This window comes from Achroia grisella, unplaced genomic scaffold (genome assembly GCF_030625045.1).
Source record: "Achroia grisella isolate CSIRO2021 unplaced genomic scaffold, CSIRO_AGI_Agris_v1 utg36773, whole genome shotgun sequence".
NCBI classification, from domain to species: Eukaryota; Metazoa; Arthropoda; class Insecta; order Lepidoptera; family Pyralidae; genus Achroia; species Achroia grisella.
In genome coordinates this window covers 1-63,715 of record NW_026712823.1, presented here as the reverse complement: position 1 = coordinate 63,715, position 63,715 = coordinate 1, and the positions used below count along the sequence as shown (strand labels likewise).

The following is a 63,715-nucleotide window of genomic DNA, read 5'->3' as shown; positions in this document are numbered from 1 at the left end:
CATATAGATGCTGCTTCCTGGTCTCTGTCGTAGAAGGACCGGCGTAAGTCACCCACTTCTTTAAATAATAGTTGTATCATTTTTTCTGTCCGTCGATTTTTAACTTTCTTGTTACATTTTCGTCGTGATCTTTTTCTTTTAGAATCCATATGATGCATCAGACGATGACGTGTTCGTTGGGCTACAATTATTACATGAACTATTACTGCAATTACTTTTGCTTCGACTACGACGCCTTTTACGAGTCTTCTCACTTGGTCCAGCCACTATTTGGGCATTTGGAGAGCCCTCAATTGCACTCATACTGTAAGAGAAGCTGTAGATGAACACTTACTTGCTAAATGATTAGTCAAAAATAACTAACTGTTAAACTAGACTAGAAATGTTTTTTTTTTAGAAATAATAAATAAAATGGAGTAATTTCTAAACTGCGGGTACTTTAATATCTATAGAATAATCACAAAATTGCAATATCTTTCATTAAATATCTAATCGTTTGATTAAACAGGTAGGTACACAAAATTAGAACATAAAAGCTTAAATATATTTAATTTAAAATCAGAACCTGTAGGTTCAAAATTATATCGAACGGAAAACCCGTTAAATAAAATCACTGGAAATATGTTCATATTACCTTAGTTGCTATTTGAAGATTTTAATACTGGAGTAGAAAAGCTGCTGTACTCAGGTTACTTCGACGGGAAACAAAACGCCAATCAGCCATACAGGCGCCAGGGTTTAAAAACTAAACTTACTTTAAGGATATAGAGGGCGCCGCTGCACGGTGACGCTGCCGGAAGTACCAATATTCGAGTAAATAGAGAGGACATGACGTAAAAATGACGGGAAACGGAAGTGCCTATCTCCAATAATAAGCTACGAATAACGGTCAAGTGCTTTAATAAAATACGTACGCCGTTTTATTTATTTTTATTTGTAAATTATTTAAGTCGGCAAGAGACAGCTTTGGTGATGATGCTATTGATTACATACAAGTAAAGGGCAAGTGATGTTTGTATGGTCAAATGCAAAATCACGCGCGAACACCGCGTACGTACCACACGGTACAGTTGCAGTTTAGAATGTAATGAAAACAACCAAGAAGTTTTAAACGTAACTTGCGAAGATTGTGCCGCCAACAGAGGCTGTAGACGTACTATAGCATTTTTAATGTGGCTACATCGTCGAAGAGAGGACCCGACGACTGTTATCAAATTTGTTGGTTTTTTTTGTGATTATTATAAAAAGAACTATTACTTTGGTGGTTGTATTTCGGCACAACACATGATTATTTGGCAATGGTAATTTTTAAAGATATTTATAACTAGCTGTACCCGCGACTTCGTCCGCGTAAATAATCAAAAAATATTTAACTCAATTAACACAATATAAGTCAAATAAATAAGTTTCATCATTTTAGCTTAAAAAATGATAAAAAATAAAAATATATATCTAATCAATAGGCTAAAAAATAAATTTCAAGCTTCTAGCTTTAAACATGACGATACATCTACATATATGACCTTCGACCTACCTTTCAATCCTCTTGTAACCCTTTTTCACATTAAAAAGTAACCTATGTCTTCTCAGGATCTAGTCTATCTACGTCTGTTTCAAATTTCAATTTAAATCGGTTCAGTATTTTTTGGCCTGTAAGCAAGACAAACAGACAAAGTTACTTTCCACATTTATAATATCAGTAAGGTATTTAATAAACTAACTCTAAAAAGACAAAGAAAAAAGTTTAATCGTTCTAGCTTCCATAACCACACAAACAGCAAATTTCCACAATAACTTTCATTCCCTATTTTATTTTACTACCCCCCCTCCCTCCCCCTAAGAGTAAAAATTTTACAAACGCTGAATGTCATATTTATTGATATTTAAACAACAGCCTAAAAATGAGTCTCAAACTTCTAGTTTTAAAAAATGACGATTCTTCCATACAGCGTACCATTGCAACCCCCTTACAATGCTTTTTTCACATTCAAAAGTAACCTATATTCTTTGTCGGGTGTAAAATAACTGTGTGTAAATTTCATTTAAATTTTAGTTTCGTTTTGGTGCGTAAGACTGACAAGAAAGACAAACAGAGTTACTTTCACAGTTATAACCTTAGTGGGGCATTTAAAAATCTACCCCAAAAGAACCAATGAAAATAGTTTTAATCGTTCTTCAGTTTCAAAAATTACGAATTTACATAATAACTATCATCCTTATTTTATTTTACCCCCCTTTCATTTTTTTTTTACAAACAATGTATGTCATATTTATTTATATTTAATCAACAGCCTCAAAAATAAGTTTCAAGCTTCTAGCTTCAAAAATGACGAATTTACGTTAAAATTTGCATCCCCTATTTTACTTTACCCCCTTAAGGGTAATTTTTTACAAACAATGAATGTCATTTTTATTTATATTTAATCAACAGTCTCAAAAATAAGTTTCAAGCTTGTAGCTTCAAACTTCAATGACGATTCTTCCATACAATCTTTCATCCCCCCTTTTAACCCCTTACAACCCTTTTTTTCGCATTAAAAGTAGCCTATGTCCGTTCAGGCCTAGACTATCTGTATATCAAATTTCATTCAAATCGGTTCAGTAGTTTTGGCGTGAAACCGAGACAGACAGACAGAGTTACTTTCGCATTTATAATATTAGTTTTTGTCGCAGCACAAAAATATATTTTTATCGTTTCCGTACAAATAGTAATTTTACAGTATTAATCTACGGACTTCAACATTTTGTTTCTTACAATCAGCTAACAATTTAAATAGTTTCATAATACATGACACAATGAAAAGGTCATTTATTTTATAAAAATGACAGTTAGTTTTTATTTTAGTGAAAAATAAGAAAATTCTATTTTGATACAACAACCATATATTTATTAATACCTATACTTTATTAATTTTGTGTTAATGCTTTTTAAATAAACACCCACACATTATTTCTGTATAACCTACAAAAATGGGTAAATAATTTAATTTTCGGATAGTGCCACCACAACATTCTTTAAAAATGTAAATAATAAAATGTGAAGAAATTGTGATTGTTATAAGTTTTTTTTAAATAAGTTCGTCAGAACAGAGAAACGACATTTGACATTTATTATTATTTGACATTGGACTTTAATTTTTGTAATTTATATTGTAAAACTTTAAGTTGGGCTAAACAGGACTTGTATCCAGAACCGTAAAACAAATTAATAAAAAAAATCGCCAAATTTGTCTCGCAATCGACCAATTTCTGGTTTAAAAGAAAAACACACACACGATATACGATTTTATCATAAAAAAAGTGTCAAAAAACAATATTTTCGCTAAACGTCAACGTCATGTTTCCGGCAAGATCTTTCGTTTTACATTATGTTATCTATGGTTTTGTTCTCTGTGGTGGATACCTTATTGGCGCAAACGCACGCGATGTGTTGATTGGTTGTTAGCTAGTGAAATGAAAAGATGGCGAGAATGGCGCAACGGGCAGGCGATGTGTTGATTGGTTGTTAGCTAGTGAAATGAAAAGATGACGAATAAGTATTCAGCCGCATAAAGATAACCTTGTATTTCCATTTTGAACCCTCGACAACCCTTTACGCATTAAAAAGTAGCCTATGTCCTTCCTCGGCGTCTCAAACTATCTGCGTACCAAATTTCATTTAAATCGGTTCAGTAGTTTTGGCGTGAAAGCGAGACAGACAGACAGACAGAGTTACTTTCGCATTTATAATATTAGTAAGGATTTCTAATGAAACGTAAGACGACTCCGTGCTGAGCGAGCGAGCGGACAGAGCGAGTGTTGTACTATGACGTCACACCGTCACACGAGTCCGCATCGCACGTTTACTTCTATAAATCAGAAACTGATTCACGTATTGAAGTAATTCTTTCACTTATATTTTTTATTTTTGACAGAGAATATGGAAAGCTAATATTCAAAATTAGTTAACATTCTTCATTATGCCCGCGACTTCGTCCGCGTGAAATATGTATTTTATATTATAGACCAGAAAAGTTTTATCGTTCTATTTAAAAATGACAATACTTTGATACAACCTTTCATCTCCGTTTTCAATCTCTTACAACCCTTTTTCGCAAAAAAAATGTAGCCTATGTCCTTTCCCAGCGTTTCGACTATCTGTGTACTAAATTTTATTTAAATCGGTTCAGTAATTTTGGCGTAAAATCGTGACAGACAGAAAAACAGAGTCATTCTCGTATTTATAATATTATAATAGTAAGGATTCGTATATCTGAATGTCCACAGGTACATAGAATATTTATTTATAACATATCAGATAAAACGATTTGCCCTACTTCTTCCGAATACGTTGCTTCGCCAATTTTTATCAAGAAATTAGAAAATTCATGTGCATTTATGTTTTATGCTGTCCGTGACCTTATATTCACTGTTAAGTACATGTGTCACTAAAGAGTTGAGGTCTTTTAAGCATGCTATAATCTCATTGCTCTATGGTCATTGTGATACTACTCTCAAAGTTTGTTTAAAATCCTCACAAAACAGCATCGATACGCCGCTCATAGGTAGGTCATTTTGCAGATAACACTGAGGGTTCGATGAACCGCCTCTACTACTTTTCGATGTGCCATAGTGCACACGTCCCAGATTATTAAACAGCAATTGCGTAAAACGTTCGCTTTGTACACGCTGGGTGTACACTCAAGCCCAAATCGATGGGGATCTTGAACAACGTATGAGCAGTTTAGTCATTAGGTAATAAAGTGGCCGCTATTCCAGACGATGTTTCGGCAAAAGCTATCTTGTCTTGAGCTCGTAATTGTGTTCAAACTTTCGAACCAAAAACAGAATTTCTGCAATGGCTAGTTCCACTGGATCATAGTTTATTTTGCAGTGCATTCTCTATGAATGGGGAATTACATTTGTATTCTGCGTGGGCTAGAATAGAATAGAATAGAATAGAAAATAATTTATTCAAATAAACTTACATTGAAGCACTTTTGAATAGTCATAACATTTTTTTTAATCTACCGCTCATTCGGAATGCTGTCTCATCACAAAAAGAACAAGCAAGAAACTTGTGTGTTGCTCTTTTAAATAATTTATTCTTACTTACAATTTAAGTTTAAGTGTGTTAATACAAACCACCGATTAGCACTAATTCAATGAAATAATAAAATAGAAAAAAAAACATTCAATATACAACAACTGGTTAAATAATTAATAAGAGAAAATAAGTCATAGTGATTAGAGCAGACCAGTCCACACAAGCAGCACCCGTTCACGAGTATGACGGATGAGCCAGCCACCACTGCGCTCGACCATATTTTAGGGAGCCCAAAGACCCGGCCCACCACGCCGCCACAAGTCTGGACATTTTAGTAAGCATGACTACTCAAAACACCAGACCTCGTCATAGCTACTCACAATTGCCATCTAATGGTTATAGTATTCACATTTCACATAAGAATGCATGCGGCAAACAATACAAAAACCGCTACGCTTTCATATTTCTAAAATAATTGTATCAAGAAAGCAATGAGATAAACAAATTATAACGTTGTATGCTAATAAACTAATTATTTACTTCATATGTTGTCGTCTATGAATTCGTCTATCCTGTAATAGGCTTTCTTACACAAAAATTGTTTAATATAAGATTTGAATTGCCTCTCTGTCAGATTTAGTGCAGATTCTGGCAGTTTATTATAAAATCTTACGCAATTACCATAGAATGAATTACTGATTTTGTGCAAACGGCATTTAGGTAAAATTAGCTTATTTTTATTGCGTATTTAAGTTTCTATTTGTACAGTCTTTAAGGGGCCTTATTTTTTAAAACTCTCTAAATTCTTCCGTGTATACATGATATTCTCATAAATGTATTGTGAAGTAACGGTGAGGATATTTGAATCTTTAAAACACTGACGTAATGACTCTCTTGAACCCATACCATAATTAGAACGTATGGCTCTCTTTTGTAAAATAAATATAGTATTTATATCGGCTGTTTTACCCCACAGCAGTATACCATATGAGATAATGCTATGGAAATAACTAAACTAAATCGGCCTTATTACAAAAAGATAAACCTGGTTTAGCACTAGTAATAAACCATTCACCAATGTATTTCTTATTACAAAAAGAAGTTTATCCTAAATCGCCACGTCTGGTTAAAGTTGCGATGCCTAATTCTTCTAAATGCAAAAATACAGCAGAAAAATTCTATTGTAAGTTGTTATTTTAACCAATTTATATTAACTATATTTAAAGGACGTTATTTGTTATTTTTTTCCCATTGTAATTTCGAACGATCCACTAAAAATATCTCGTTATACCTAAAAAAACTGTATCATTAATAAGCACTGTTATCATTAATATTTTTCATCATTTCATCATTAATATGAAATAGTTACTGATAAATAGAAATAAATTTATTTTTAGTTTATACATTTTTCTTTGAACTAATATTATTTTTGATCTTTTCAGTTTTCTGGTAAATTAATTATGACCGACATGAGTGACTGTTTTGTATGGAATACATTAATAATAGGTTATCCTCTGTTACTGGATTCGTAATAATGTTAGGTTTATTCCAATATTAATATAGCAATGGTTTAAACCACACACTATTTAGACCATCGTCCGAGTTTTAACAGATTTTTGATTAGTTTGACGTCGCCACGTCTGTTAATTGCCTAATTCTTCTAAATTTGCAGCAGAACTGAGTCTATTGGCATCTGCCCCCATTGTAATTTCGAGTCACTGTTATCCTAAAAAAACTTATCATTAACTCTATTTCCATAAAGGTGTATTTAGGGTCTTACATTAGGAAGTGTAAATTTTATACACTTTGTTTTGCTGGAATTTAATTACAGGTTATTACAAGTAAACCAATTTAATATAGCAGATATAGCACAATTTACATCCTAATTGATTAGTTTGACTCCAATTTTAAACACTAACGAAGTATCATCTGCAAATCACACTATATCTTCAACTTTCTCTACCATAAATATCTACAGTAAATTAAAAAGGAAAGGGGCCTATCCCTTGTGGAACGCTCATCCCAATATTCTCATTAATTTTATACCGTTATCTACAGATCATTATCTTTTATACCATAATGTTCGAGCTTGCACAAAAGTGTTTTATGATCCACGCAATCAAATGCCTTTGATAGGTCACAAAAAACTCCGAGTGCATCCTGTGACTTCTCTAATGATTCGAAAATATGTGTTATTAGCGCTACACCTGCGTTAGGGGTAGACTTGCCGGCGGTGAAACCATATTGTTGACTGTGAAGCAGTTGGTTATCCCTGAAGTGTTGTAACATTTGATTTAACATTATCTTTTTAAACACCTTACTTAGAACTGGCAAAATAGATCTCCTGATTTAAATAGTGGGATTAATTTGCTAAATTTTATTAATTGTGGAAAAGTGCCATTATCAATACATTTATTAAAAATAGTAGCTAGATATGGAGCAACAATATTTATGAAAGAACTAACTACTTTTACAGACATGCCCCAAAGGTCTTCTGTATTTTTTAAATTTAGGTGTTTGAATATTTTTATGATATGAACGGGGCTAACATGTGAAAATTTAAATCTTAAAGCACAACAACCGATATTAGCCTCTAGTAATATTTTTGCTCGAGATGGAGATGAGTCCAGAGAAGATGTAATGTTAATCGGAATATTAGCAAAAAAATCATCAAAAACATTAACTACATCTTTGGTTGCTGTTATTAATTTATTACCATAATTTAATGCAAATTTATTATGGGCTAATTTAGATCTTCCAGTTTCTTTATTTATAATGCCCCAGATGGTTTTAATTTTGTCAGAAGACTGGTTAATTTATTTATTAATATAATTAGATTTAGCCATAATACAAACTTTTTTTAAAATTTTAGAATAATTTTTCACATAAATGGTGAATTTGTCATCAAATCGATATTTTTTTTGATCGTATAAATCAAACAAAATATTTCTACTTTTAAGTATACCTACTGTTGCCCATTCCGTGAATTTAGATTTAACATAAACTTCTTTTTTCTTGAAAAATTGTTCATATTCTCTTGATAGAATAGTAAAGATAATCAGGATTATTACTAGATTGTAACAGCAAATCCAATTTATTTTTAATCGCGCTTTTGTATTTGTTAATATTGTAAACATTTATTTGTCTTTTTGATTTTTTATTATTGTTGACTTTATTGATCTGACTATTAAACTTAACAACTTGACCACAATGATCTGATGGAAGTTTATTTATTATGAATTTTTCTGTATATTCACAGTTACAAAAGACATTGTCAAGACAAGTAGCAGACGTGGCAGTTACACGAGTGGGTTCATGAAAGACATGACTTAAATCAAATGACTGAAATAAACTAATAATTTTTGTACATTTGGGTGTGTTACAAAGAATATCAACGTTAAAATCTCCACATACAATAATTTTTTTAATACTATTAAACATTTTTTTTAATATATCCTCCATCACCCCTTCAAATACATTGTAATCACAATTAGGAGGCCTGTACACACACATAAGGATATCATTTTCTAGTTCTATACAAGATAATTCTATACAACACTCAATAGAAAGTCTAACAATGTCAGCACGTTCCTTTACTTTAATATTATTTCTTGCAATTATCATAGACCCGCCTCTGTTAACTGACTTTCTATTGAAGCAGCTGACAACGTTATAATTATTTAAATTGAACATCATATTGCTCTCTTTAAGCCAATGTTCTGTGAAACAGACAATATCAATATTATACTTTTCCAAAAATAATTGTATAATTAACTCGCTGCCGGGAAAACTTTGTATGTTCTGATGAATAATTATTAATTCTGATTGCTTTCCCTTTGTCTTTGTGAGCAGTTTAAATCTGCAGTCATAGTACTTATGTCACAAATATTAATAGAATTATTTGTTATGTCAGTATTTTTATGTTTAAGTTTACCATGTAAACTGTTCATGTAGTCAATATTATAAGCCACTAAAGTGGCTATTTTATTTTTAGATAATTTAGAAAGATAGATACATTGTATCTTTTGTCAAATAAAAATCACTAATAAAACTATTAGTATCAAAAAATGTAAAAATGTCACTATGACGACATGTAAACATATGTAATAAGTTATTCAGGTAATGTACCTTACTGTTAATTTTTTTATGAAGATATCTATTTGTGTAAGGAAAAGCGCACAATACAATCTTATACACATTTAATTGTAATAAATATTCAATTCCTTTAATTACATCCTACCTATTTAATTGAATACTATTACCAAAAAAAGCGAATTCTATAGTTGGCACTAGCAAACTATACTGAGAGAGGGAATCATCATCCATAGATGTAACCAAGACTAATTTAGGGCGAGGACGGGACGTTGCTGTGCCTGTACCTTACCCTGTAGAAGATTTGGACGAAGTCGATATAATTGTTTGCAGAGACGAAGGCAGTGTAAATGAAATTAAGTTTCAGAGTTCCTAAAGCCTTTGGTTGATTAAACTAAATAATACTGAATTTAAACCTATATTATATTATTCTTTAATACTCTTAAATATATATTTTTTAGATATATTAATTAGAACTAATGTTAACAAAGGAAGATATATCCCTAAAAGAGATCTCTTCCTGTCAACCCAATAGAGCGTGGCATAGGAAGTGTTGAGTGGGTCAAATTGTGCAAATAAATTTCATAAATAATTAAAACTAAACTTAAAATATAATATCCAAAATACAAATTATTATTATTATTTACAAATTATTACAATAATAATATTTAGTTTTTTACTCGACATGATAAACCCAGAACATAGGGTTAAAATTTTCACAGGTTTGTAAGTTTAGTATGTATGTATGTATCTATTTATTATGTCTACATATACTGGACCAACATTAATAAATGACGTGTCGTCCTCACTTTTTGCTTTAGGTCAAAATGACTTTATTTAAGTAGGTTATGTACTAAGCTAAATAAGTTACTATAGATTTTCAACTATCCCATGGGAACTCTTTAATTTTACCTGATTAAAAGTATCTAAGATGTTGACTGAGGATGTAAGCTACCTCCATGCAAAATTTCATTTAAATCGGTCTAATAGTTTCGGAGAGTAGCCCGTACAAACAGACGGACAGAGAAACAATAAATTAGAAAAAAATGTAAATGTGTTCTATTTCATTTCTGACATCCTTCTGACTCGTTTTTTTGCGTTTTTTTCTATGTACACAGAAATTCGACCTCTACAGTTTTATTATATGCATAGATATCTATTTGAATTTGTTATAAAAACTAATTGAAATACCATCCACCATTTAACCATAGACTACTTCAATTAATAACACAGAGTAATAGTTTCAACAGTAGCATCAGGATGTGTCTTGACCCACGATCGCTAAATCGTCTATACATATATATATATATAATGATAATTATGCGCAAATTCAATACAATGTCTATTTTCATTGTTAATTGATTAAATTAATTATATTCGGCCTATATTGATCAAATCACTGTTAATTCATATTTAACATAATGAAGTATTAAAGTTAAGGATTATTATAAATATTGTAAATAGCGCCATCTAGTACTTATAGACCGAATTAAGTTGTTTATCATACGATAACTGTTACACCCGCTTCACTCCCTACTACACGGACTTCGGTCTTTAAATACGGAGGTCGGTAGTTGAATAATCCTCTTTCGTTGGGTGAGCCGCAAATTCGATGTTTCTGTTTGTCCCAATTTGGGCATGGCTATGCACGTAATGATTTATATACATTATGTATTACCACACAGTAACTAATAATACAAAACAATGGAGTAGGTACTAACTAATTTAAATAACAAAAAATATATATATATATTCAACAAAAATATCTGAAGGTTATATATGGTTAGCATTAAACCTACTCCAAATAGGTATATTAAATCCTCAGAAACCATTTATATATATACAAGTATAGATTTTTATGACACTGTAATGGACAAGTCAAAGGTCAAATGTCATTAAGAGAGAAAAATAAAATGAAAATGGGATGTAAGTTTTTTATGGAAATTTGTCATTTTTGAAGCTAGAACGATAACTCTTTTTTCATTTGGCGTTGTTGGGTAAGATTATTAAATATTATTTCATCATTTGGTCAAGGTCACTATTTCCCAGGGAGAAAGTCGCGGGCACAGCTAGTCGCTAGTAGTGCACAAAGTATGATATCTGCCGTTTCAAGCATGAGATGTTATGCACATTGTTGCAGAGTTGTGAGCGCATATATTACTTTTTAAAAGATAAGTGAACACAAATAGTTCTAGAGCAGATCATATTTACTTACTTACACCACAATTTTTGTTTTTATAGCATAGAGAGGAAACAAAATCACGGATTTCTTAAATGGGAGTGATTTCCGCTACTTATGAGACGCTTCAAAACAGTGAAACTACGTTTATAATGTACACTGTGTTGCCGGCCTTTTAAGAAGGTGGGGGTATGTAGCGAAAGAATTTTAGAGAATTAGGTGCAATACGCGGCTACACTTAAAGTGCTACTACTTGGCACCACTATTCTGTAAGAGTGGTAATTCCTGTCAGTCCAGTCCAGTATTATTCGTATTACATAACTGCAGCGTCAGTGAAACAACACGGTCGGTTGCTAACTGTTTATTGAAAAAGAAACCATATACCATCCACCGTCTTAATACTAATTATTAAACTACCCTACATTTCTCCACACATAAATCAAAACGATTTATGTGTGGAGCTTAAATTCGGAATAAATTTACCATAATAATTAATTAGTCCTAAAAATGCTTTTAATTGCGTCACATTATTAGGTGGTGGTGCGTTCACTATAGCCTCCACTTTCGATACATCTGGATGTAACCCATCCTTATCTATTATAAAGCCCAAATATGATACGCTAGGTTGTAAAACTAAACATTTATTAATTTTAATAGTGAGACCCATTTTAGCTAATCTTTCGATTACAGCTCGCAGATTATTTATATGACTACTACGGTCAGGACCTGTAACGCAAATGTCATCTAAAAAGACGACAGTATTGGAGAGGCCACGGAGGGTCTCCTCCATGATTTTTTGAAATTTTTCAGGTACACAACTTAAACCATAAGGTGTACGTCGAAAAGCAAAAGTGCCTAAGTGCGTAGATATGGCAGTTGCCGCCTGTGAACCTTCCTCTAGAGGAACCTGCATATAGGCTGTGGTAAGGTCTATTTTTGAATATTCCTTTCCCCCGCTTAAGGCAGCAAATAATTCTTCTATTCGTGGCAACGGATAATAGTCTCTTTTAAGTTTAGGATTTATGGTTGTTTTGTAGTCTCCACAAATACGAATTCCACCAGATGATTTCATTACAGGAACAATAGGTGTTCCATAATCGGAATGTTCCACAGGATATATGGAACCCTCTTTTTGCAATCGGTTCAGTTCCCACTCAACTGCAGCCCGTAAAGCGAGCGGTACCGGCCGCGCGCGTATAAAAACCGGTTCAGTATCTGTTAGCTGTAATCGAATCGTTTTTTTACATGTACCTAAAGTGTTTGTAAACACTTGCGGATATTCACGTTTCAATTGGTTTACAAAATTAGCCCGAAACCCGTTATCGTCTTGTTCACAAATACTATTTATATATAATTGTTTAATATTGAATAGACGAATCCAACTCCTCCCTAATAATGGACGACTACCATTTTTTATAATGTATAATTTTAAATTATTTTGAGTAATATCATTAATGCAAGCGTTTACTAAAATATAACCGACAGTTTCTATCATCGATCCAGAGTATGAACATAATTTAATTTGATCCTTGTAAGGTATAATAACAAAAAAACTTTAATTATATAAAGTTTTTTTGTTATTATACCTTACATAAGGATCAAATTAAATTATGTTCATACTCCTCATTGATGGCGGATATCTTACTGCCCGTATCGACTTCACATTTAATTACCCGATTTCCTATTTTAACGTCCACAAAATAAGGGTCGTCTCCGGTAGATACGACACGTATATTATATAATTCGCCGTCCGCATCTTCGTCGATAAAATTGTGTCTCTTATTCTCTAACACTTTGCACATCACTTTCAAGTGACCTTTGCGCTGACACTTATCACATGAATAATTTTTAAAACGGCACTTATCTGCTCTATGCTGCTTACCGCATCGCCAACAACTCGTTCCCGCTGCCGCCGGCGCGCCAGCCGCGACCGGGTGGGGCCGCGCGCTGCGCACCGCATGCAAGCCGTCGCGCGGCCGGTCCGCGCCGCCGCCGCCGAGCGCCCACACGCCAGCCGCGCCCGCGCCGGTGCCCGCGCCGCCCTCCCGGCTGCCCGCACCGCTGGCGCTCGCCTCGGCGTGTTTATCCGCAGCTTCCAATGCGAGAGCTAGCTCCACCGCCTTTTTATATGTTATGTCTTTCTCGGCAAACAGACGCGATCTCATGTCGTCACTACATAACCCGGACACGAACTGGTCCCGAAGGTTCTCTTCGAGCATCGACCCAAAGTTACAGGTCGTCGCCAGATGTTTCAAATTTTGCAAGTATTCCAACAACGGTTCGCTTATAGATTGCCTTGCCGAAAAACATGTCTCTCTGCTGTCACTGAACGTTGTGGTTCGAGGTGATCTGCCACTATTTTTTCCAACTCCGTGAATGTTTTATCTTCCGGATTTACTGGTACACACAGATCACACATTAAATTGTAGGTTGGTTCACCGACTAACGTTATAAAAGTCGCCACTTTTAAACTATCTTTAATTTCGTTACACAACAAAAACTGTTTGACACGTCGCGGCGTCGCACGTACGCACTCCATTGTTTCGAATGTAGATCAAAAGGTTCTATTTTACCCGCGGGCATTTTTACGCAATTTTTAGTACTGTTTATTTATTTAGAGTTTATTAATGTTAATTTTGTTTGTAAGTTGGTAATGAACTAAAATACTTTGTATTCAGATTATTTTTTAAGGTAACCCGACTCGTCGCCAATGCAGCGTCAGTGAAACAACACGGTCGGTTGCTAACTGTTTATTGAAAAAGAAACCATATACCATCCACCGTCTTAATACTAATTATTAAACTACCCTACAATAACCACGTAGTAAAAGTAAAGTAGGTATATTTTTTGCTTTAAGCTATTCTTATCGTCGCTGTCTGATACAATGGTCATACACTACAGAGTAATGAGTTGCGTCATCGGGCAGAGGCTGTTGCCGGCGAGATTTGTTCTTCGATACCAGAAAGTAGATCACGATCAGTAACACTATTATCAGTATGACCGCAATCACTAAACAGATGAGTAATATACGATCTGAAAATAAGGTCAAAAATTTAATTTTTGTCTAGCTGTGTGGTTTTGTATATCTATGGAGTGAAAGACATACATACTCATACACATATAGATGTTTTATGTATGTGTGAATCATGCATATGTATATTGCATTTAAATGAGTATATGTCTTAAGTGTGTATGTAAAGGTGTTTAAAGCAATAATTGAGTACAAAACATAATGATGTGGGAAAAGTGAAGTAAAGTCTGCTGTAAATGGCAAAACGAACGAGACTTTCAAAACAACCAATCTCAGGGTCTCAGGTGACACCGATATCAAACCAAATTATTCCAAGAGAACGCGATAGGTTCTATTCCTGACACCTTAAATATAAATTACTATATTCAGCTAAATGTAGCCAGTAATAATGGCAATATTGTTTTCATCCCACTAATAATACCTATCTGTGATAACTTTAACTGTAATTGGAATGTAGTAAATAATCATCATAATCATCATCAGCCTGTGTCTATCCACTGTTGGTTATGGACCTTTCCCAAAGACTTCCACCATATGCGCTCTACCGCCTTCCGCATCCATCCACTCTCGGCCACCTTCGTAATGTCAAATTCGAAGTAAATAATAATAGGGGTTAAAGTATGATATTGCCATTCTGTAGTAATAGATACTCTGAATTCACATAAAACCTTCATGGTGCGATATTTTCGAGTGAAACTATTTTCACAGGATACACATGAGATTTTTATTTAAAAAATGTGCAATGTGGAAGACAGCCCACACAGGTGAATAACACTGAAACCATAATAGATACAACATGTGATATATCGAATTGAAACACAAACTTACCTGTTTTACTCTTATAATGAATGCAGTCTATAATCTTTCCATTCCTGTAATCATTCTCGGCAGCATCAGTATCTGAAATATGTTTTCAGTAATTTGTAGACGATGTGGTCCAATATAATATGGATTATATTGGAAGTATAACCCTTTTTATTTAATCTTTATTGTAATGAGAGTTGAGATAAATGACATTGACTTGAATAAATAACATTAATAATATTGTTTAGATAAATAGTAGGTATATATAGCGTTACTTGATATTTATTATTATATTGCGACTAATTTACATAATATCTTTTTTATAATAGCTTAAATGTTATTCTAATGTATAAGCTATAGGTATTGCTGTAAAATTTCATCAAAATCCGTTTAATAGTTTTTGCGTGAAAGAGTAACAAACATTCATCCATACTCACAAACTTTTGAGTTTATAATATTAATAAGATATATGAAAATTAAACCAATATTATATGGATTTATATTATGTCATTTAATTCCACAATTGCCACAATTAGCATGGGTAGCGGAATTAAACAAGTTATTAGTATATTAGAATATAAGTGCGTTACAATGGTTATAATACGCGAGGCGAAATTTCAAACCCGACCGACCGAATAACAGACCCGAGCGTTATATCTTGCGAGGACGCAATTTGTAAAAGAAAGTATGTTCAAAACATACTTGAGTCCTCGCAAGATATAACGCAAATATGTTGAAAAACATCGTATGATAACAGAATAAAAAAATATGATATTATATTTTGTTAATTTTTAACTGTGATACACACTGCTACTTTTTTTCATTTCGAATTTGATAAATTTGCGCGGCAGTCAGTTCGAAATTTGCTAAAAAAATTGCTAATAGTGCGGTTATGGAATGTAATTTCACTATTTGCGTTTCTACCGCATGTTCTGTTTTATATAACGATAATTTAGATCTACTTTACGAGCAAGTATGTTGAAAATTAATGAATCCATGAAGTAGTTAAATGGACTTCCGCAAAATAACTCCTAGTTCGATAAAATTGCACCTATGTTTGTCCTCCTGAGGCTGTGGACTATGTCATCGGAATTGGTGAAAACTGTTACCTAATGCACTGACAGTGCAGTAAATCTAAACACAATCTAATTATAGATATTTAACTCCAGTCGCAAGATTACAATCTTTAACATTTTATAATGATGTTCTTACAGGTATTAACCCTCTAAACATATCATTATTTATTTTGTCCCTTGCTGAGTAGAATTTACATCATTCCTTCCTTTATTCACAACTACCTACAGCCCAAATTTAAAGAGATTTAACCTTAGGTGGCTTATGTTGTGCGTAGATGAATCAGTTAGGACAAATTATTTTTTATATATAGATATTACCTATTATACCAATGGATCTTTTATAGGAATGTGTATAAAACTTCTAGGTACAATAATACACTAAAGGAATACCTGGAATTACCTTTAAATACATTTAAAATATCTGTTATATTTAATTAGAAAAGCCTGTTACTCACTAAATGATTACCTTACCTACTACCTACTCTCATCTATACTACTAGCTATGATTGAAAGCAGATGTAATTTAAGAGTATAGTAAATACAACGCAATAAATCATTTACACAAAACAATTTTTTTTAACTAAAAAATATATAATATCATGTTACTTCATTTTGAATAAACCGACATATAACCAATATACAAGATTTCTAATTTAATAAATAAATCATCATAATATTACTAATCTGGAAGTTTCTAAAAATTAAAATCTTATATTAAACAATTTTTGTGTAAGGAAGTCTATTATAGGATATACGAATTCATAAATGACAATATATCTAGTAAATAATGAGTTTATTTGCATGCAACGGTATAATGCATTTATTTTATTGCTTTCTTGATTTAATTATTTGAGAAATATGAAAGCATAGCGGTTTTTGTATTGATTACCGCATGCATTCTTATGTAAAATGTGAATACTATAACTGTCACATGGCAAATTTAAGTAGCTATGATGAGGTCAAGTGTCTTGAGTAGTAATGCTCATTAAAATGTCCAGACATGTAGCGGCGTGATGGGCCGGGTCATTGGGCTTCCTAAAATATGGTCGAGCGCAGTGATGACTGGCTTATCCGTCATACTAGTGAACGAGTGCTTCTTGTAGGCACTGGTCTGCTCTAATCACTACGGCTGATTTACTCTTATTTAGTTGCTTGAATTAGTGCTAGTTGGTAGTTTGTATTCACACATTTCAACTTAAAAATGTAAAGTAATAACAACATTTGTAAAAGAGCAAAGCGTAAGTTCCTTGCTCATTCTTCTTGTCATGAGACAGCTTTCAGAATTGGCGGTAGATTGACAATGTGATGACTTTTCAAAAGTGTTTCAATGTAAGTTTATTTGTATAAATTATTTACTATTCTAATAAATTGCCTTTAAAAAAAAACTATTCAGTTGAGTTTCTTGCCCGTTCTTGTTAATTGAATCTGTATACTGAACTGGACGTTAGGGAAAAAAATATTAACACAAAAAAAAAAAATTGGTATATAAGCGGGTAAAATGTCCCACATCAATAAATGATTTTTGATGTGATTTGATTTGATTTGATATTGTTTTTTTTGGATAGAGGATACTCTATCCAAAAAAAATGTTCACATCTGTCATTGCTAATGGGGCAGTCATAGGTGATGTTGTGAATGCAACACTTGATCAGATGAATTCATCAATGAAAAGTCAGTGAGTGAGTAACATATGTGTAAATTGCCAATTTTATTTTATTTTTTTTTCAGTGTCGGCCAGATTTGAAATCACAGATTTTGAACCTTTCAGTCCAAGTCGAGATAGCTACTACCGTGCTCTAGGACTTACTTGTTGATATTAAAGGACCATTGATTGCTGTCCGAGTTGAGGTGAGGGGATCGCATTTACCCCAGCAATCCACAAAACAGTTCGTTGTTCGATTAGCTAGAACAAGATAAGATATAGATTTATATTAGTATCGTCATACCTATATTAAGTAACTCATAACTGCAATCTGCTATACCGGTGCCGGTTTCTTTTGCTCACCTAGTCTTGATCTCCTTTCTTCACAGATGTAATTTTGTAATTTTAGTGACACAACTCATACGTTACCACTCGTAGGCATAGTATCATATCTCCAAGTCTTGTATTTTCACTATCGTATCTTGTGTGTTAAAAGTTAGCATGTCCTTGGCGACTAAAACAGGTGAGACAGATGTTCCCACGCGGACGTTATACAAGGTTTATCTGGGTAAGACCTCGTAGGAATATTGTACTATAGGTGTATTACACCATCACTGCTAGTAGTTAAAACCTCGGCTCAGACTGTCGTATTTGTGATACCCGTTGGAATGACGACTTATGAGACAGGGATCGATTGAGCTTGTTTTTAAAGGTTAATGAATTTGCATTAATTGCATCTATAAATAAGTAAGTATATGAAGTTTTATTTTAGCAAGTATGGTAATGTTTAATATTTTCTTTGAGCAGTTAGCAAATTTGTATGGACAATACAAATATGCTTTGTTTGTATGAAATACTAAATATTATCATCCCTTTTTTCGTCTGTGGAGTAAAATTTTCAATATTTTGGAATACGTGTTTATCAGCTCAATCAAGAAGTACGAATAGTTACTTTTAAGCTAATCAAATCGTTTTTTATTTTTATATATATAGTACTATTATGTCTACTTGTATTCTCCCGTTAGGGATTGAATTTCCAAAAACAACGAAACTAGAAATTATATTTTGCCTACGAAGCATTAATACCACATTATTTATATTATTAACCGGGTCTTAATAATGTAATTAATATATAATTTAATTAATAATATAAATAATGTATATTAAACACAATTTTTTAAAATGACTATTAATACCACATATCTTTATTTTTACTTTAAAAATGACGCAAATAAACGTGTAGCGCAATCGGTGTGGATTTAGTATGAACCATTTTGATGCTTGTATATTTTAATTAATAATGTAATATGTTTTTACTTGACTGAGTAACATAAACTACTAATTGGATTTTTTCAATAACGTGATTTATCTTAATTATCAAAGTGCTAATAATGACCATATTTTTTATTATATTATTCCTAGAGGGTTGATGTCAGGATGCTGGCCGAGTATATATGATATATATAATTTTATCTATAAATTTGAAATTAATAAGGTAAATAGATCAGCCAAAAAGTAACGGATGTCCGCGGATACGGATATCCGAGACATCACTAATTTTAACTAGCGTGTACCAATCGTTAGATACCAATTGATTCTAACTTTGAAATAGATTTGGATTTCCGTACAAGGGTTAAAATTTCATTTTTCATCCTTAGGAGTGGAATTTTCTATCCTTTGTGGATGTTTACTTTATAAAACTCAACACTTGGCAAAATTTGAAGTTTTTACCTCCTATAGTTTAGGCTGTGCGTTAATGAATCTTACATTGTTGGATTTCAGTCAGCTCGGTTATAGTGACCACGGATAATTTGCAAATTAATGTTACGTTGAGAGAGGTGATGATAATGGTTACACAACCATCACCATATATAAATAGACCAAATTACGTATGTATTATTATTATATTCTTACCGTATTTCAATCTATTATCATAACGTAATCGTACTATTGTTCTGCGACAACATTCAGTATTGTCAGATATTCTTGTTAAAATAAAAATAATTTCAGTGTCGTCCATTTCTGCTGACAGCTTTTTGTAAAGCGTTATATTATAGTTACTTAGGCGAGTATCCATTATTTCCAAATTATATTTTGAAGACTTTTTATCTGAAAATGAAAACAAAAAAGTGAATATTTTACGCAATATTATATTTCTGTCGATGAACTATCTTCATTTTGTAGTAGAGTACCTTAATATAACTTGATTTTTAGATAGATAGTTGCTGATTAGGTAGTGCTAATTAGAGAGCATTGCAACATAACACTTATACTACCTTGAAAGTCGTGGGTTTGAATCATGCCAGCAACAAACGCTTTGTCTTGGTGTAGTAGTCTATAACGTGGGTATATCATTAAATATAAACGATGTAAAAGACAGAAGGACGACGTTTGTGACTATAAACGAAATATTATTTCAAGTAACGCATTAGTGACCATTTTCCTGATGTTTTGACTAATCCTGGGGGGATTAGTCACATCTCAATCAATAAATTCCAATTTTACAGTAATAAACGGAGTATAAAATTGTTAATATGTTAATAAAAGAATTTATAATATCGTAAATATTTTTGATGTACTTCGTTTTTGTATAATATAATTTCGGTAGAATTTAGAGCCTTCGTGAGATCCAGCCACGATTTTACATGCTATTATATACACGTAACTATTGCCGGATCGTCGTATATTCCCCTGGGAGAATCGTGAGTTGATTCTTATTTATTATGTGAGTCACACTCGAGTTTGGGTTTCCCCTATACCCTAACTTGATAAAACATTAATTCATAAGGTTCGTCTTGCTAATAATACTCGAATTTTTATAAACACTGTCAACAACAGTCGTTTGTATCGAAATGAGCTTCTAAACTACAGATCATTTTGATCATGGCTATGATTAGCTTATAGTACCAGTTAGGAAACTGGCCTATGATTGGCCATTACAAACTATAAAAAACTGCGTGAGAGAATCTATTTAGAATTATTCTATTATGAAGTATTTTATACTTTGAAAATAATAACAATTGTGTTGTGCTTTCAACATCACAAGGTTATTTTATATTTCATATCTATTTTCTATTATAGAAAAAAACTATTTTTTTTAAAATAATTATGAAGAATCTTGTGACTTACATATTACAGAGTAAGAATAATCCAATTCTTCTGGTAGTTCCTTTAGACGTATAATGAATTTTAAAATATCTTCTTCCCTATATCTTAGAGTATTGCCTGTAAGAAAAGTGTTACAGTAGTAGTTCATGTTTTTTTTCAACTTACTGCTTACCTATTATCTAAACAAGATATTTGCCGTGAGAATATATTATACTCCCGATATTAAACTAATGTTGATATATATTTGGGAGATTAAAATTCACATAAAACACATAGGTACTTGATACACGTGAAGTAGTGTCCATGTGCTAGTATTAATTTTAAATAGTTAGTATTATTTTAGTAAATAGAAATTTAGACATAATTACTCTGAATCACAGCAGACAAGTGCCTAAAGACCATCAAATAAAAATTAACAAAGTCTGTCCAGACCACTTTTTTTGACCACCAATTATAACACTTGATATTGAAACCATAACTCTTGCTTTGCTAGTTTCATCACAAACAAATAAACATGATGTTATCTAGTAATTCATTACATTATATATTAAAATTATTATTACCACACTTTTCACTGCTACTGTAAGAAGCTATTGTTACGAATAAAAGCAAATATTTGGAACACATTTGGACTTTTGCCTTGTTTGATTTACAAATATATGTATTCAAAACAAATTGGGTCACATACATAAATAATAATTTTGCTAAATTAATGACAACACTACAATTATCCTGTTTATTAATCTTATGTGCTTGTATCTTTTAAGCCACTTATATACATGATGCGCTATTCTATGAAGATACACAGTTATTTATTTAGCATTCATTTATTGTATGACTAGCTGTAGCTACCTTGACCAAATAATGAAAAAAATGTTTAATAACCTAATCCAATAAAAGTCAAATGAAAAAGTTAAATCGTTTTAGCTTCAAAATTTATGTAAAAATTATGGAAGAGTTATGAAAGATTGTATGGAAGTGTGACGACACTTTCATACAATCTTTCATAACTCTTCCAACCCCTTATAACTCTTTTTCTTAATATATATTTAATAAATAGGCTAAGAATTAAACTTCAAGCTCCTAGCTTTAAAAATGACAATATTATATAAAAGGAGATTTAAATACTCTCTCTAAATTCCTTACAACCCATTTTTCTTTATTTATATTTAATCAACAGCCTAAAAATCACTTTCCAAATTTCCTTTGAAAATCCGTTTAATTAAATTAAATTAAATCCATACCACCTTGCAGCTACCCTTTCAATCCCCTTACAACCTCTTTCTTTCTTTACTTTTATAAGTACTATAAATATTCAGGGCCTTTATAATTAGGAGAAGACAGAGACACCACTTCATAAGGAATATCACAGCTAAGGTAAATAGCTTCTCCAACATGTCTATAAAGATCGTAAGATCCTGCTTTTAAATAGTATGAAAGTATTTACAGGTATTAACACCCTCAGCGCCTTGTTTTACATTTGGTAAAGAGAATTTAACACATTTTGTTTTCATTGAATTAAGCGCTAGATTATTTTTTATGTAAACCAGTCAAGAACATCCTCAAGAGCATTATTTATATTACTAAAATCCTTTGTATTTTTTTTTTACTTTGAAAATAAGTGATGTATCATCAGCAAACAATACCATGTTAAGTATGTTTTGGAACTGGTATGGTAAGTCGTTTATGTAAACAAGAAAAAGAAATGGGCCAAGAACAGAACCCTGAGGTACACCCATTTTTATATATGACCCCTTAGACTTGCTTCCTTTAATGTCTACTACTTGAATTCTATCGCGCAGATATGATACAATGAGTTCTGAGGACTTTTCTCTAATTCCGTAATGTTCTAGTTTAAGTAATAAAGTCCTATGGTCAACGCAATCAAACGCTTTTGAAAGATCACAGAAGACACCAGTGGCGTCCTGTGAATCTTCCTAGGTACCGAAAATACTTTGTACTAAGTTAATGCTTGCATCAGTGGTAGACCGTCCTCTCGTATATCCGAATTACTGTTTATGAAGTAAATCATGTGGACTAAAATGAGCTAACATTTGTGTAAGTAATATCTTTTCAAAAATCTTACTAAATACTGGTAAAATTGAAATAGGTCTAAAATTTTATATATTATTTTTGTCGCCAGATTTAAATAGCGGTAATATTTTACTCACTTTCATTAGATCTGGATCTTGATCTATGCTCATATTAAATATTTCAGTTAAATGTGAAGCAACTTCATTTATTACTGTTTTCATTACTCTAACGTACATACCACAGATATCCTCAGTGCCCTTTAGATTGAGAGCATTAAATGTTTTTATTGAAGGCTCTGAATATGGCATCTACGTATGATAGCTCTGCTAACCTCTGTCTGCTATAGCGACAATAGCTGTAAAATTACATAAATTCAACAATCAACATTTGTTCTCAAGTTACGAATTTTAAGCAACCATAACGAGGTTGGAAACCTTTCGGTTTAATAAAGTGTATTTCTTGAAAACAATTTATTTTAGAGAAAGTATTTAAGTTAATTTAATGTTACAAATATAGACTCACGTAAATATAGCTAGCATAGATCACAAACAACAGAACGTACTAATATCTTTGTTGAACTAATAAAGCGGTCAGTGTTCTTTTTTAGAAATTAGGAGCAAAACGAATATGTAACGTTTAACGAGAAATGTAAACCTTCTTAGCAAATCATAGACATTCACGAATTTGTAATATCACAACTAATCAAAACTTGACGACAGTCTGACGATCACGGTGGTCTTGCAACGGCTAAACATAACACAATAGCTTAATGTCGATACAAATATTTGCATCGTGTTTTCATACAAAGATCTGTATTCATGAGTATGATTCCTTGTATTGTAATATGTATCTAGGTGGTTTCTATGTTTACTATAAAGTAGCTTTGCCCGCGGCTTTGCTCGCCTTAATTTATCCCCTTATGGGTGGAATTTATCAAAATTCTTTCTTAGGGGATGCCTACGTCATAGTTGCTTTATGCATTCAAAGTCTCAGCCTGGTCGGTTTAAAATTGACAAAGTTTAATACAAACTTTCATCCCCTATTTTATCCCTTTGGGGGTAGAATTAATCAAAATCCTTTCTTAGCGGATGCCTACGTCATAACATCTACCTGCATACCAAATTTCAGCCCGATGCGTCCAGTGGTTTGGGCTGTGCGTTGATAGATCACTACGTCAGTCACCTTTGAGTTATTATAATATATTTAGATTTGCAATAAAAAATGTATTTAAGTATTTCTATCAGTCGTCTAGTAAGTATCGTATAATATTCGCTTTGCTTGGGACTAGGTAGCGCTATGTGAATTGTTCAGGGTTATAATATTATTATCGATCTGGTTCTATGCGTCATTACCATCCTTCAAGAGGCCCTCTCCATCGCTACAAGTGTAGCTGCTACCACAGTCCAAAACCAGCACCAAGCAGTTAGATATGGCTGCTTTGATTTATTAGATGAATCCAATCATGTTCATTATCTCAGAATGTTTCTCATAAATCGCACTTCTATTCCGACTACAGCATTCGAAGCTCCCAGTTCTCCACGTACTCAGGTCAAATACCTAAAAGCTTAAAGAGTATAACCAGGATATATTAGTGTATTCTGGCACGTGTTTTGCGGCATACTGATCACCTACCTAAATTACGAGTAGATAAGGAGCTACTTTGTCGTCATCGAAATCTACTACTCACTCACAGTTTTTCAAATCGTTATCTACTACAAATTTCTTAAGCATGTAATTAGCTTAGTAGATCTCGTTAGGTAAATATAGTTATAAATAATAACGCTAAAATTACAGTATTTACAAATACTTTGCATTTAATTGAACAGTATTAGGTGATAAATTAAGTATCTACATATATCTATATGTTTATGTGATAAATATGTTTTTCAAAAATATACAGAGTAGTTTTCTTGATTTTCATTAATTGAATTTTGAAATAAATTAGACAACTAAATACAAATATTAGAAGAATTCTAGATTGTCGTTTAATATATACAATTACATTAATATATTTTTAGATTTTATAAAAAAGTAGATGTTTGAAAATTATATTTTACAGTAGAAGTAGTATCATATTATATTATGTAGTTTGTTATTGAGTAAATAACAAACTACATAATATACAACATTATAACTATAATTAATATACAATATTTGTCTGCAGACTGATGGAATGAGGTAATTGTTATATATAGTAATATATTAATATTTTGTATTGATTAATACAAATATACCTAATATTTGGATCATTCAATATCAAACTGTAAGCAGATCATAATTAATTTACATCAAATTTTTTATTTTTATAGTATGGCATAACGGCAAACAAGCGGCTCTCAACATTATAACTCTGATGGTAAATGGTAACCATCGCCTATTTACTTACACTAACAGCACTGATGGTAAAATCGCCTCAATTATTTACATGAATACTGGAGTTGAATATAAAAATATCTAATTTTTAAAGGATAAAAATCAAAAATTTATTTCAAAATATTAATTGATTATTGATTCTAAATATGTAGTGAGTGAAGTCATCACGTTATCACTTAACGCCCGTGATACCACTAATGCGTTGCTATTCTAAAGGACTTAGATGTCTTTATCTGCTATGCTTAACCTGTAATTTCAGTGTCTTATCCTTTTATCCCACCCTGTAACCGAATCATAGCTTATAAAGCAAGCTGTAAGATAGTGAGAGGTACCAATACAGACGATTTTTTACAAAGAATACTTCGGTAAAATAATTATGTTACACAATGCGTGACCATAAAGGAAACCGTTATTTTTTTGTGAACCTCTTCTCAATTCATATTATCGTTGCTGTCTTGTACAGTGGTCATACACTACAGAGTAATGCACAGCGTCAGAGGGCAGAGGCTGCTGCCGGCGTGGTTTCTTCTTCGACACCAGAAAATAGATCACGATCAGTAACACCACTACTAATATGATCACAATTACTAAACAGATTAGTAATATTTGTTCTGAAATGTAATATTTAGAATTTTAGTGCTTACATTAACTACCCCTATTTATATGATTATAAATATAATAGAATCTGGTCGACGTTAAACATCTAGTGACATACATATAAGTAAATAATAGATAATCCAGTCCCATGGTAAGCAGAGCTTGTGTTATGCGTACTTGACAACTGATATAAATCCTTAGATTTTTTTTTAAAACACATACTTATTATACATTAAAAACAACAGACCGTTACAAACTATCATACTCATGAATACAAAAGTTTGTACAGTGCTAGGAATCAAACCCGCGACCATCGGAAGTAAAGCGGTGTGCTAAACCGCTAGACCACGAAGTCCAATAGAAGTTATTAACAAACAAAGGGGAATGCCCCGGGTGCAAATTATTACAACAATTTTATGTAAGAAAGCAACCAGACCAATACATACAATCATATTCATGAATACAAATGTGTGCACCGTGCGAGTAATCGCACCTGCGACTATCGGAAGTAAAGCGGTGTGCTAAACCGCTAGATCTCCGAGGCCGTCAAATTACGAATTATGAAATTACCTTTTTTATTATCAGTATTAGAGTTATCTGCTATCGTTCCATTGCTTAAATAAACCGTGACAGCATTAGTATCTAAAACATTTTGTTCAGAAAATCGGTAAATTTTCATTTAGTTACACAGTCGCGTAAAATAAATTACTTTTTCCTGTATGTAGGTTAATTATATTAAGTCTGACAGTGGTTACATCTAATAATAAACTTACAAACAGGAAAGACACATTGTGTTTGACATTGTAATTAAATTATTAATTGAAACTTTAAAATAATTAAAACCAAAAGAATGACATTTAGAATTTTTGTCAGTTTGTGTAGATTTAGGTGTAGTTTTCACTATTCACATATAACGTCATGTTTCTTTTATTCCAAATTTCTTACAACCATAAAAATTATATACTTTTGACTACTGTCATATCAAATACCTACTCAAATAAACTCAAAACATTACAAGCACTTTTGAATAGTCATACTTTTGATACTACCACTCATTCGGAATGCAGATTCATCATAAAAAGAATGAGCAAGAAACTTGTATGTTGCTCTTTTGGATATATGTTTTTTTATATATATAATTACACAATAACAAGTAAGAGATAATCAACATAGAAACCACTCGCTACGCACTAATTTTTAATGCTATTATAAGTTTTTCTATAAAAACATTATTATCGTTACCGAACTCTTCGATTTCATAGTAAGCTTTTTTACAAACGCAGTGTTTTGTATGACATTTAAATCTTTTATCAGGCAGATTTGCAACAGACTGATATTTTGTTGTAAAACCTTACGCAATTACCATAACACTAATTATTAACTTTAGTTAAACGACATTTAGGTAAAATCAGTTTGATATTGTTAAGTAAGCTTTTATTAATGTAATCACTAACTCTTTTAAAATTCTCCTCCTTTCTGGCATATTTTCGACTCGACTTTATTTCATTTCGACTGAAATATAATTTTCAGTCATCCTGGGCTCAGGGGTCAAGAAGTCGGGGGCTCAGCTATTCCATGCTAATTTTAAAAAAGAAGAGACTTTTCTATGGATGATTGTAATGGGTAAGCTCAGACAATATATTAATGTTTTTAAATACTATTTTACCTATACAGGCAGCTGCAGTGGCAATGCGTGACAGGCTGTATTTCACACATGGACCGCTGTAGGATTCATTTAGAGTTACATAACTAGTAACAAGTTCAAATGAAACGCAAACTTACCCCTACCATTTTTATTATAACCACTAAAATATATTGTCCTTCCAAATTTTGAAACCTTGTCAACGTCAGTATCTGAAATATCTGTTTTAGTTATGTTTTAGAAAATTATATCGTTGACTTTTTCCCACCAACTTGACAACGAAAATAATATTTTAGTTCTTCTGGTTTAATTATCTTCTATCGTAATATACTTAGTTTTAGTGTAGTTAATTGAAAAAGATATAGGTATGTGGACAATGGCCAATGGTTTTTTTAAAATTAAATAGAATAACAAACAAACTGGTGGCCTTCATGTATACATGAATAGCATCACCGATTTTTATCCTGTAATTTCAGTGCATAATCTGACTCTTCAAACGAAATATAGTTGACATAGCAAGCAGGTTTTCGGCTGAAATGGGTACGGACTGAAAGTTTTTGCCAGTCTACCTCTCTAACTAGAGTACAGTATCAGCTAGTAATGTAGTCTGTATAGCCCGCAAGTAATGGTATAAGATATACCTAGACAACATTTTGGACACATTACAAGTATCTAACAAGTTCAAGCAAAATACTAAGTTAAGGTAACTTACTATCGTCATTTTGTTGTAGAAATATGTAATAAAACTATTAATGACTGAAAATTGTATTTTAATGTTATGGTAGATAGAGAAGGTGACACAATATAATTTTGTTTTATATTTTTGATTATAGAATAATAAAAAGAAAAACCTTTAAATATATTGTTAGGAGTATCCTCTAAATTTAATTAAATAAAAGAAACTGATAACAAATCGTATAATTAATTTTAACAAAATCAGTAAAAGAACTTATAAAGCAAACACGGTATGATACGGAGATTTGTTCGAGAGCACGTCTGTCGACCAAAAGAGGCCGCACACCGGGTTTCGCAGCCTTTTATAGACGCGCCGCACGACGGTGGCGCCACCACAGGAAGTTACACCTAACACGGCCTCTCCTGACGGAGCATCGTCCCCGATGCTTTCTGGTCACGGCGCGTCGTCTGGTCCGACTGCTAATCTTATGCGCTCTGTCCAGGCTGAAAGTATTCTCAGGGCTATTGCTCGGAGACGAGTCAACAGTGACTCTTCACAACCTGTGAACCATAAGTTAGTGGTAAGCATTTTATTTTTGGAAGTAGGATCACGTTGCCTCACAAGGACTAATTTAAATCTGATCTAAGCTTGTATACATAGAAGCCACACAAAGCTTTATACGAGAGGTAACCTATAACACACTTTACGCTACACAGAGCCTTACACGAGATGTATCTTATAACACACTCGATGCTGCACAAAGCCTTACACGAGGTGTATCTTATAACACACTCGATGCTGCACAAAGCCTTACACGAGGTGTATCTTATAACACACTCGATGCTGCACAAAGCCTTACACGAGATGTATCTTATAACACACTCGATGCTGCACAAAGCCTTACACGAGGTGTATCTTATAACACACTCGATGCTGCACAAAGCCTTACACGAGGTGTATCTTATAACACACTCGATGCTGCACAAAGCCTTATACGAGGTGTATCCTTTAGCACCCTCGATGCTGCACAAAGCCTTATGCGTGGTGCTACCTAATACACACTCGACGCTGCACAAAGCCTTACACGAGGTGTATCCTATAACACGCTCGATGCTGCACAAAGCCTTATACGAGGTGTATCCTATAGCACCCTCGATGCTGCACAAAGCCTTATATGAGGTGCTTACCTATTACACACTCGACGCTGCACAAAGCCTTACACGAGGTGTATCCTATAACACACTCGATGCTGCACAAAGCCTTACACGAGGTGTTACCTAAATACCTTACGATAAAATTTATCTCAAAAATACAAATTACATTAGAAAAACTCAAATTCCTTTTTGACTCTACTCTATTTTGACTCTGTATAGATTAGAACAATAGAGAAAGCATTTGAGTGTACGAGAATATATTTGTATTCGTTACATTTTATGTACTGCATCATAAGGTATTGAAAGTATAGTGGACCTGGACATTGGGTGGAGAGGAACGTGATATAAAGTATAAGGTAACATGTTTACACATTAAACAAACAATTCCGTGCTCTATAGTATTTCTTTACAAGATGGACCCTACTTTGAAACCGTCAACTAATTTGAACTCGACAACGTTTCCACGTCAATATGGTCAACACGTAGTCTTTAGAAATATAACAATAATCGCGACTTTTTCCTATAGAGATATGTTAATAATTATTTTCTTTAAGATTTATTTTCTTTATATATCGCAAACTATTCAACTGCCCTTGTACAAGTAGTTTCATCATCAGCAGCATATGCTACTACGATTCGTGAGGTTATTAAAAGGATTTCGATGCGTGTGATATGAACTAACCTTTACGATATTCAAACGTCAAATCACGATCCTGTAGGCACATTCACCAGCGCACTACCCTAGGCAAGAGATCCTCTTATAATTTTCAGGGCGTTGCAGTTAGTTACTACCCTAAAATGTTTTCCGATGAGATGACGATGTTGCAATGCCTTGACAACAGCAAGTATCTCGAGCTCAGGAGTAGTACCTTGGATCTGCACATATTGTAAAGCTACTGCGTGTATACGTCCGTCTTTTCCTATTTGAATTAGTACCGTAACCTAGTGCACTTGCATCCGTATGGACTTCAGTCCGTAAATGGTCAAAGATAAGCAACGCGGATTGACTAGCCAATATAGAGATGATCTCATCTCTCTAGTTTCTATTCTTTTCCCCGTTAAAATTTCAAGAGGCGATTTGGGTGTATCACGGGATATACCGAATAAGATAGCTGACCAGTATCACTAAATAATATCAACTAAATATTGCACAAACCATGTCAGCTCTCCTTAAATGATATTGTTTGCATTTGATCAGTTCATTTTTATTATACATCGTCTCAACCGACAACATCGTATTCCGCAACAAGCAGCTTCGACAGTTTTTGGTATCCAAAACTACTACGGCGTTTATTTTCTCTGTCCGTCATACACATGAACGAGGACTGCTTGTAGAGACTTTCCTACTCTAACACCGCTTTAATCTTATTTACTTAATCAACCAATTGATTGCGTATTTAATATTTAGATTTTAATGATTTAGTACTAATTCGCAGTTTGTATTCACACATTTGAACTTAAAATGTACAGTTACCACAAGTGTTCAAAAAAGCAACAGACTTAGTCTTCCTCGCTCGTTCCTTATACGATAAGATAGTTCACGCGGAAGATTCAAAAATAAGTATTACTTGATGAATGAATGAAATGCTCAAATTGAAATTTGTTTGAACGAAGAATCCATCATTTCTTTTTGGATACGTTCGGCCTGACCTGACTCTTACAAATAGTTCCAGTCTCCTAGGATACACAACCTCAGGAGCGAGGTAATTACACTTAGCGGAAATGAATTGTAAACCTGGATTTTCACACGCATGCTTAATTTATAACTGTAAAATAATTTATATGGTCGATTCGGTAATTAACCGTCGTACCTACATAACGCTACTTCGTTAACAAGTAGTCGAATGTGTATCTCTATACGGTATTGACCATAGCTGTGACTGAGCCACTAAAAAGTATTCAGAATGTTTATTCATTAAGACTACAAATTTTCTTTTTCATCACCACGGAACGGTGTATTTATCAATTGAAGTCGCGCTATCGATTCACTACGCGCTATATTATTTTCAAAAGAGCGGTTTCTAAAAATACGCTAAAAATCGTTATTTCGTATACGCAATGTCTTTTCAATATTAAAAATATCATTACCAATGAGTACCGACGTCTTTAAGATAATCACAAGGTACTAAGAAGTTACTTCTTGTGAGATGTTATGAATTTTGCAGATTAAGTAAGAAAGTAATCAAACCGCATATCCGTTTCGTCTAAACAGCATAATATGTGCACCTTACAACACGAAAACCATCATTTGATTTAAAAGAAGTTGTTGAACTACTATCGTACTAAACATTTGTGGGTATAATCAGACCGCATATCCGTTTCGTCTAAACAGCATAATATGTGCATCTTACAACACAAAAACGATCATTTGATTTAAAAGTTGTTGAACTACTATCGTATTAAACATTTGTGGGTATAATCAGACCGCATATCCGTTTCGTCTAAACAGCATAATATGTGCATCTTACAACACGAAAACGATCATTTTGATTTAAAAGTTGTTGAACCACTATCGTACTAAACATCTGTGGGTACCCGCATATTACGGCGCGATAATTTCGTCGCGATGTGCATTATCACTAGTCCAAGTCACGGCGAAAACTTGCGTTAGCCTAATTCAGATTATTTCTTTGTAAAGTAAGCGTATTCAGTATGACCTATCTTCTCACAAAACGCATATACGATTTTGTCCGTAGGTTATTTTTCAAAAGAACTAAATTTACTTCTATACTACTCGACTATATTGCAACTATAGCACCGTATTTAAGAATCTACTTCTATACTACGTAGTTTGCTATCATATATGACCAAGTATGATCATCACTAGCTCACTCACGTTACTACGCACTTGCTTCACCTTTTAATGACAAAACTGACACCGTCTGTCGGTTCACTGAATGACCACGATCTACTTCATCGCAACTATTCGTCAATGTTGCGCATACTTAAAAGTATGAAATATAAAAATAGAAAGATCTCACCAGATTCATGACATTAAGCGTCGATAAGACGTTTCGTAATGTCTGTTGAGGTAGCAACCGATCGCGCCACCGCACCAGGTGCGCTCGTTGGCGCCGCGTTGGCGGGTCTGGCTGGCGCGCCGACTGTCTGCGCGGGCGGCGATAGCGTGGCGGGGCCGGTGCCGGCGCAGGCACGTCGTCAGCATCTACGTCGGCAGCTATATGCGAACCCCTGTTTCGCTGAGCTACCCGCACGTTGTTCCAGCGACACCAATTGTTGAGACTTGCGTCCATTAACGCTGCTAGTTCACCTATATTTGATAGGTGGAGAACGGAGACGCGTGCTCTCGTAACGATGGGCGTTTTCTACTCGACATGTAATCAATCCTTAGTCAAAAATGTTATTCGCGACCAAAAATGGCCTCGAATCCCACTTCTGATGTTAGGAGTATCCTCTAAATTTAATTAAATAAAAGAAACTGATAACAAATCGTATAATTAATTTTAACAAAATCAGTAAAAGAACTTATAAAGCAAACACGGTATGATACGGAGATTTGTTCGAGAGCACGTCTGTCGACCAAAAGAGGCCGCACACCGGGTTTCGCAGCCTTTTATAGACGCGCCGCACGACGGTGGCGCCACCACAGGAAGTTACACCTAACAATATTAATATCAAAAGAGTTTTCTCAACACATTTAAGACTTCTCCTACAATTTTATTCCATGAATAAGTATCAGCATTAGTATCTATAAAACATCGCAATTACTTTTTTAGCTGGTTTTATAGACCGAATTGGAATTATATAGTCTAAATAATGGTACAACTTTGAAATTTAAATGAAACTTCTTTCAACAATACCTTATATATCAAACTATAATGCAGTAGTATAGCAGTTATTAGAGAACAGATAAATACTACACAAAATCAAACTCTTCTTTCCGCTTCGCCGTGACCGGCTAAATAAGGATGCGGTTTATAGCATATGCCGTGATCAAAATACTGTAAATTTTTATTATTACTTACCGGTCTTTGAATAGAAAATAAATGAATTTAAAATCTCTCTTGAGCATATCCTTCTTTCGCGTCGGCTTACATAACAGGAAAAAGATATGCAATATAAAATAGTATTATTGTCATTCTCTGTTAAATGAATTGTAACCATACGAGTTTTAAGAAAGTAATTATGGTTCCTTCCTGTTTTTAATATTTCATTTTTATCTAAAAAAATAATTACAAAAATGATAAACAAACACACCTTCAATAGGGTATTATTATTATACTAGCTGTGCTGGTTTCACCCTCATTAAATTTCAATACAAAATATAGCCTATGTGTTATTCTGATGCACAAGCTGATGGATTTTCGATGAAATTTTACACTAATATGTGTAAAATTAAATCGAACATCCATTCAGAAGTTTTTGCGTGAAAGAGTAACAAATATCAATATTTACAAACTTTAGCGTTATACTTAATAATATTACAATACTAGCGACCCGCCCCATCTTCGCACGGGTGCAATGGTATTACTATATATACCTATCTACTACAGAATATCCATACAACACACAACGTTCACAGCTTTTTTGTCATTAGACAGTAATACTGTAAATTTATCAGTGTTTCTCTACAATATTATGCATACATTATACATATAAATCCTCCTCTTGAATCCCTCTATCTATTAAAAAAAACTACTTTAGAATCCGTTGCGTAGTTTTAAAGATTTAAGCATATATAAGGACGAACAGACAGCGACAGCGACTTTTTTTGTACTATGTAGTGATTATTAAAAGTAAGATTTATCGATAGAAAGACTATTTCGTGATATACTTAAATATTATAAAAATTTCATCAGTAGCAACTATAGGAGTACATTAAGTATATTGTATATGTTGATAATACAATATGGCAAATAATAAAAGTTATCCTGTATTAAAATGGATAATTGAGAAATAAACCGTATATAAACAGCAATTTCTACAATTCTGTAATATAAATAAATGTAATATATAAATTTCTCTTGTCACAGCATCTGTTGATTTTATTATTAGGACATTTTTTTTATAAATTTTTATGCCATTATAAAATATAACTACCCCTAAATTTTCATCCATCTACTTTCGACCCCTATTTTTTAATGGCAATATATATTTATATGGCTAAATAACATTTAGCGCGTTAGCTAGTATATTTATCATGAATAGTTATTTCTTGAAGGAATACTGGAATATATATATATATATATGCCATGTTTAATATTAATCATAATGAAATAAAGAAAATATATAATTGATTGTGGTTACGCCAAACGCGATGCGTACCTGGTTTGTCTTGTGCATTGACACCCCTCCCGGCTAATTCAATAATCAGTGATGTCATAGCTTTCGCCGCGCGCGCATCGCACGTCATATCGCACTCATATCGGCATGTCTTAATAGTTGTAATCAACCTGAGTGAACTCCTGAGATTCCTGTAACCGTGTGGGCCCACTGAAGAACAAGCACATTGAAGTAGGGTAAGTCATTCATATACGACCAGCCAGTTTCCTATACAACAATATAGTCCATCGAAGAAGGCTAGATCATAGCCACCGCCGCACCATTTATTGGCCTTCCGTCGCCGGATCACAATAGGAATCGCAATTTATTTATTTAAAATTTGTTTTAATTTTTTCCTATTGTGAAAGTCGAGTGAATGACTCGCATGTAATATTGAACCTTATTGCGCATGTAATAGGATCTATTCAAATTGCATACCACGGTTGCACAAATATAACGATACATTGGTATTTTCGTTAATAAATAAGTTTATATTTATGTCGCTTATGAATTGTTCATAACTCGCAGCTCAATTCTTCAATTTCGCTTTATATCTGTTTGCGTTGTTTCGTTCATTTAATTTCACATTCACCCGCATTATATCGATATTGTTCGATCGATCGAAGCTTCTAGAAATATTATAGTTGTCGTTATACTATTTGACGAAACAATATTACCTGTCGAATATTATGTATGATGATTGTAGTGTTTGAATGTTAAGATTGTTAGTGTTGGTTACCGTAGTCTTTACACAAGAAAGTGAGCAGGGAAGGCACACTATTTAATCTGAATAATTATTGATAAGCAGCGATTTTATTTCTGTTCGTAATAGATATTTTATTTCCTTGCAGTACTCGCCGTATAATACGCTGGTTATTGTAAATTGTTTGGGTATTTAGTTCGCATAGCTGTTTTATACAATACATGTCGGTTAAAGATCGTGCCCTACGTACCTATGATTAAGTTATACGTGGTGTATCGACACAGTGACTAACAACAACGCTTTAGACTACTCCCGCGTAAAATAATAGTTGTGAACATAGTTATTTTATATTTTTTTAGTTATAGTTATAGATATATTATCTGATTTTCTATGACATCACTCACTTCGATTTCGCTTTATGTATAGTTTATGTTTCGCTCGCATATTTTTTTTTGTAGATGTATGGTCGATACCTACATTCCGTATTGTCGCACTTATGTACCTACATACTACCGCTTATGAGTAGGTATATATAAATTTATTTGTCACGCGCTTTAGTGTTTAAAACGTTATTGTGATTTACTTCTCGCACCGCATATTTAAAATATTGCTTTTATGCATTATTTTATTTTTCTCGCATATAGGTATATATAGATAATAGTTGTACCTATTTTTCGCATTATTAATTAGTAGTTTTATAGCATAGTAAGCATATATTTTTTATGTATGCTAGTTTATATCGCGCATCATTTCTCGCATTTGTGTACTTATTTTCGCTACAAGTACATCTTCTGTCTTGTAGGTATTTAGTACATTAAATACCTATTATACTTTATTATTGTTTATCGCTCGCCCTTTTACGGTAGTACAGGTATAGTTGTACGTTATTACCGCACATAGTTTTATATATCGCATTTATTGGTTTTCCTTTGTTATTTTTTAAGAAGTATATATATAAATAATAATAATGGCTAACACAAACGCAAAATTAAAAATGTATGAAGCAAAACGTGCACAATATTTTTCGCAACTTCAGTCTATTTATGAATTATCTTCGAAAACTAAAATGGAGAAACATCGTAATGTTTTTATTGCAAAAGTTAGCCTGATCGATCAAATGCGCACCGAGTATGTTAAAATTGTCGATGAAATTATTCTCCTTAATTTGGAACTAAACCCTGATTATGTAGTTAATTATCAATCTCTCACCGCTTTTGACGAAATGTTTTATTCTATAAAGATGATGGCGGTCTCGTTACAACCTCAATCTTCGCGAACTCCAGCTCCCGCTTGTCAGTCTGCTTTACCAGACAACAAACAGGGATCAGTAAGGATCCCCCAAATTGTGTTACCAGTCTTCTCAGGTGATATTTTAGAATTTCCTTTCTTTTACGAAACATTCAAACAGGTTATTCATGACAATGAATCCTTTTCGGACTCAGAACGTTTTCATTATCTTATGAGTCACCTATCAGGAAAGGCTAGAAATCTGTGTGCTGGCTTAGTACCAGCAGCCGAAAATTATCCTATATTGTGGCAAGCTTTAATCGATAAGTATCAAGATAAACGCTCTCTTGCAACGTCATATTTAGATAAATTATTTTCTTTAAAATCAATTAACGGTCCTTCGGCAATAAACTTAGAAAAATTTATTGATACTTTCTCGTCAACTATCGCAGCATTAAAGCAACTTAAAATTGAAAAGCTGGATGATTTTATATTTATTTATATGGGATTAAAGGCATTAGATCAGGCTACCGCGCAGTCGTATGAGTCATCAATTAGAGGAGAAGATGACATACCGCAGTTTGAAAATTTTATAAAATTTATACGTCAACACGTAAAAATATTACAACGCACGTGTAACCGCACCGCCGGCGCCGCTGCCGCCACCAAGTTGGACGGTCCCGCCGCCGCGTCCGCCAGTGGTCGTGCACAGTCGCATCAACGATCGATCGCTCGATCGCCACGTACATTTTTAGGTACTAATCCTACGCAACGCATTTATTGTTCCTTATGTAAAGGTGATTCACATTCTCAATTATATAAATGTAAACAATTTTCAACTTTCACAATTAATGATCGATTTAATTATATTAAAACTAACCGTATGTGTACTAGATGTCTAAGTAGTCAACATAACTCTTTCAGTTGTCAATCAACTTCCGCCTGTCGAAATTGTAACAATCCGAGACATCATACGTTGCTTTGTTTTAAAAATAATAATTCCGCACCTACGCAAGTATCTCAGGGTACGAAAAACGCACAGACATCTTCTACGCACGGTCGCCAATTACCACCATCTTCTTCGTCGCAATTGCCTCCGCTTGCGCACACACAACCCACACAACAGACACGATTAGAACCAACTCCCGTTCCTATTGGAACCACCACTGGTGGAGACAAGGAGTCGTTATGCACGCTTTCATCGTCCATTCATGAGCAGCCGTATGTGACTGAAGTACTTGCTACTGCCAAGGTATTTGCTACTGCTCGTAATGGGAGTGATGTTGTCATTCGCTGCTTATTGGACCCCGGGTCACAAAAGCATTATATTACTTCTAAGTGTTGTTTAAAATTGGGTTTAACCATGCAGCCGGACACACATACCACCGTTAAGGGTATAGGTGGCGCCACTGAACCAGTTAAGGGTGCAGTTGATCTCTCTTTCCGATCGAGATTTAATCATGAGCAATATTATAATATTCGCGCTTTAGTTTTGAATAAAATAACAGGTAACTTACCAACATGTCAAATTGATGTTGGCGCGCTCAGTTACTTATAATATTCCGCTCGCAGATGATACGTGGGGAACACCATCAGAAATTGACCTTTTGATTGGTGTCAATCTATTCGCGACCCTTTTGTCTGGAGGTAAAATTATAAATTCACCTGGTACTCCAAACGCGTTGGAGACTGTTCTCGGTTATCTTATTTTAGGTGAAGCTCCCACCTTAACTTCTACGTCTTCTTCATTCTCGTTCTGTTCCACCACTTCGTGCGAGGTTTCAGTATTAATTCGCAAATTTTGGGAGATTGAAGAAGTAGATCGCAAACCAATAACAAGTATAGACGATAAATACTGTGAAGATTTTTATACCACAACGACCACTCGTAACGAATCAGGTCACTACGAAGTCGCTTTACCATTTAAGTATAGTTCTAAGTCTTTAGGGAACTCTTTCGATATCGCTAAACGCAGATTTTATCATTTGGAACGTAAATTCGCATCGCAACCGCAACTGAAATACCTTTATGATGAGGTAATTCACGAATATATAGAAAAACAATATATTTCTCCCGTAGACGTAATTGAAAATAACAGCCCTAGTTATTTTATACCGCATCACGCAGTCTTACGTGAGGACAAAGTGTCCACGAAAATAAGGCCGGTACTAGACGCAAGCGCGAAGTCTAGTACTGGATTTTCGCTTAATGATATTCTACATACAGGTCCTTCCTTACAACAGGATTTATTTATTATTCTCTTGAATATGAGATTGTTCGCAGTCGCCATCTCAGCTGATGTGCGACAAATGTATTTACGAATAAAAGTTCGCCCGCAAGATCGTTGTTTTCAACGTATTGTATATAGATTTAGTCCTAATAAACCGCTCCAAGTCTTTGAATTTAATAAAGTTGCATTTGGCTTACGTTGCAGCCCGTACTTAGCGTTACGTACTGTAGCTCAGTTAGCTTCCGATGAAGGAAATAAAAACCCTATCGCACTGGTTACCATTGAAGATTCTATGGAACCTTATTTATATTCGCTCGCTCGCAAATTTTCGTCATGGATGAAATTACTTCGTGTAATTTGTTATATTTATAAGTTCGCTAACATTCTTCCACGCGGCGTCATATCCAGTTCCGATTTGGATTTCGCCGAACGTATAATTATTCGCGCTGTGCAGGGGTTTCATTTTAAAAACGATATTAGCAAGTTAAATAATAAAAAACCTTGTACCGCATCAATAATTAAATTAAATCCATTTTTATCAGACAATCTCTTAAGAGTTGGTGGTCGTCTGACTCATTCTGATGAAGATTTCGATTATAAACACCCTATATTACTTCCGGGCAGAGATCATATAGTTCAATTAATTGTAACACACTTTCATCGTAAAAACCTGCATACAGGCCCAGAATTGTTAATGTCAATACTACGTACTAAATATTGGATTCTCGCCGCTCGACGTATGATTCGCACGATCGTAGCTAATTGTAATATTTGTTTCCGCAATAAACCGCGTCCTACATTCCCACCGATGGGTGATCTGCCTGCACTAAGGGTGAAGGAAGTTCCTAAAGCCTTTGTCCATTGTGGCTGTGATTTCGCAGGTCCGTTTTTTGTAACCCAATATCGCGGTCGTGGTATAACCACTCGCAAAGCATACGTTTGCTTATTCACGTGCTTAACCACTCGGGCTGTTCATATTGAGCTCGCAAGTGAATTGAGTACAGTTTGTTTTCTCGCCGCGTTAAAACGTTTTCTCGCTCGCCGCGGTCCTATTCAATGCATGTATACGGATCATGGTACTAATTTTATAGGGGCACGATCCTACCTACGTGAACTTTATTTGTTTTTATCGCAAGAATGTAGATCTGTTTGGGATAAGGAATTAGCTAACAATGGAATTAAGTGGACCCTTATCCCTCCTAACGCACCGCATATGTCCATTGCCTTTGCAATAATATGTATTCTATAAGATAGGTAGTACGCATTTATAATAGGTTAATAAGTTAAGTTAAAATCCTTTGCATTTTTCTTATTTAGTAAATTCCGCATTTGATATTTTTTGTATTTTTTCTTTCTTGTTTTTTGTATTTGTCGCATTCGCAATAAGGTTCAATTATGTAGTTCCTTTATTTTTTTGTTAATTTTACTTTGACATTATGTCAAGGCGGGGGGCATGGTTACGCCAAACGCGATGCGTACCTGGTTTGTCTTGTGCATTGACACCCCTCCCGGCTAATTCAATAATCAGTGATGTCATAGCTTTCGCCGCGCGCGCACGTCGCACTCATATCGCACGCATGTCTTAATAGTTGTAATCAACCTGAGTGAACTCCTGAGATTCCTGTAACCGTGTGGGCCCACTGAAGAACAAGCACATTGAAGTAGGGTAAGTCATTCATATACGACCAGCCAGTTTCCTATACAATAATATAGTCCATCGAAGAAGGCTAGATCTAATTGACCAGATTGTATGGGCCTAACATCTTCTGTATTTATTTTTAAATGCATTATTGGCTGTTTCAATTTTTAAACATAATGTAATAAAATAATACAAGATCACATAAATGATTACACTTATATGGTATTCAACTTACCATTAAGATGAATCCAGTAATCCCCACTGCAGTTTGTTGTGAAGATATTATTATGATCAATGTAATAAATGGAATGATGAATTTTTTCTGTAACTAATAATAATTAAATATATTACATCTAACTTCCCCTTAGTAGATACCACCGCGATCTCTGATGAATTTGACACGATTTGCTGAGTCTACTATAGCGTACATGTCGTCGGTTTTTCATCCTTCACTAGTGCCCTGCCAGTGTAACATAAGTGATTTCGTACAATATTCATGAAAGACTCCATACATTCCAATTTTGGATTCACATTCTCTAACTATATATACATTAACATCACGTTATTATGTGATAACCGTGATACCGCTCTTACATTACCATTACAGAGGACTAAGATGTCGTTCTGCTTATTCGGCAAATTGACTGCCTAAACTGACAAAGAAAGCTGGTGGTGCGTACGCAGACGAACATTTGTAGTCTAACTCTGGTGCAATAGCGTTAGTCGGCACTCCTGTATCCCTTTTTGTGTCTTTGGAATAGCAAATAAACTGACAGCCCACCTGATGGTATGTAGAAATATCTATACACATGAATAGCACCACGAAAAGCACGTCTTCACGTGACACCCATGCTACCTATTATATCACCTCCGTCACGGGCACGGAGGTGAGAGGAGGGAATGAGGAGGGTGTTAATTCATTCCCTTTGTCTATTTCTAAGCTTACTTCTTTTAAATCACTATTAAGTATACCGTGGAGCTATTCGTGTATATAGATTCAAAGGTATCATGTCAATTTTTGCTGTGTGAAGGGTCAGTAGTAAACGATAAATTGTTCAATGCTAATATTATGGATTATCATTGATAAACGTAATTTCGGAAACTTCACAAAGTGACACTTATCGACACACGATACGACTTCACAGTCTAAGCCTTATTCAGTATCTTTACCTTTCTGATTATTAGGCACGATGTTCATTTTGTTTATCTGTTCAATATTGACCATAGCTTGCGGTTCTGGATGATTTATATATCTCATCATTATGCAAGACATAATTGTATTATTGTCGAATCCATACATTTTGCTTCTGTAAGTAAGCGACTGTCCCGGAGCCGAATTTAGTGACCATAGATCTAAAAGATAATGATACCATTAATTTAAAACAATTAAGAAAATTTAAATTTGTAATTGATATAAAAAGTCATAAACATAAATATTTGTATTGTGCAAAAAACAAAACCGAACTATCAGTATATGTGGCAATATTATCATTTATTACATGACTAAAATGATAAAAAAAATTTAATAATAAATAATATATGTATATCATGTGTAAACTCTTTGGTAATATAACAGACTAGACTAGATTCCATTGTATTGCATTGTCTACTTAATTGGTGTGGCAACTGTGAAAGAAAGAAAGAAAAAAATATTTATTCAATGCTTCTCAAAAATGTTACAATATAAAAAAAACAAACGAAAAATAAAATTAAATAAAATGTATATATAATTAAACTTAATTTACCATGTACCTGTGCCACCCATCAACATGAACAGTACAACAAATATCATGTCTCATCTATGGACTTTATTGTAATTTCTTCAACCGAAACACAGCTCATAAAGCAAGCTACTTGGCGGGTTAAATATATATCCTGAAGAACTAATATGAAGTTATGTTGATATGAATATTCACGAGTATGTTATTGTGATAATTTTTACCGCAACAATCAACAAGAAGCCTTTTCTAATAAATTCTAAAATTTCGTTTCGGAACCACGCGGAATATGTATAATATATTGTTTTTTACCGATATTACTATTATTTTTAATACGTTACGGTTTGAATGAACGTGGTTACACAACGTCATTTGCATATTTGCCATTTTTTCTACAATATTTTAAATCGTGATTAAAAGTTAACATATACGAACCAAACTTCTTTCCGTAGTTCATAGTTTGATACCAAATTTGTTGTTCCCCCAAACCATGTTGGCCATCAAAACAAGTATACTCAAACTCCTCTCCTACTGCTTTTGTGATCCGCGTTTCTATAGAAATATATGTGATTGTTATGCCTGATGGGATAGTCTATAATATCCCTGGTATTATAGACTATTCAAGTCGTGGTGAACGAAGTAATCCGAATTACAAATATCAGAAGCTTTTTGTTTCCAGCGGGATTCGACCTCACGATATTTAGGCATATGTCAAGGCAGTAAAGCATTAAGTCTCGTTGCTCTTAATAAATTGGACTTTGGGAATATCTAGTGTTAAAAATATTAAACAATAAATTAAGAAAACTCACCATACAAGATACAAAATAACAACATTTAAGTCTAAGAAGGGTTCTAAATGCTATATATGGTATGTAAAGAGTTATTTTCTATACCTGGATGACAATTTAAAACTGTATATATACCATCATAACTTACCATTGTCACATTTATTTTTAAAATCTATATGAATTTGCCATGACTGCTCAACTAAAAATAAAACATAAAATAAATGTTTTGGTTTTTTTAGTTACAGCTTCATACAAATAAAAACGTAAACTTGTTAAGCTTAAATTGAAATTTGTTGATAACTATAGTCCTAGATAGGAAGGACCATATAGTCATATACTTTGTACTTTCATTTATCGAGGCAGACTCTTTACAAGGTTGTTGGAGGACGCTCTTTCAGGCGGCTACAAGCTTGCTTTGTGTTACGATTGAAGGACGAGATAGAGCAGCGAAATTAAATTACTACGCTATAGCCTATAAATAGTAGTTTAGCTACGTTCACTTTTTAGAGTGTGATTGAGCAATTACAGTGCACGAAAAGCTTACGACAACAAATTTTGGGATGGCAATGGATGAAAAATATCGCATGCGACTCCTAATCACGTGATGTCTGTGATACTATTCATGCATATAGTCTGTGGTTACCACTTAATATCAAGTGGGTCGTATATCATATCATTGCGTTTGCCATTCTAGATACTTAAAAAAATAGGACTACTCCTATTGAATTCCACAATACATCTTGTCTCCCATTAACAAAGATTAGAAATAGAACATGCTACAATATATACACGAGTTTAATATATAGGTATATATATGAAAAATAATATATATATATGTGTATATAATTATAAAATATAATATTATTCAAGTACTTACCACAGTTAATGGCGCATAAAGCAACAGATAATATAAAAACAATGAAAAATATTATCATTTTACTAGACTTCTAACAAAAATATCAAACTGTAATATAAAATAATAATAACTGTATGTTATGTATATCTCTATGACACACGCGGGTAATAAGTAGTAAATTAAATAAGAATAGGAAAATAATATATTCTTCTCTATACTTCCCGCTCACTCGCGGATACGAGATAGGAAGGTACTCGTAATATTGAATGCGGTAAATTCCAGCAATAATTCTTTAGGACACCTTACACCAGTATGGCGAAGAATTTTTATGTTCAAATGCAATGCTAATAAATTACATATTCGTTATATTATATAACAATGCAATAAATTGCAAAGTCATTTTGATATTGGCTAATTTTTATACCATTGTTTATATTTACTTTATGGAATATTGTTGCGTTCCCACATTACCTTAGAATTTCAGATGACTAGATGAATATTGTCGTTATGAGGCATGATATCTTAGTCCTCTGAAATGGCAACGCATCGGTAGTTACGGGTGTCACATGATAACGTGATGTCCATAGTGATTGTTCGTGCGCAACGTTAATATGAGCTCTGTGGGGACAAGTGACCCCATTACTAGCAATATCCTAAGTCAGGTTGACATCCAAGTAGGTCCGCCTGGAAAACATCCTCATATTTTCCTAGAAAATTTGCCACGATGGGCTAACTGACCTGATCTCTTGCTCATCTCATCATCTTCCACTGGTGCCCCGCTAGCGTAAACCTTTAGCGCAGGCGAGAGGTCCATACCATTATCATCCAATAAAACAAAATTCGAGAGCTGTCTCGTACACTATATATCTGTGCGAACCCAAAGTGGATCGCCAAATACGTTTTCGAATTTATGATATTAATATGAAGGAAATATAGATTGTTCGTCATTTATTATAACAACAAACAGACACAGACACAACAAAACAGACGAAAATTTTATTTTTATTATTGTTATAGTCTCCCAATAATATTTTTTCTTATATACCTTACGTTTCATTATATGTATATTACAATAAACGATATGATATACTTATAATATTTGAGTTCGTCTATACATGCATCAGTATCCTTCAATAAAATTGTCTTCCTTGTATCAGATGGCGTGGTCTACTTGCCGAGTAAATTATATATATGTATTAATACAATTAATTTGTATTACATTTCAAAATAATGTCATAAGCGCTAAATTTAAGTTGTCATCCATGTATATACATGGATGACAACTTAAATTTAGCGCTTAAATAGGTATCTACCTATTTCATAAAATATTAATATACTTTCATCATTGTTATCACAGATGAGGTAGTGCAGGACCAGGTAGAGCATTATCTACTATCGACGTTGTAATGAACACAATAGTCAACTACATACCTACCCTAAAAAGTAAGCAACATGCTAACAGAGAGACAGTTTGTGTTCTAGTTTGAGCCTTGGTATGGTGAAATTACAGGGTACATTATAGGGATACAGAGATACGTTAGTCCTACGGAATTGCAACGCAGTTTGAGTTTATTCGAGTATGAACGACTCATACATACCCGAATGTGCCTGTGTGTGTACTAATGTGCGTGTCTATGAATATTGTTACGTATTTACATCTGGTACTAGGGTATCCCACTCTCAATTAATTGTACAACTAGAGAGTATTTTTAATGGATAATTATGAAATGACGCTTCTGCCTGTACTAACGGTATACGTCACCAATGGAAGATGATATGATGTAATGAAGTAGCCTATTATGAAGAATTGACCAGAAAACGACTGTTTCCAAGGATTCCCTTTTGAAACCGTCGTGAGCTTTGGACGGGAAAGCGCAAAATTCATAGTTCCCATAACGTCGGCTTCTATGAGCATGACAGGTATACCATCAGGTTTTTAGACGGTAGGAGTTAGGCAATACCCATTCGTGTCTTATTAATTTAAACTAATATCTATTAAAAAATCTCCATGACAGATTTTCCTCATGTAATAAAATTATTTATATTATGTATTTATTATAACTACTAATATATATATATAGATATCTCTAATGACTAGTTACACTCAGTTATAATATTTAAATGACATAGGTACCTACAAAATTATAGCCTACAAATTCGTTAAATGAAGGTGACGCTACAGTAGCTAGTAGGTAAATTTTAAAGGAAATGCTACATAGTCCACATACATACACTGGAGTTGTATGTAAATGCTTACTTCAAGCTACATATCTGTGTATTTACTTAGAATGACATTTATTTAAAAGAGCAATTTGTAAGTCACTTACTCGTTCTTCTTATTATGAGTCTACGTTCCGAAGAAGTGGTAGAAAAAAATGAATAAAGATTATTTCTACTACTGTTTTTTCTTTTTACCGGAAAATACTAACAAGAGCGGGAAATGAAAATGAATTATTTATTTATTTAAACTTTAATGCACTAATACAATATATAAATTATCGAAGCAGTATTATAATTGTCCATATGGTGAACTTAACACCTAAGGGCGTTCTCTACCAGTCAGCCATAAGGCAGACTGAGAATCTAATAAGCGGTGCATTATATAATAGTTTACAAATACTTACGTGGTAACTTTGCAATAATACATATTATTACACACACATACATACTTACATGCGATATATAAATATATATATATATACCTATATACTTGGATTACATATTTAGATGTAATAAACAATCAGAAACAAGAGATAAAAATCAGAAATTTTAATTATAGTTGCACATCGCGTAGAAAATGAACCAGTAACTTATACTACGTATATGGTGATGGGTTCTCAGGTTCGTTAATTAAATTGAGCTAAATTAACTAGATTTTTATTAGATTTTTTATTTCTTCGTATGGGGCTAAATATGTAAAGGCAACCCTGGTCACAATGTGTCTTCATGTTACTGACAATGACGCTGTCTAATCCAATGGTCGTACACTACACTGTAATGTGCCGCCTCAGCTGGCAGCGGCTGTGGATCACGTTGTTTCTTCTTGTAGACCAGAAAGAAGATCACAATCAGCAACGCTACTAATGTAATAACTACTACCACCAGGCAGACTGTTAATATATCTGAAAAATATAACAAGAACTTAGAGAATAAGAGGAATGACAACGTGTGGGTGGTATCACGGTTGTCACATGATAACGTGATGTTCGTAGTGCTGTTCATGTATATAGGCGACGGATACCGGTTACCATCAGGTGAGCAGGTAGTATGACTGCCATTAAAATATAGCACAAAAAAAATTTTTTTCTAAGTTTCAGTTCGACTTTGTACAAAATTCACATATGTGGGTACCTCTGCCTTATAAATCTCACCTTGCTTTGTAAGGAGACATACTTAAATGTTTTACAATATGATAAAGAATGGGAGGCGGTTATAATTTTGGTGATTTAATAGTTCCAAATAAATAATTATTGACACTCGAAATTGAACTTGTAGGTGATGAATATCTTAAAAATACATCCATAACATTTAATCGTTGTGGCTTTCGAAGTATATATTTTTTTAATGTCAGTGCTTGAAAACTGACTAGTTTGTCTGTCAGTTAACATTCCACGATTATGAAAAGACTTTAATAGAATTTAATATGAAGATAGATGATATTCCGATTTAATTATTTTTAAGGCTATCTAAATTAAAGGCTACTTCTTATCTCAAAAAATAATAAGGAAGTAACAAAATAGGAGCTAAAAATTTGAGGAGAGTACCAGAAGAAATCGTGGATAACAGCTAGTTAAAAATCCCTAGTGAAATTTAGGATGAAGATAAGTTATAGTACGATGACGGCTCATTATTTATCAGTTGTTATTCATTTTATATGTGGATGACAACTATAGGCAGCATCATCAGTATCAGCTTTAGAATAAAATGCTTAAGAGAAGTGGGTCTACAGAATTAAATTACGATGTTGGTATTTTCAGTATTCGTTCTATCTCTGTTCAAAAACTTGACGTCTCCCCTTATTCATAGCAATACTTTTAATACAAAATTTTGCTGTAACTATTTACGAAAGGTCCTTTTTAGTGAAAATTTAGTTTTTCAGTTCCGTGTAATTCAAGAAACTTGTTTAAAAAAATATCTAACTATTGTGAAACGTTGATATTTGTTGCCTTATACTTTAATTAATTATTGTACAAAATGTTCACAGTAACACGTTTTGTATAGAACGGGGTCGGAAACACGCAGCCTTAACAGTCATACTTACGAGTACTTTGATACGTTCCAGCTTGCGTGTGTTCATCGTCTTCATGAGGTATGTAATACAATTTAATATGACTTCTCAGTATGCATACAGTGTTGTTCTTTAAAAATTCCATGCAATATAAACTTGTATCATTCAGCTCCTTAGTCATAGTAATGTTTGCTAATTGTGAAACGTTGTTGTAAAAGGTCGATTTAACTAGATTGTTTTCACCTGTAAAATTAAATAATATTAGCTGTGCACGCGGTTTCACTCGCGTGAAATTTTTAGCCTATGTGTTATTCTGATGTGTATGTCTATGTTATTGTAGAGTTTCATAAAAATACGTTCAGAAGTTTTTGCTTGAAAGAGTAACAAACATCCATCTATACTCACAAAATTTCGGGTTTATAATATTATTAAGATTTTTAAAATATTCATATTACTATTGTAAATATGAATGTGTCTTTTTGTCTATCTGGTATGTATTTCATTTCAATGAAATTTGACGTGAAGATAGATTGCATCACGGGGACGGACACATAGGCTGTTTTTATCTCAAAAAATAGTATGCAATTTTGCGATTGAACCTTATATCCGGTTGTATTAACAGAATAATAATTTTAAAAATATAAAAAGTAATACAGACACGCATACTTTGATTACTCGATTCGCTGATTTGACAATTAACAATGTTGACATTATATTTGATATTGATGTTTTAACAGCCGTGTAGTACAGTGGTGGTGTGTGTAATGTTTTGTTCGTTGATTTTATGTATTTCAATCAATTAAATTAAATTAAAAAAAATAGTATTATGCACTCCTTCTCTATACAAACTAAAAATGAGCGACATTTCATACTCCTCCATACATACGTTGTACTTATAAAAATAACTTTCTAATCCTTCATTACGAAATTGCCATTTTCGTAATTGTTTGCGATCGCAAATAGCCCTTTACTTTATTTAAAAATAAAATTTCAAATTTCGAACATCAGGCACAGAACATCGATGTTATTTTATGTACAATTTTGCACTCCTTCTAGAACATTCAGTGCGTCATTATTAAAATCAACGTACAATACATTGAAAATATTCTTTTTATTTCAATTTAAAACAAATCAACCACTGCAATATTCCTCCAGCAAACATTTTGGTCCCAACGAGTCGAATTAACTAGTGTATTCTGTGAAATACATATATATCTACAAGAATTAATATTTATTCATTATATCTGCAATACGATCGTCATTACGTAATAAAATGGCGGAGGAATATTCTAGAACAAAAGCACAACGCAACGCAATAAAAGGACGAATAACTAGAATATTTAATTTTGTACAACAACAAAAGGAAGGATTCGATATCAACGAATATATTACACGCAACGCGGAACTTGAGAAATTAATGGAAAGATATGATGAACTTCAAACATTAATTGAGATGAAGGATGATGGAAGCCAGGATGGAGACCAGTCAGCTGCAAATGAAGAGGACCGGAGCGCGGTTGAGACTAGTTATTATACAACTAGAGCGGCGCTACAAAAAGTTATTGATGCCAACCGACTGCCTACAAGCGGATCAAGCTTTTCAAGTGCCCCATCATACGACCGCCATATCAGTAATGACGTACTTCTTCCCAAGCTCTCCTTACCCACCTTCGAAAGCAAGATATCCTAGCGGCCGACCTTCAAGAACATCTTCATGACGACAATTGGTAGCAGCAACATGTCACCAACGAGGAAACTTCAATTCCTAAAAACAGCGCTTAAAGGAGAGGCAGCTGGTTAAGTAAGCGCATTGCTTATTTCCGACGACAATTTTCAAAAAGTTATGGACATATTGATTACCAGGTATGAGAATAAAGTTATCGTAGTAAACACACATTTAAAGTCATTTCTCAATGACGCAACTATCACTCGAAATAATTTAAAAGATGCACTCTCTCTCTGGATGTTAACACGGATAGCTGGGATGTCCTGTTAGTCTTCTTAATCACTGAGAAGCTGGATAGTTCATTACGAGCATTATGGGAACTGAGCAGAAAGGATAGCAATCTACCTACACTTAAGGAGCTGTTACAATTCTTGACTTTGCGAATGACGTCATATGATCTTATTAATGACAAAGAAAGTGATAGTAAGACTCAAACTAGCAAGTTCAATCATAGATGTTTAAAACATAAATGTCTTACTTGCCATGGCCGACATCATACTATGTTGCATATGCAAAGTCGTCCGATGTTAGTTAACTCATTAATTTCTCATCCTAATAATATTGAACAGCCATCTACGCCTGCACCTGTAGCAATTTTACCGCTCGCATCTGCAGCACCCACTATGACAGCGCCCGCGGCCTTCGTGCACACTGTGCTTGCCCTCAAGTATAACGTAACCCCTCAACTAACGCCGACATACAGTGACCACGTTGACAACAGACCTCCTGTTGTTCACACAACTCATACGAGTACTAACAGTAACATACATGTACTGTTATCTACAGCTATCATAAGGATTCAAAATGCGACTGGACAGTAGCACACTGCTCCAGCCCTCTTGGATTCCGGCAGCGAGGTAAACCTCATTACAAGCGCTCAAACTTAAGTGTAAACAGGATAGTACTCTGAATTCTATTTTAGGTATTGGTGTATTTCACCAACAATCAAATGTTTGTATTAAAACAAACATTGCATCACGCACGAGTAATTTTATTGCCAATGCTCATATGCTTAGTTATGGACAAAATTACCGGACCTCTACCTCACTTTTAAGTCCATACTGACAATTGGAACATACCTAAACTACAAGCTTGCACACTAGCAGAGCCTACTTTTCACATACCTAGTGAGATCGATATACTTATAAGTTGTAAATTATTTTATTCCATTCCTAGGTATTCCATCTCTAGGTACAAATTTACCACACTTAATTAATTCTGTATTCGGTTGGATTATTTCTGGCACTTTAGTTCTTGATAAACAAGCAGCCTATTGTACATGTATGATTTACAACTATCAACGAATTAGTCTACTTTTAATTAATAACAGTTATAATAAGATACTATCACGTTTTTGGAAACAAGAAGAGATTGTAAATAGTAAGCCAGTATTTACTTCTGACCAACACTACTGTAAGCAGTTGTTTCAAAAGACGACAACTGTCGATAATAGTGGCCATGCCACACAGTGGTACACTGTTAACATGCCAATCAATGAAAGTTTAATTATAGGGAACTCATTTAATACGACATACCGTTGATTAATACAATTAGAGGCGAGGTGTCTCAAATATTCTAAGTTATACAAAAAATATAAAAATTTACTCATTAGTGGTATTAGAACAGACGAATTATTGTCATCTTATTTATGGTGGCAAGATACCAATTGGATCTATAACGATACCAGAGAGTGGCCCATTTCTTCGCTACAGTTACTTTCAGAACAGGACAGTAACTTAGAATTAATTGAAGTTAAAATACAAACCGCGCATACAGTAACTATACCTTCTACATTATATTTAGATTATTTTTGCAAGTATTCCAATTTTACTAAACTAAATACAGTTATGTCATACGTATTTAAATTTATTAAATAAAAAAAAGGACCGTCACTATCTTTTAGTGTTTGCTTTATATTTTTCGCATAATTTTATTATTCGAATGTAACAAGAACTTTAGTAAAGAAAGGAAAGAATTAGCAACTTTACAAAGTATAAACACAAATACAAACACATTTACTTTTAAAAGTAGCCCATTACGAAAGATTAATCCTTTTCTAGACGATGTAGGTATCATTCGTGTTGGCGGAAGGATTCAAATATTCATATAATCATGCACACCCTATCATTTTACCGCCACAGTCACACATTACATCCTTGATCATAGAATAGTATCACTACAGACTTTTACACTCGGGCATACAAAACACTCTTGCTAATCTAAGACTGCGATACTGGCCTATAAATGGTAGAGTCGAAGTTAAAAAGATGATTCACCGCCGTATACGGTGCATAAAGATTTAAAGCGCAAACTTGTGAGCAACAAATGTCTTCGCTGCCGAGTCCCACTCTAGTGCACGCAGGTCGACATTGATTTTAGTGGTGCTATTAATATTAGGAGTAATATGCAACGCAATTATAAATACACTAAGAGATACATATGTCTAATAATTTGTTTGGCTACGCGTGCTATTAATTTGGAACTTGTAGATCTGTTTACGCATTCTTTTATCAATGCATTGAAGCGTTTTATATCTAGGCGATGTATATGTACTATATTCAGTCGGACAACGGCACGAATTTTAGAGGTTCACATAATGAATTGAACGTATTATACGAAATGTTCAAAAACGATAAATCGTATACTAATATTGTTAATTTCTGTAGTAAGGATAAAATAGAATGGAATTTTACTGTGCCTTTAGCTAGCCATTATTTACGAAGCAGGCATCAAATCTGTAAAAACTTTATGTACTTAAAGGGTATCCTCAATAGTCGTCCGCTGTGTCCTTTGACACAACATAATGCCGTACTTAACTTCGGCACATTTCTTTGTGGACTTACCAGAACCAAATATATGCATTGTTTCAAAGGATTAATCGCTTCAAACAAATGTTCTGGAAGCAGTTTTATACAGGTTAGATCTAATTGGTTAGGCAAGTGTAATAATCTAGAAGTAGGATGTGTTGTTTAATTAAGGACGAGAATACTCCACCTGCCTGTTGGCCGCTTGGCAAAATTATTCAAGTCTACAAAAATAGTAGTGATAACTTGGTTCGGTCTGCAATTATAAAACTGCCACTGGTGAATATCACCTTCCTATACACAAGCTTGTATTATTACTAGAACAGTATTATACTTATAATTTTTAACATTAAGTTTATGTAAATACAGTCCACACAATAATTGTAATTTCTTTTTACTATGCAGCTATTTGTATTCTTTATAAGTCTATCTATTATAAGCTAATGTAATCTATGCTTGACGACTAACATTACGTAGTGCTAAGGGAACTTCGTTAGGCCGGGAGCATGATGCGATCGCAAATAGCCCTTTACTTTATTTAAAAATAAAATTTCAAATTTCAAATTTCGAACGTCAGGCACAGAACATCGATGTTATTTTATATACAATTTTGCACTCCTCGAACATTCCTTGGCGTCATTATTAAAATCAACATACAATACATTCAAAATATTCTTTTTATTTCAATTTAAAACAAATCAACTACTGCAATATTCCTCCATCAAACAGTAATAAAGGGGTAAAAAAGCAAAAACAAAGTTTTTGCTTCACGTATTAATATAATGATTCTTTACCCAATATTTACTAGTTCGAAACTTCATCAACATCATCAGCCCACAGCTGCCCACTGCTGGACAAAGGTCGGTTCGTTTCTAATTTGATCTCTCAGAGAAACTCCAAGCATAGCTAGCTTTTTCCATAGCTCATTAAGCAACTTTGAGTTGGTGAACAATTTAACCTGAACAATTTCGAGCGGAACTTCATTTAACGTCTTATACAAATACAATTATCATTAAACTTATTTAAAGTCAATTGTATTCACAATATGTACATACTCTTAAACATTAATATAATAACAATAACCCTAAACAAATAACACAGCGTCATCTAACTACCGAGCTATGCAGCGTTTGTGTTATGGGTTCTGGACAACTGATAAACGACTTGGATATTTTTTTTTAAATACCTACAAAATTTGCATCGTGCAAGGAATCAAACCCGTTACCTTAGGAACTAAGGCGGTGTGCTAAATCGCTAGACTACCGAGAGATGAATTTTTCTTGTCAAATCAATCAACTCAAATTATAATTTAAAATGAAGTTTTACTTGACTTTATATAAAATAGCACAGACTCGAACTGAATGGAACAAAACGGATCGTTACAGATCGGAACGAAAATGGAATGGAGTGAAATGGAATAGAATAGAAATATGTTTTCAGTTCAGTTCAGTAGTGTCAGTTCATAATTCGAAATGCAAACTATCTACAATGAATGAACTGGTAAGAGAAAATTTTAAAATTGATTGATTCAACCCAGTTTATAAATTACATGTATGTTATTTATGTACGTATAATAAAACTCACCATCAACTATTAGCCAATATGAATAAGAATTTTCGTTGTAATTACATCTAAAAATATATTGATCACTATTGTTATAATAATATCTACGATCCACTTTAATTTTCCTGTTTCCTGAAATAAAAACGTAATAAATGCACCTTAAACGCCTTATTAGTGACAATAGTCAATATTAATTTCAATAAATTGGCACTTTTGTTTTATTTTCTCTCTGTTTTCCTTTTGTAAGTATTGTACTTATTGTGTTATAACCTTGTTCAATTGTGTAAAGGTTTAATAAACTTGTTTAACTATTTGGAGCTTTATATATCATTACATAGAATAAAACTAAGTCGCTATCGCTGTCTGTCAGTCCTGTGTGCTTAAATTTTTAAAACTACGCAACGGATTTTGTAGCGGTTTAAGAGTAATTCAAGAGGAAGGTTTATGTATATTCGTGCGGAGCCGGGACGAATAGCTAGTATATTAATATATTCCACGCCCGCACCCATCATGATGCATCCAGCAATAATAAAACAGTCCACGCATCTCAGGTAATATTATGTTATCTGTGCGTATACTTACATAATATATTTGATATGCCAGTATTCATTTTAAGAGCGTAGTGATTACTACGCTCTACTACTTTCAAATCGTGCAAATATAATGCACAAATCAAAAATCATTTATCTGTCTAGGACATTTTAGTTGTATATGAAATGAAATGAATTTTGGTAGTGTCCAAGAATATTTGACTAAAACTTTTCTGTAATTTGCATCCTTGTTATGCTAAATCTTACTGATCAACAATATTTTGATGTCTTATCTACTGTATCGAATTTTGCAAATAAATAATTTCATTTCACTCATGATTTAAGAGCTGCGCTCTTGTCGGTGTAGCTCTTGCCAATTTCCACGATCTTCCATCAATGTCTTTAGTAGTAGTTGATATGACACAACTAAAACTATTTTCTTATTTTGCATGATATAATTGTGTCTTGATCTTCCCCTTCCTCTTTTTTCTAGTTTTCCTTCTTAACTTCGTCGTATCGTATCAAGTGTTCCAACATAACAACGATAACAAACCACGCTAACTTGAGCGATGGCACTTAACTCGCCTCGACTCAAAAATATATAGTAAGTCGACAGCGCAAGTGACTTTCCAATAGGACTGTTATGTTTTATTAGTATAAAATATATGATCCGATTAGTATAAAAAATACAATAGAGCTAATTCTTTTTATGCTATAGCCGTTATTATAACTGACAAACAAACAAATTTCTTATTGTATAATACTTATGAATATTGAAGTAAATAAACAACAAACCTTTTATCCATACTGGGGTCTCATTTCTGTAAAATAATGCATCGTAACAGGGTACATAGTTTTCTTTAACAGTCCAAATTGTTTGAATTGTTCCATTGATATCTGTAACTCAAATCAAATCATTTATTCGCAGAATACAGTACTTATTACTCGTTTGCATTGTTATATATAAATTTAGAAAAGCTTGTTTGTTTTAGTTGTGTTATAGCTATAATTACAGGTCATCATTGAACGAATTCTTAGACAGGGATTATAGTATACACTTATTTGTTTTTAAGTCTTCTTATATCTCCTAGTATTAGCATTACCTCCATAATATCGGCTTATTAGCCAAAGCTACGCGTTTTAACTCCGCGGCGTCCACACGGGGGATATCCCTCTAACTATGTAATATTATGTTATCTGTGCTCTAACGGACCGTGGGCGTTCGGCGCAAAACGACAGCTCCTAACTCTTAACTCTCTAATATCAGTACACTACATGGCTTGTTTTAGTATATGGAAGTTTAAATTATAGATGTCTATGTTATTGTCAATAATAAAACTGTAGAACGAATAAAGTAAAGGATTTTTCTATAATAAGAATAATAATCTCAGGACAATTCACACGGTGCTATCTATACCCACGTTAAGCTAGCTAAGGCCTGTGTTATGGGTAGGTACTAGATAACTGATACAAATACATAGATATTATTTTTCGTATTATACATATAAAACATCCAGACCGACACAAACAAACATACTTATGAATATACATGTTTGTGTCATGCGAGGAATCGAACCCGCGACCATCGGAAGTAAGGGGGTGCTAAAAAACCGCTAGACCACTGAGGCCGAATTAATGGCAAAAGACTTTTTATTTGGCTTTGCGAGGGAATATTTAGCATTTAGTCAGATAATTAATTAATGAATACTATATACTTTAAATATTTGACAACAACCAAATATGTTATTTATTTTCTTTTTCTTTATGAAAATGACTAATTACAATTTGTAATGTAATTTGTTTCCTTGTAATTTATAGTTATTGAACTTTGATACATTATAACATTTTTAATTTTAGGGCGGTACGAAGTTTGCCGGGTCAGTCAGTTGTTATCACAGATAATATAATATTACATAGTTGTTATATAAAAATAAGTAATGTAAGTCAAAGAAAATAAACTAAACCCAACTCAAAAATATCACTTGCGATGGATTTTTGTTCAATATATAAACTGTTTTCGGAGTTTTCTTTTATGAAATACCTATATATTGCTAAAAATATATAATACAGAAATAAAAATTTACTTACCAAAGTAATTGTTACATAATACATTTGAAGAATATAAACCAATTAGAAGTATTAGTGTTATAGAATACATTATTAGAATGAACTTTATAATTGTATATAACAACACATTAATAAAATAATTTTCCTCTAGGCAAGATTTTCCTGTAGCTCTCAGGTTATTAATATAAACTTATTAGCTCCTACTTATAACAAGCTATTTGACATCGCTAAAAGCAATATAAACATTTTTAAGTATTTTGTATGAAACTAAGGTTACACTGTATTTGTATTAACAAGTAGCTGAGCACGCGACCTCCGTATAATGTAAGTAACGTTTCGTTGTAAGATAATTGTAAAGTTTAAAACAGTATATAATTGTAATAATTCGACAATATTAAATTTTATTAATCCAAACAAAATAATAAACAAACAGATTGTCAATCAGTTGACGATTTGTGTATAATGCTGATTACCCAAACAAACAGACTGTTAAGCAGTTCACGATAATTGTATATAAGTAAAACCTGTGTAGATATTTGTAAAATAAATAAATAAAAATTAAAAAAGTTAAGTTATATACTTGCTATTAAAGTAACGCTAAATTTTTACGAATTAATAAATTTAATCTTTTTGCAAAAAACGAAACGAGCTTAATGTCTATTTAACATTTATCAAATTCAAATACAAATTCAAAAATCATTTATTCATGTGGGACATTTTAGCCGTTTATTAACGTCAAGTTTTTACATTATAATTTTTTTTTGCCTACCGTTCGGCTCATTGATTGAATTAGTTTGCAACGGCGTTGTGTGTGAATGTGAACAAAAAGTCGTCTTCACGGAGATCTGAGAAATGAAATTCGTTTCACTATACGAATTTCATTTCACTATACTATAGTATAGTGTCTTTTGTAACAACTATAATTTAAGTGTATGTAAGAATTACTATATTTGTCGATGTCGATGGTTTCTCATATCTACTTGTCTTACATCTCTATGGTTGTAGGGTATTTTCTAGGTTTCTCTAAATAAGTCTAACAAAGTTTATTTTCCCAAAGTTTAATTTTTAGTAAGTAATTTTAATACATGCTGTATTAGAATTTGTAACTTACAAACAATTGACATGTATCTACAAAATAATAACTCATGACGTCGAGGCAATCATTCTTGCAGAAGTGTTAGAGGATTTCTTGTGGAAAAAGCCATCAACGTACTGCGATACTTTAGTCACACCTATTGTAGCCGCCAACCTGCTTGCTTTGTAAACTCTTTTTCATTTATAGGGTCAGATTAGCAGTGAAATAACAAGATAAGATTAGATGACATTTCCTGATGAGTCCTCTAGAATGGCGACACATGAATGGTATCTCGGGTATCACGTGGTAACGCGATATCAGTTAATATCCCCGAACAATAGCGAGTGCAGCTATCGCTTATGGACTTATAAAGCGGCTGAAAGCCATCTCCTGCCTAACGGATACGACATTAGTCTGAGAGCACGGCTAGGGCTTCGAACCTCGACATTCTGAACGAACCACTGTGCACCAGTAGATCGACGGAAGAACTTTGTACTTGTACTTGTAGGATTTGTAGCTAATTGATTTGGCTAGGATCATCAATACCTCTGAACGGGTATTCATGAGTATGATTGTTTGTATATTTTGTATCGATTTACAAAATAAAATACACGTAAGTATTTATATCAGTTGTCTAGTACGCATAACACAAGCTCTGCTTACCTTGGGACTTGAGCTTTTGTATGAATTGTCTAAAAAAATAAGCATATGGATGATGCTCATCCAGCAGAATCCGCAAAACAATTGCAATCAGATTTAATTCAGCTATTAGCTGATGGTTCTATTTAAGTAAATTTCAAAGCAGACTCATACATACAGACCACCAAGGTCGTCAAAATACCTAAATATACATGTATATATATATATGTACATATTTATATTATATTTTCCTTGTATTACATCAGTCAGTATATTTAATATATAACGTTCGTTAGTATTAAATAAATAACGTTCTCTATTATTACAGTATTTTAACCAAGATGGCGCATAATTTTTGTTATTTAAAATTTAAATCTTCATATTTAATTTATATTGCATTGTTATACAATGAAATTATAATGGAGACAGCCTGCTGTCGTTGTAAGTAATTCCTATACTACCTTTACACTACTGTGTCTATGTAGGTACATATAATATATATGGTACATGTTCCTAGAGCATTCGGTAGTTGGTTGAACTTAATTTATTTCTCTTGGAGAGAAATTTAATATAGCCTAACTATTTTAGTGAGGCTTTAAGGCTCAGCTCAGCCAGAAGACTAGTTTACCTCAATTGTTTGGGGAGGATCTAATAGTTTATTTAATTTACGTATCAGTGATTTCCATGAGCTTTAGTCAGATTTAGTTGGGTATACAAAGTATATATTTGAGATAGATTTTGAAAAAAAATATCAGCATTATAAAAATTTGGCGGCTGAAATAGGTTAGTATACAATAACAATTCAGTCTCACATATTTCAGCTGAAGATATATTCAGTGTATATCAGTTCAGTTCAGTATATACTGTTGTTTCAGTATAACGTGTAATAGTAGTGAATTACAGTATAAGAGGCATTACATCTTAGCCCTAATGGGTACCACAAGTGCAAATAATGTGATATCCATATTTATTCATGTATGTATATAGGCATCGGTTATCACTTACTATCAGGTGGGCCGTGAATCTGTTTGTCATTTCAATTACATAAAAATAGATCGACTAAACATATAAATAACTCGTTTACAATAATTTAATAACAATTATCTGTATTATAACTCCATATATGTGGTGGGAACAATATACTTATAATAAACTGTACATGTAATACACACTTAGTTTTACCACAGATAACATAGGCTCTACTTTTTAAATTATATTAGTAATGACCACTACTAATGTGGTTACTACCCGTGATTTACTACACTGAATTACATCCAAGAGGTTGTAAGTTCAAGTCTGGCCGACACCAACAAAAACTTTGTGTGTCTATTTATACTTCTGACTAACTATCTGACCAATAGCCGAATTAATCCAAAACAGGCCGATAGGTTTTAAATGTCTCGATAATGCCTCTGAGTACAATATAACAGTCGACAGGGTATGTAGTAAAAATATTTTTATTATATAATAGCAATAATTAACTTTTGTGTAAAATTTTAGGTTCTGGGAACAAGAAGAATCTAAGGTACTATGACACAAGTGTACGGAATTATTCAGATCTATGTACAAGCAATGTTTATAGCAAACAGTCAATACATAATATGACCCACCATCTAAATTACTTCCCCGGAACTGGTAAATCTATAATAAACTTAAACAAAATTTTTATTTTTTAACAGTACTTGTTCGCGCCATTTATAAACATATCAAGTGGTATGGTATTATTCCCCATATCCTAATCCCTTTCCCGCGCACAGTATGTCAACTGAGGTCGCCCGACGACCTCGTCTACTAACGTGAATGGTGACATCTCGTCCCAACCGCTTCGCTTTAAACTAATTAATATAATATATTGACATTAACAATAAGTAACTTTGTGTGCGTGCCTGTGTTAAACTTAGTATTCATCGAGTGCAGCAGCTGTGCAAGAATACACCCGCTCTACAGTCGCAGGTACGTACTGTGCATCCCCCTTTATTTCATTCCATACAGTCCACTTACCTTATCCCGCTATCTCCCATTTATCCATGGTCCCTCGAGCCGGATACCTACCGCTTAAATACTATAATTAGGACGAGATTTACATCCCCGCATTGATAGGTACATAATTTCATTATATTATACCGCCCGCTATAGGCCATACCGCTTCTTTGTACCTATTCGTATATTCACCCGCGCATAAGCATTTTCTGTACTTAATATATTAGTACGCCATACCTATAAGCCTAGTCTTGGGTATATTTTCTAATAATTACCGCATTTACCGCTTAATTAATAATAATACTTTATTATTTGTATAATACATATTAAGCAGTAAGCGTACATTAGGTATGTACGCCTACTCAAAAAATAATGGCCGGTATAATTCCGTCTGTAAAAATCGCAAGGTACGAGGTCGGAGCTATAAGGCGAATGACCCAGTGGTTCTACGTCTGAGGTCGCCAAATAATCTATCATTTGCCTGGCGGTGTGCGACGAAGCATTGTCGTGGTGAAGGAGGATCCTACTGCGAGGTCGTTTCTCACGCACTTTTTTCAAAACACGTGGCAAACAATTGTTACTGTACCACTCTGCAGTAACTGTTTTTCCATTCTCTAAAACAATTGTCGCGTAATGACCTGTTCTTCCAAAGAACGAGGCCACCATCTTTTTTCCTATGCTTCGACCTCCCTTCACTTTAGTTGGCAACTCCTCAGAAGGAAACACCCACTGAGCTGACTGTCTTTTAGTTTCGGGATCATAACAGTAAATCCAGCTTTCGTCTCCCGTAACTATGTCCAACACAGAATTTGAGTCACCTCCGTTAAATCTTTCATGCATTTCACGGCACCAATCAACCCGACGGAGTTTTTGAGCCTCAGTGAAATTGTAAGGTATCCACCGGGCACAAGGCTTCCTGACCGCCAAATGTTCATGGAGGATTTTGTGCACTTGACTCATACCAATCTTTAAGCTTGCCCCGATCTGCTAATAGGTCACTCTTTTGTCAGTCTCTATCATACGTCGCACAACACGGATGTTATCTTCGGTTGTCGCCGTAGTAGGCCGTCCCTCACGCAAATCATTGGTGAGATTAGTGCGACCACGTTTAAACTCATTAAACCAGTTGTAAACAGTGGCACGAGACGGGGCTTCATCGTGGAAGTCCAATAGTAGTCTATCATAACTTTCTTGTTGACTTAGATGACATCAAAAGTCATAAAAAATCATCACACGAAAATTTTCTCGTGTTAAGTTCATGATAACGTTACAGACTATTTTCAATTTGCCGCCAAACCGTAAAACACATGACATACGAATAAATTATATACTCAGTACTATTCGTAAAGAGTTCCATTTTCAAAATTTTAACAATTTTTTTTATTATAGTAAGTAGTAATAACTCTCAAGTAGCCAGTTCTAAAAACTTTCAGTGTAGCCCTCGTACCTGTTCCACATTTAAATCAATGCCGCCTAAAAATCGATTAGATTTTATTAAATCTAAACGAGGTTGTGTAAATTGCCTTAGTATAACGCATTCTGTGTCCACTTGTAATTCTAAATACAAATGTAGAACTTGTAATAAGCGACATCATTCCTTATTACATTTAGATAAGGCACAAAATAATAATACACCGCTCTGCACTCATCGATCTAATGTGATGAGTGATCGATCTACGATCACCGCTCCCGCACTCCCGCCAGTCCCCTGTCGTAATGCAACGCAATGTAATTTGACTCCTGACGGGGACTCAAAAGCGCCCATTGAAATCGCGATGCCCGCACCTTTGTCGTTGTGCACTTGAGTACCTACCACTACAGCAGCCATGCCTGGTGTTGTATGTCCAACGAGTAAAGTGCGTACAGAGGTACTTCTGTCTACAGCGTCTGTTATTGTTCGTAACTATAACAAAAATATAATACGTACTGTTCGTTGCCTTTTAGACAATGCTTCGCAACATAACCTTATTACGATTCAATGTTGTAAATGTTGATAATTATGAAATGATTAGATGCTTATGTACTTATTTAATAATTTATTTTAACAAAAAGACGACATCTTTTATTGTCTTAACAAAAACCGGAAGTGGGTCAAGGTGAAAGAATCATAGATAATAAAAATATCAGAGAACACAAAAGTTGTACAGAGTAAGTTACTTTAAATATAGAGATTAATATATTCTAACAGTAAACAATTAAACTTAAACATAATTCCGCTTACGAATTCATTTTTAAAAGGTGTCGGATTAACAACGAGGCCTATGAAGGGCTATGTTAAATTAATGATTTCCGATAAACATAACGAACAAAGCTTCACTATAACCGCGTTAGTTGTCGATTGTATTACCGATCGGCTACCTATTGAATATATAGATACGTATGTTATAAGTCATTTAGTCGACTTACCGCTTGCAGATCCTCACTGGCATATGCCAGGTGAGATCGAACTTGTATTAGGAGCAAATTTGTTCCCTTATATTCTTTTAAGTGGAAAAATAATAAGTCCACCCGCACCGCCAGCCATAGAAACTATTTTTGGTTATGTTTTTATTGGTGACGTTCCCTGTAATAATGCGACCACATCTGATCGTGATCATACCGCGCCTCAACAAGACTCATCTTCCTCTGCTTTCTTAACATGTATTGAAAATAATCTTAATGATTCTCTGTCTAAATTCTGGGAATTAGAGGAGGTTCCTATAAATAAATATTTAAGTCCCGCAGAAAAGGAATGCGAGCAAATGTACTCTTCTACCGTGTCCCGCGACTCGTCAGATCGTTATTGTACTGTTTTACCGTTTTATAAGGATCCTAGCGAGTTAGGTAATTCCCGTATCACCGCTTTTCGTCGCTTGCTATCGCTAGAACGCAAACTAGAAAGTTCAGGTTTGCGCACTGATTATAATGCCATCATAAAATACTATATAGACAACCAATATTTATCTGAAGTTTTAAATACATCCATTACGTCATACCGCATCACCCTGTCATTAGGCAGAATAAAGACACCACCAAGGTCAGAATAGTCCTTGATGCAAGTGCTAAATGTCATAACGGCATTTCTCTAAATGATATTTTACATACGGGTCCTAATCTCCAAGCTGATTTATTTTTACTTTTATTAAATTTTCGTTTATTTCCAATCGCTATAACCGCGGATATAAAACAAATGTACCTACAAATTTTAGTTACCGACGAGTATCGTAAATATCAAAAAATACTGTA

The 63,715-nt window shown here is 33.6% G+C and overlaps 2 protein-coding genes across 2 annotated transcripts; both read right to left on the bottom strand.

Moving 5' to 3' along the window:
- Positions 1–25,519: 25,519 nt before the first annotated feature.
- On the bottom strand, positions 25,520–43,216 carry LOC131844041 (uncharacterized). Its single transcript, XM_059192826.1, has 8 exons — positions 43,171–43,216; positions 42,670–42,786; positions 41,687–41,869; positions 40,752–40,844; positions 33,421–33,615; positions 27,745–27,816; positions 26,533–26,604; positions 25,520–25,976 (listed from the first exon to the last, which is right to left on the bottom strand). Exons 2-8 carry the CDS (start codon positions 42,689–42,691, stop codon positions 25,807–25,809), a joined length of 807 nt encoding a protein of 268 aa, XP_059048809.1. The 5' UTR covers positions 42,692–42,786; positions 43,171–43,216; the 3' UTR covers positions 25,520–25,806.
- A 3,377-nt stretch (positions 43,217–46,593) lies between these two features.
- LOC131844042 (uncharacterized) lies at positions 46,594–48,342 on the bottom strand. Its single transcript, XM_059192827.1, has 2 exons — positions 48,140–48,342; positions 46,594–47,000 (listed from the first exon to the last, which is right to left on the bottom strand). Exons 1-2 carry the CDS (start codon positions 48,285–48,287, stop codon positions 46,828–46,830), a joined length of 321 nt encoding a protein of 106 aa, XP_059048810.1. The 5' UTR covers positions 48,288–48,342; the 3' UTR covers positions 46,594–46,827.
- Positions 48,343–63,715: the final 15,373 nt, after the last annotated feature.

Bases quoted from the DNA above. Each gene is read 5' to 3' on its own strand.
- LOC131844041 (XM_059192826.1), bottom strand. From the start codon at position 42,691: ATGAACTACGGAAAGAAGTTTG. The intron at 40,845-41,686 runs GTAAAGATACTG...AATTATTATTAG, and splicing joins CGTGCCTAATAATCAGAAAG to TTACAGAAAAAATTCATCAT. The intron at 26,605-27,744 runs GTAAGTTTGCGT...AAAATGTTTTAG, and splicing joins TTATAATAAAAATGGTAGGG to ATACTAATGCTGTCACGGTT.
- LOC131844042 (XM_059192827.1), bottom strand. From the start codon at position 48,287: ATGACTAAGGAGCTGAATGATACAAGTTTATATTGCATGGAATTTTTA. The intron at 47,001-48,139 runs GTAAGTATGACT...TATATTTTTCAG, and splicing joins TGGAACGTATCAAAGTACTC to ATATATTAACAGTCTGCCTG.